Source organism: Castanea sativa, chromosome 6 (genome assembly GCF_040712315.1).
Source record: "Castanea sativa cultivar Marrone di Chiusa Pesio chromosome 6, ASM4071231v1".
NCBI lineage: Eukaryota > Viridiplantae > Streptophyta > Magnoliopsida > Fagales > Fagaceae > Castanea > Castanea sativa.
In genome coordinates this window covers 28,695,948-28,768,036 of record NC_134018.1, presented here as the reverse complement: position 1 = coordinate 28,768,036, position 72,089 = coordinate 28,695,948, and the positions used below count along the sequence as shown (strand labels likewise).

Below are 72,089 nucleotides of genomic sequence, written 5' to 3'. Positions count from 1 at the left end.
AACCTAAAGGAAAAGAAGACAAAGAAGAAGAAGATAGGGTCTTAATGCAATTGAAGAAGACCCAAGCTCATGTGTTCATATGGGGCTTGCTCATGGCCTCTCAAAAACATCGTAAGGCTCTCTTGGACGCGTTGAATGGAAAATAAGTACCTATAGAAACTACACCATAAGAAGTCTTATCTCTCATGGGAGTGGAGGGTTCCTCACACCCCCTCCTTGCCTTTTTCGATGAAGATCTCCCTCCCAAAAGAGCAACTCACACTAGACCCTTGCAGATAACCATTGAATGCATGGGTGCCAAGGTTCCAATGGTACTTACTAACAATGGATCCACCTTGAATGTTTGTCTTTTTAGGACTGCCCTCACTATTAGCCTAGATATGGATACTATCATCCCTTCTCCCTTAACCATAAGGGCATATAACAATACTTCAAGGAAGGCCATGGGTACTTTCAAGGCTCCTTGCAATATTGAACCAATAGAAACCATTGTGGAGTTTCATGTCATGGACATCGCCCCAAATTACAACCTTCTCTTGGGAAGAACTTGGCTTCACCCCAATAGGGCAATCCCCTCCTCACTACACCAAAAGATGAAGATCCCATGGAAATGAGGGATTGCCATAGTGCTTGGAGATGGTGAAATTCTAGCACCGAATTGTGAACTTAAGGAAGGAGGAAGTGAGCTTCAAATGAGTGGCTTTGAGTTTGTAAACATGGCTAACTATGGGTGAAAGATGAAAGGTATGCTACCGACTTGTTCCTATATTGTATACATAAGGTGATTACAACTATGAAGAACTTGGGATACATGCCTAGTATGGGCCTTGGGAAAGAGGGAAGAGGGGTAGTTGAGTTCCCTGATGTCAAGACTTAAGTGACTAGAGAAGCTTTAGGATTCTATGAAGGCTGCGACGTGATAGGCCAAGAATGTATTGACCCCTTGTGATGAATTAATTGATTAATTAGCCAAGTTTATTAATTAATCAAATTAACATGCAAACGCATGGTAGCACAAAAAAATCACCAATAAACTAAAGTATGTAGTGGAAAATAAATTGACACGGTGATTTGCTTACAAATGAGGAAACCCTACATGGCAAAAACTCCACCGGGTGATTTTAAGGTCACCACTCCTGAGAATTCACTATTATCACAACAAGTAATTACAAGTAAAGGAATCTCAGTACCTTTTACCAACCTACAGTTGAACCCTTATCCCAATACCCAATTGGACATGTTCTGTATTAGCAATATCTCCTCTCAATGCACGGCTCCCAATACGTGACTAACCAATAGCGCGGATCCCAGTATGAAACTTCAATCACCAACTAGAGAAGGTTGTTGGATGTAAAGTTCTTCAGTTCATCACACGATGAAGATTGAGAAGCTCCTTGGTCACAAACCCTATGGTGCACAAACACAACAACTTCTTCACAAGAAAGATGAACTAGGGAAAATTCTGTCTCCGTTCACAATTTGCATGAACAAACTTTACTCAAAACTAGTGCAACTTGTGTCCCCTTTGACGGCCCTTAAAATAATCCGTTTATATCTCTAAGGTTGTGAGAAAAGAAAGCTCAAACATACAATCACAGATTAGATGAAAAACAGACTAGAAATTCTGAGTTTCATAAACTTTGATAGATACCCTATCTGTCGAGCTACTGTCAAGCCACGGGCTAGAACAACTCTTCAAGGCTCGATAGATACTAGCTGTCGAGCTTTAATGAATAGCACTTTCACACTTGAATCTTGGACAGACTTGCATAGTTTTAACACTTGAACTTGAAACAAGGTTTCTTGAAGCATCAAACTCATCCTAGATCTACCCAATTACAAGTAAAGTGCATTTTGTCAAAGGATTAGCCAATTACATAAAATAGTGACATATGTTCCTAACATTGAACCACATATGTCCTAACACGACAAAATCAAGAAAAACCTTGGCACTCTCAGTGGGAACTTTGTGAAAGAAGGAGGAAACTTCCCCTATTATGGCTTCCCCGAACCTTAGGTAGGTAAGGATGGAAAGGTGTATCCGGGTTGGAAAATTTTCTTTAATATAAAGCTCACCTTTAAGGAAAAGCCTACCATGGTGATCAAAGAGATACAAGAAGAGGTCAATTGGGTGAGCTACATGAACGCTGAAGCAATGAAGACCATGATGAAGACGAGAAGGGACGTGTTCGCCATCACCAATGGAGAGCCAAGTGATCCTTCCAAATTCATCATGCCTATTGTGGGGCCTATTAATAATTGGACTTGGGTTAGGTTTTCTAAAAACATGGGGAAAATTTTTTGTAATGCAAGTTCCAATGTACTTTTAAATATTTTCAATTAGATGAATTCTTATTTGGCTTAATTTGATGTGTCCCATAACATTGAAATTCTGCACTTGCATGATTCAAATGAATTTGAAAACGAACTTAACAAACAATTGGAAAAGAAAATTGAACCTATGGAACCAACTCTTGAAAATATTATTTGGGCAACGATGAGTATCCACGCTTAATTAAAATTGGCTTAACTTTAAATGAGTTAGGACATATGTGATTTAATGTTAGGAGCATATGTCAACATTTTATGTATTGGCTAATCCTTTGATAAAACGCACTTTACTTGTAATTGAGTAAATCTAGGATGTGTTTAATACTTCAAGGAACAAGGTTTCAAGTTCAAGTGTTAAAGCCATGCAAGTCTGTCCAAGAATCAAGTAAGAAAGTGCTGGATTTTAAATCTCGACAGCTAGTATCTATCGAGGTTTAAAAGCTGCTGAAGCCTGTGGCTCGACAGCTATCTCGATAGATGGCTATCTATCGAGGTTTATGAAACTCAGTTTTTCAGAGCAATTTTTCATTCAATGCGGGAGTATGTGTTTAGGCTTTCTTTTCTTACAACCGTAAACATATATAAGGATTATTTTAAGGGTCGTCACAGGTTGCATAGTTGCACAAGAGTACAATTGCACAAGTGTGAAGAAAAGTGTGACCAAAAACCTAGTTGCCCTAGTTCATCTTCAAGAAGCTGTTGTGTTTTGTACGCCGTAGGGTTTTCTGACCAAGAAACTTCATGATCTTCATCGTGTGATGAACTGAAGAACTTTGCAACCAACATCCTTCTCAAGTTGGTGATCAAGTCGTGTATTGGGATCTGCGCATCTTTTTGGTTAGTCACATACTAGAAGCCGTGCAATACAATGAGAGATTGTCACTACAAAACAAGTCCAATTGGGTATTGGGGTAAGGGTTCAACTGTAGGTTGGTATAAGGTACTAGGATTCCTTTACTTGTAACCGCTTCTTTTGATAATAGTGAATTCTCGGGAGTGGTGACCTTAAAATCACCCGGTGGGGGTTTTGCCATGTAGGTTTTCCCCATTTGTAAATAAATCACCGTGTCATTTAATTTCCGCTACATATTTAGTTATTTGGTGATTTGTTTGTGCTGCCAAGTATTTTGTATGTTAATTTGATTAATCAATTAAACTTGACTAATTAATCAATTAATCTATCACAAGGGGTCAATACATTTTTGGCCTATCAAAATGAAAAAGAACGAAAAGATCTCCAAGAACTCCTCACAGAATTTCAAGAGATGTTTGCATGGTCCTATGAAGATATGCTCGAAATTGACCCCGAAATAGCTCAACATCACATTGATACTCATGAACATATGGTGCCTATCAAACAAAATTTGAGAAGAATAAGGATCGAATGGCCCTTAAAAATTAATGAGAAAGTCAGTAAGCAATTAAAAGTAGGGTTCGTCAAGCCTTTACACCAAACCAAATGGATAGCCAATGTCGTGCTCGTACCTAAGAAGGATGGGAAGGTGAGGATGTGTGTGGATTTTAGGGACTTGAACAAGGGATGCCCTAAGGAGGAAAGTCCCTCACATTGATGTCTTCGTGGATGACACGGCGGGAAGTGCCTTGATGTCTTTCATGGATGATTTTTCGGGGTACAACCAAATCAAGATAGATCCCAAAGATATGAACAAACCCACTTTCACTACCAAATAAGGAATTTATTGTTACACGGTAATGCTGTTTGGCCTCAAGAATGTCGGGGCAACCTACCAAAGGATGGCCACAGCCTTATTACATGATATGATGCATAATGAAGAAGAGGTGTATGTTGATGATATGATAGTGAAATCCGAGGAGAAAGAAAGCCACACCATAAACTTGAGGAAGTTCTTCGAAAGGATTAAAGAGTATAGGCTAAGATTGAACCCACAAAAGTGTACCTTCGGAGTAACCACCGGAAATTGCTAAACTTCCTAGTGAGTGATAGAGGGATAGAAGTTGACCCATCCAAGATCAAAGCCATATTGGAGATGCCTCCATCCATAAGTGATAAAGAGATAAGGGGTTTCTTGGATCGATTACAATACATTAGCTGATTCATTGCCAAGCTCACTTCCACTTGTGAGTCCATCTACAAACTCCTAAGGAAGAATGGTCCACATACATGGAACAATGAATGCCAAAAGGCCTTTGAACTTATCAAGGAATACCTCCTCCACCCACTTATCCTAATGCCTCCACAACATGAAAAACCCTTACTCCTATACCTTTCTATCATAGGGGATGCGGTTAGAAATATTCTTGCACAAAAAGATGATGACAAGAATGAAAAGGCCATATACTACTTGAGCAAGAGGTTCCATGATTATGAGACTAGGTACACTCCTATAGAAATGTAATGCTTCGCACTTGTTTAGGTCGTACAAAAGTTGAGACATATTGTCTTACCTTTCCAAATATGGATGGTAGCATGAATGGATCCATTGAAGTATCTCTTTGAGAAGGCTGCTTGAGTGGAAGATTGTCAAGATGGTTGATCTTATTGGCGGAATTCAATTTGAAGTATGTGGCTAGAAAAACTATCAAAGGAAGCGTCATGTCAGATTTTTGTACTAAGAATCCTATAGAGGGGGAAGATGGTAAAGAAGACTTTCCAGATGAGGACATTTTGGATGTTATGTTAGGGACATGGAAGATGTACTTTGACAGAGCCATAAACCAATATGGGAATGGGATAAGAATACTCCTGATCACTCCCGAGGGATCTTACATACCTTTGGCTATCAGGTTGAACTTTGAAGCAACAAATAACATGGTTGAATATGAGGCATGTACTGCCAAAATGGAACCTCTTCGAGAGTTGAGGGTAAAGGAGGTCGACATCTATGGAGATTCAACTTTGGTTATATCCAAAGCACAAAGGTTGTGGAAGGTGAAGGAGGAACACTTGAAGCCTTATCAACAATACTTGGAGGACATGTCCAAGACCTTTGACAAGATTAAGTACACAATCAACCCTAGAGCTCAAAATCAATTTGCGGATGCCTTAGCTACCTTTGCGTCCATGGTTGAAATACCCGAGGGAGTATGGACATGACCCTTGGAGATTGAGCAAAGTTATCAGGAAGTGCATAAAGGAAAGACAGAAGATTCTATAATGACCATAGAATAAGAGAAAGGTTCATGGTACTATGACATCATGAAGTTCTTGGAACTAGGGGCATATCTGGATGGTGCCGAAAATAGAGAATGTCGTTCCATTAGGATGATGGCAATACAATACATCCTATGTAAAGGAAAACTCTATAAAAGGTCCTACGATTGTATACACCTTCATTGCTTAAAAAAGGATGAAGTTGAGAAGGTATTGGAAGAAATTCATCAAGGGATTCATGGCCCTCATATGAATGGAAGAATGTTAGCCAAGAAAATCCTAAGGATAGGATACTATTGGAATACGATGGAGACCAATTGTGTGGACTATGCGAAGAGTTGCCATGATTGTCAGACACACACCAACTCGAACCACATACCACTTAGTGAGTTGTATAGCATGACTTTGTTAGGATTAGTGTCCTTAAATCCTATTGTATGATGCTATGTATGTTATTATGTATGACATTATGTATGACTTAATGTTGTAATTAATAAAGTTGTTTTATTATTATCTAAAAATAATGGTAACATGAATATTAGGACATTATCATATAGTCCATGAGATGCATAGTATGTGATTTATGTGAAAAGTCACAAAAGATATAAATCACAAGTTCTTTGTAAACTCAAAATTGTAGTTCGTAGTCGGTGATGAAATTGGGCATTTCATCTACGAAGACTATAACATATCAACTAAGATGATTTGTCTTGATCATGGAAATGGAGATTTCTAGTTTATATGTTGATATGTTTTAAGAGTCAAAACATATTGAACTAGACCAGTGTGAGATTTATTATTCTCCTAACGACTGTAAAATGAATAATAAACACACGACTTATATTTACATGAACTCTTAATCCTGAGAGAGTAATGGACTTGATCATGAGGTGTAGGTTGCTTTGATATATCAGGAGTAAGATCTAGAGTTACGCTCAAAACCTCAGTATGTCGGGCAACCACATTTAATGTTGATGGAACATATATTCTCAAGATAGAATTCATAATCTCTTAACGGAGATACAAAATATTCCCTTGAGATAAGTTTAATGGGTTTGTTATTCAGAATGTTAGGCCTAACTACTTTAGTAAATTGTTGCTAGAGTATATATTTATGAAATTGGATTTCATAAATATATGATGAATAACTTGAAGGATTAAATCGGGTACTCAAGGATAAGATGTAGCAATTTACAAAGTGGTAGTCTACATTCATGACTTTGTGTTACTATGAATATTTTATGAAGGGGTTGCATGTACAATTAAGTCTCGGGATATAATTTAATAATAAGGCCTAGAGTGCAATTATATTTATATAGTGGTATTAAATATAATTAATGGTAACTTTGGACTTGTCAAGAGTTGACAGAAAAGCCCAAGGCCCATTGGAGCTAGTGACTTATTGGTCCCTTTTGGTCCCACTCCAAGCCACACACTTAAGCCCAATTGGAAAGGCCCAAAAGGCTAGCCCAATGAGATAATCAGTTAGATACAAAGGGAAAAACATACAGAATTTTCTGTGGAGAGAGAATTGTAAGAACACAATTGCGAAGTGGTGTAAGAAGTGTTAGACACTTTGACATTCTCCCTTTGGAACTGATTGAGAGACCACACATCTAGGGCGTTAGTGGAATTGGAGTGAAGATTGAAAGTGTTCCCAAGTGCTTCTGATCTTCGATTTTGAAATTCACCGCTCCAAGGTACACTCTCTTGTTCTTAAATTCTGAAACTTATATAGTGCATGTTAACAATTGTGTATGAAGTAGATCTGTTATTTTTCCACTGCGTATGTTTTGTATGCGATACAAACACGTGATTTTCTTTCAGACTTCTCCATGGCTGTTCTCAATTTAGGTCATAGATGTGATCGGAAGGATAGCTCCAAGGCTTCAAATGGGCATGAATACATTTTGGTGGCAATTGACTATTTCACCAAGTGGGTGGAGGCAGACTCCTACTCTGTATTGAAGGCAAAGCATGTGGCTCGGTTCATAGAAAACAACATCATATGTCGGTTTGGGGTGCCCCAAGAGATCATCTTTAATAATGGTTCCCACTTTAAGGGGGAGGTTCGAAGGATCATGGAATTGTACAATATTGAGCATCATAAGTCTTCACCATATCAGCCACAAGCTAATGTGGCCGTAGAAGCAGCTAAAGAAGAATACGAAGAACATCCTAGCCAAGATGGTAGTGACATACATAGATTGGGCCAAGAAGCTTCCATTCACCTTATGGGGTTATAGAACTTCTATCTGTGTGTCGACTGGGGCAACACCTTAGTCTTTGGTTTATGGTAGTGAGGCGGTGCTTCTTATTAAGGTGGAGATACAATCTTTGAGGGTATTGGTGGAAACCAAGGTCCTAGAAAAGGATTGGGCTAAGGTGAGATATGAACAATTGGCTTTGAAGATAAGAAAAGGGCTAAGGCACAATATCATGCACAAGGGTACCAAAAAAGGATTGCTAAAGCATTCAACAAGAAAGTAAAACTAAGAAACCTTAAAGAAGGGGACTTGGTCCTAAAACTGCTTAAAGATGAGACTTTTGATCTAAGAGGAAAGATGAAGTCAAGGCGGTCTGGGCCTTTTGTCATTAAGAAGATCATGTCTGGAGGTGCTACAAGGATCCCAGATTTGGATGGGGAAGAGATGCTTCGCCTAATTAACATGGATAGACTCCAGAAATACAACATTTAAAGAAAGAAAAAAAGAAAAAAAAAACTACTAGGTTAAAAACCCAAAAGGGAGGCGTAGGCAAAATTTAAGGCAAGAGAACCCTGTTAGATTGAAAGCCCAAAAGGGTGGTCTAGGCAAAAGTTAGGGGAAAAGACCATGGGCATAGCCAAAATTCCCGAAGGGATGTCATGGGCAAAAATTACATGGCAAAGGAAAAAAAATACAATGGAATGAGATGACAATAAGCAAAGATAATAAAAAAGTGATTCTATTATTGCTCAAATTATAAGATAATAAGATTGTTTTCATAAGGGATTTGGAACATTCCAATCCTTTATTAAATTCAAAAACAAAAACATAAGAATCATAAAAGTGCAAAAAAGTAAAATATGGGGCATATCAAGGTGGTCACTCAGCCCTCCTTGCTTTCTTAATAGTCCTCATGTAAGTTTTCTCATCCCACAGAATCCACTTCATGTCATCCACTAACCATTTTTTGTACCTCACAGTGGAATAGATGTATCGAGGGGGAGCAATGCCTCTAGTCACTCTACTATGTGGCCAAGCCTCACAAATCCTACCCAAGATCCTTTTGGTAAACACCTCGGTGTGGAAGGCACCTTCATCATTGGGAGCTCCCTAACACTATCCAAATTGCCTTGAGATACGACAAGTGGAGTAGAATGAGCAGCAACGAAGTCCAGCTAAAGGTACACAGTAGTCCTTGCAACAACTATGAACCATGCTTGAGATGTGCCACCACTCCACGACCCATTGAATGTCAGACTCCTAGATGTGACCCATAAGTTCCATGTACACCTCAAAACTCATGTCATTTTTGACGAAGTCAGCGGTCCCTAAGATGCTTGGAGAAGTATGTGCTGGGGGGTACGGTAGGAGGTTGAAGCAACTGAAGCCTCTCTTATAGCCATATCTGAAGAAAAAAAAAGGTGAAAGCACAAAAAGAGAGTGAGAAGAAGAGAAAGAAAAAAAAAAGAGCACAAGTGAGAAAATAAAATAAAATAATGATGAAAGACGATATAAGGTGTCTCAATGCGTTGAAAACCAAAAGGAAACCCATGCAAAATTATAGGAATCCCACTAAGTTGAGAACCTAGGAAAAAGTTAGGGATTATACCTGAAGAAGAAGACTTTTTGCAAAAAAGCTTGCTTCCTTCCTATGAAAGGCATCCAAACCATTGAGGATTTCCACCAAGATCAAGCTCACCAAGTTACCTCTCTTTAGCTCATAAGCCACCATGCACATCCGAAGGTCCACACAATATGAACTTTGGACCAAGAAGTACCTTGCAAGAGGACATAAGCAAAAGGCACGAAAAAAGTATGAACATGGCCTCTCACCCATAGGAAGGGCCGAGCTGGAAAAGTACGCAAAAACCAACCAAAGGTTTAGTTTGCCGAAGACACATCACCTATTTGTCATAGTAGAAGGGATGCCCAACACAACTTACAACAAGAAGGGGAGATCCCCACCCATGGTAAGGAAGATAAGATCGTCAATCTCTAGTTCACTCATGATGGCACCAAATTCTTCAATAGTGGGGCATAGTTTTATTCCATTGAAGCAGAAAACATGTCAAGTAGGAACCCAATAGTTGGCAGCAACACAAAGAAGAGGCTCGTCCACCTTTATTTGATGGTATAGAAAGACCATAGGGGGCGATGGAATCCTTGAAATCAAGACCCAGACTCCTAACCCAAGCCGAGAGATCGAGTGGAGAGTTTTCTGCCATCGAAGGACCTCAAAAATGGCTCTCAGAGTAGAAAATACGTTGGTGAGAGTTTTGGGACCCAAACGACTACTTTTATAAGTATTTAGGGAGGTGGTTAAGGTTTCCTCTAATTCACGGCTCACGTATGTTAGGATTAGTACCCTTAAATCCTATTGTATGATGCTATGTATGACATTATGTACGACTTAATGTTGTGATTAATAAAGTTGTTTTATTGTTATCTAAAATAATGGTAACATGAATATTTGTACATTATCATATAGTCCATGAGATGCATAGTATATGATTTAGTCACAGAAGATATAAATCACAAGTTCTTTGTAAACTCAAAATTCTAGTTCATAGTTGGTGATGAAATTGGGAATTTCATCTGCGAAGACTATAACATATCAACTAAGATGATTTGTCTTGATCATGAAAGTGGAGACTTCTAGTTGATATGTTGATATTTTTAATAGTTAAGATATATTGAACTGGACCACTGTGAGATTTATTATTCTCCTAACGATTGTCAAATGAATAATAAATCTCACGATTTCTATTTACATCAACTATTTATCTTGAGAGAATAATAGACCTGATCATGAAGTGTAGGTTGCTTTGATATATCAGGAGTGAGATCTAAAGTCACAATCAAAACCTCAATATGTTGGGCAGCCACATTTAGTGCTGATAGAACATATATTCTCAAGATGGAATTCATAATCTCCTAATGGAGATATAAAATATTCCCTTGAGATAAGTTTAATGGGTTTGGTTATTCAGAATGTTAGGCCTAACCACTTTAGTAAGGAGTTACTAAAGTATATATTTATGAAATTAGATTTCATAAATATATGATGAATAACTTAAAGGATTAAATCGGGTACTCAAGGATCAAGATGTAGTAATCTTCAAAGTGATAGTCTACATTCATGACTTTGTATTATTACGAATATTTTATGAAGGGGTTGCATGTTTAATAAAGTCCTGGGATATAATTTATTAATAAGGCCTAAAGTGCAATTATATTTATATAGTGGTATTAAATATAATTAATGGTAACTTTGGACTTGTCAAGAGTTGACTGAAAAGCTCAAGGCCCATTGGAGCTAGAGTCTTATTTGTTCCCTTTGGGTCTCACTCCAAGCCACATACTAAAGCCCAATTGGAATAGCCCGAAAGGCTAACCCAATTAGATAATCAATTAGATATAAGGGAGAATTATATATAATTTTAAATGCACAAGTGTGTGAAATGAAATGGTGTGTATGTGAGTGTAAGTCACTCTCTTATTCTCCCTTAGAAACTAATTGAGAGACCACACTTCTTTGGCATTAAGTGGAATTGGAGTGAAGGTTAAAAGTGTTCCCAAGTACTTCTAATATTTAGTTTTGAATTTCACCACACCAAGGTACGCTCTCTTATTCTTGAATTCTGAAATTTACATAGTACATGTTATCAATTGCAAATGAAGTAGATCCGTTAATTTTCCACTGCATATGTTTTGTATGCGATACAAACTATGTTTATCCAATAATTGGTATCAAAGCGGTCTTCAATTTCGAATTTTTATAACATGTTTTGTGAGTTTTGGAATCAAAGATAATAATTTTAAGATCTTAGAAGACTAAAAATTCAATTTTTTGCATGGTAATTGAAATTATTGTTTGATAAAAACTGATATTGATATTATGATGTTGTTTAAGTTTGATATTAAGTGTGTTAGATTGAACTTTAAAGCTATAACATCAATGGAATTTAGTTTTGGTTTCAAACCCTATCTATTATGTTCATATGGTGGTAGTTTGTTCATGAAAACCATTGAAAACTGCTTTAGAAAAATTTTGGAAAATTTGAGTTTCACGTGTTTCGTTCGATCAAAAATTAGTTTCGATCGATCGAGTGAGACAGGAACCTTCTGTTCAATTTGATTGACTCTTGATTACTAGTCGATTGATCGAATATTCTTTTTCAATCGATCGAGCAGCGATCGAGTACCGATCAAGCCAGGCAGAAAATTTGGTACGAATTTTTTTAATTTTTTTGATCGATCGAGGGATACATTTGATCGATCAAAAGTTGTGAATTTTGAATTTTTCTAAGGGTTTTCATACTTTAAAAGTGCAAGGCTATGTGAGATGAGATTACACATGATTTCTAATTAAAAACTTTTATTTTAAAACATCTAGTAGGAGAGGGATACAGGGGTTGGATCTCACGGCCTCCATTGTCGATTCATAGTAGTATGAAATATATACTTTGTCTTTGCTACAAGCTTAGCATTCCATGCGGAGAGTATTTATTTCATGGTGGTACAAGATTGAACTTCCTAGTTTATAATGGTTTGATCAAACACCTTGTCTTAGCCTTGAGCTTTGCATTCCATGCGAAGGGTGTTTTGTATCATGGTACTACAAGATAAAACTATTAAGGGAGATGAAATGTGGCTACACATGATTCTAGACAATGGTATACACTAAACTAAATATTATAGTATCTTCTATGCTGAGTTCTTACTATTATTATTTAGAGGCTAAATATATAACGGCATATTATTAGTGTTTGATAAGAGTTATCATAATAGCACTAATATTGAGAATAGTTCTCAATCAATCATAGTATATAATGTTCACTCTATGCTGAGGGATATTGAATATGGATTGGGTTGTCGTTGCATATTTTATGTTATGGTTTTATTAAGGTTCCATATCATATGTTTATATGCTAAATTGATAATGTTCGGTTTACTTATTATATTTGTGTTTGTTATTTTCATATTTGAATCATGGCATCTTTTAGCCCACTTATTGCTATTCTTAATTAAAACAAACTGACTGGATCCAATTATGTTGATTGGAAAAGAAATTTGGACATTGTTCTTACTGCTGAAGAGCACAAGTATATGCGTAGTCAACCTTATCCTAACTTTCCATCATTAGATGTGTCTTTTGAGGAAAAATAGCTATATGATCGTTGGCAGAAATCTAATGAGATGGCCAAGTGCTATATCCTAGCATCTATTTCATGTTCTACAGCATCAAATGCAGGATGTAGAACTAGCCTCAGCCATAATGTTAAGTCTGAAGGAGATATTTGGTGAGCAAGGTCGTTCTGCAAGGCAAGAAACTATGTGGCAAATTTATAATACCAAAATGGCTAAAGCAGATATGATACTCCAGTCACTACCAGAATCATTCAAGGAATTTAGACTTAATTATAATATGAATAAAAAGATTTATACATTGTCTGAATTAATGAATTAATTGGTGGTGGCGGAAGGAATTCTTGGTACAGCCAATGTTGATGCTAATATGGCTGAAACTTCTACTTCTCAACCTAAGTCGAAAGGTAAGGGTAAAAAGAAGAAGAAGAAGGACTTCACCAAGCAAGATGGTAAGCAAATTGCCTTAAGAGTTGCCAACAAGGGAAAGAAGAAGGACTACGCCAAAGGAAAGTATTTTCATTGTGGTAAGAAAGGTCATTGGAAGAGAAATTTCCAATATTTAGAGCTTCCAAGAATAAGGGTATGAAAAGTTCATTTCTTCTTGAAATATGTTTACTACAAAATCCCACGGATTCCTGGTGTGTGGATTCAGGTTGTACTAATCATATCTGCAATTCTTTACAGGGATTCTAGGAGACCAGAAAGCTGAATGAGGGAAAAACTGTTTCTTACTTTGGCTGAAGGGAGCAGAATTCCAGTTGTAGCTGTTGGAGTGTTTAATTTATGTTTTGGTTCTAAAGTTTTAATATTGGAAGACTGTTTGTATGTACCTAATGTTCGTAGGAAATTAATTTCTACAACTTATTTAGGTAAACATGGATATTGTGTTATCCTAAAAGACAATGTTGTAATAAAGAAGGATAAAGTGTTTATCTGTTCTAGCAATATTGTTGATGGTCTTTATATTTTAACTCCTGATAAGCATGAATTTTACAATTCTGAATTAGATAATAATTCACATTTGAAATCATTAAAGAGAAAGTTTCCTTCTACTAGTGATGCATATCTTTGGCACTTGTGTTTGGGTCATATTAATTCAAACAAGACCCAAAGACTGATCAAAGATGGACTTTTCAAGCCATTGAACTTTGATGGATTTCCAGTCTGTGAATCTTGTTTGGAGGGTAAAATGACCAAGAGACCTTTTTGTGCAAAAGGTAGAAGAGCCCAAGAGTTGCTACAACTAGTACATTCAAATGTATGTGGTCCTATGTCAATCCAAGCAAGAGGTGGCTATGCGTATTTCAATACTTTCACTGATGATTACTCTAAATTTGGTTATGTATACCTAATGAAATGGAAGTCCGAAGCTTTTGAAATATTCAAAGAGTTTAGGACTGAAGTTGAGAATCAATCAAGTAAACACATAACGGCCATTCAATCTGATCGTGGTGGCGAATACCTTCTTGGGGATTTCAAAAATTACTTAACTAAAAATGAGATTATATCTCAGTTAACTGCACCTAGAACACCACAACAAAATGGTGTAGCAAAAAGAAGGAGTAGGACTCTTTTAAATATGGTTAGATCCATGTTGAGTTATTCGACTCTATCAATTTCCTTTTGGGGATATGCCTTAAATACTGCAATGTATCTTCTAAATTTAGTTCCTTCGAAGTCTGTTCCTAAAACACCTGTAGAGTTGTGGAATGAGCGTAAGCCTAGTATGAGACATCTCCATATTTGGGGTTGTCCAGCACATGTGCTGAAAGGAATGTCTGACAAGTTACAAATCTGAAACAGAAGTGGTTTTCTTTGTAGGGTATTCAAAAAAAACTGTTGGAGGTTTATTCTATAGTCATAAAGATAATAAAGTGTTTATTAGTACAAATGCCAAATTCTTCGAAATTGACTATATGAATGATTACACTCCTAGAAGTAGAGTTGTTTTGGCAGAAACGAATGAACCTGTAATTGAACAACCAATGGATGAAACTAGGGATGATAGGACATATATGAATCATCTTAGGAACATATATCATTTAGAATTGGCTAATCCTTTGACAAAATGCAATTTACTTGTAATTGGGTAGATCTAGGATGTATTTAATACTTCAAGGAACAAGAGTTCAAGTCCAAGTATTGAAGCCATGCAAATCTGTTCAAGAAACAAGTGAAGAAGTGTTGGATTTTAACGCTCGACAAATAGCATCTATCGAGGTTAAAAATGCTACTTTAGCCCGATGCTCGACAACTGCTTGATAGATACCCTATCTATCGAGATTTATGAAAATCAATTTTTCAGATCTAATTTCACTCCAATCCATGTATACATGTTTAGGCTTTCTTTTCTCACAACCCTAAATATATATATAAGGATTATTTTAAGGGCTGTCAAAGGTTGCACAGTTGCACGAGTATGTAGCAAAGTTTTGTTCATGCAAATTGTGATCGGTGACAAAATTTGCCCTAGTTCATCTTTCTCTTGAAGAAGCTACTATGTTTGTACGCCATTGGGTTTTGTGACCAAGGAGCTTCGTGATCTTCATCATGTTGATGAACTGAAGAACTTTGCAACTAACATCTTTCTCAAGTGGTGATTAAGTCGTGTAATAAGATCCGCTCATATATTGGTTAGTCACGTACTGGGAGCCGTGCATCGAAAATGAGAGATTGTCACTACAGAACAAGTCAAATTGTGTATTGGGGTAAGGGTTCAACTATAGGTTGGTATAAGGTATTGGGATTCCTTTACTTGTAACTGCTTATTGTGATAATAGTGGATTCTCAAGAGTGGTGACCTTAAAATCACCTGATGGGGTTTTTGTCTTGGAGGTTTTCCACATTCGTAAACAAATCATCGTGTCAACTTTATTGCATATTAACTTAGTTGGTGATTTGTTTGTGCTACCACGAATTTTTCATGTTAATTGGATTAATTAATTAACTTGCCTAATTAATCAATTAATTTATCACAAGGGGTCAATATATTCTTGGCGTATCAAGTGGTATCAGAGCAGACACACTCTGATTAGGGTTAACTTTTGCTGTGCAATCCATTGACCCCTATTTGTCCTGGATAAAGGACGGTCACTCATTATACCTCCTTTATTTGATGGCACTAACTATGCATACTGGAAAGTACGCATGAAAGCTTTCTTACAGTCATTGGATGAAAAGGTGTGGCAAGCTGTGGAGATAGGCTGGACTAAGCCAAAGGAAGCACCAACCGATTGGGATGATGCCAAGATTAAGGCAACTAACTTCAACAGCAGGGCATTGAATGCTTTATTTAGTGCAGTCACAAATGAGGAGTTCAAGAAGATATCCTCCACTAAACTACAAAGGAAGCATGGACCATTCTCTAGAAAACCTATGAGGGAACCAAGGCTGTCAAGGACTCGAAGCTTCAAAGGCTCACTACAAGCTTCGAAGAGATCAAGATGGAGGAAGATAAGTCATTTGATGAGTTCTATGCCAAGCTCAAGGACATAGTGAACTCAACCTTTAATCTTGGGGAAACCATTCTTGAACCTAAGATTGTGAGGAAGGAGCTTAGATCTTACCGAGAGATTTCATGCCAAGATCACCGCAATTAAGGAATCAAAGGACATCAACAAAATTCCTTTGACAGAGCTCGTTGGCAATCGGCAGACCTATGAGTTGGGTTTGACAAGAATCGGAAAATCGAGAAAGGGTAAGAGCATGGCACTAGAGGCCAAGAGCAATGACACAAATGAGTCTTCAGACGATGAAGATTCTAAAATGAAGTCCTACATCACAAGGCAATTCAAGAAGTTCATGAAGAATGCCAATGGGAAGGGCTTCGACAAGGACTGTAGGCAATCTAGTTCTTCTCAGGTTAAGAGCCAAGACAAAGGGAAGAAGGATGCTAGGGATGGTGGTCAATACTGCTTCCTCTAGTACTACTATTTTTGTTTCTCCCGCTAATAATGTTGAATCTAAGAACACTAATGTCAAAACTGTTTTAGCTAGTGAGAACATAGACAAGGGTAAATCTATCTTAGGAGAACCCCTTAAGCTTGTTAAGAAAGAGACTAAAAACCCTAGGGCTAAGAAGGGTAATACTCAAAAGTCTAAACAGAAGAAGCAGCATCTTTGCCATCACTGTGGAGCAACCAGACATGCTCGACCAAATTGCTATAAGTGACTAGCCACTCAACAGAGCAACAATATGATCTCATCGGGAAACCAGAATCAGTTTTCATCCTTTCTTGCTTCTCTTGGAGATCTACTCAAAGCCCTCATGTTCCTTTCAAACTTGAACAGTTGCAAGTCTTCCCCCTTTTCGCCAGTTCAAGGGTTCTCACAAAGGAAAGGTTCTTCCAAGGTGTGGAAGGAAAAAGGCTCTAAGTGATTTAATCACTTTTCTCTCTCTCCCTTTATTTTTGCTTACATTACTTGTGTGTTTTGCTTTCTTAATTTGAGTTAGTCTAGTTTTATGCATTGCTTTCTTTAATATGTTTTTGTTTGTTTGTTCTCAGTTTTACTTTTTTTTTTTCATAAAAATAAAAAAAAAATTGAAAAAAAAATACAAAACAGTTTGTGTTTGTGTACATTGGTACTTGTGTACCTTGGATGGCCATTGAAACAAAGTTTTCTAAACTTTGTGTCGTTTGTAGCTTAGATGAACATCTCTATGCACAACTAAGCAAGTGAGCTTTGTGGCTCGTGTTTGTGACGAGTAAGATTAAGTAATCTTTTATACTTAACACTCGCATCACTCTTTTTGACAGGTAGGACTAGAAAATCCTAAGAGAAAAGCATAAATAACCATCTCACCATTGTTGCCCGCCAATCATGAAATGACATTTGTATGCTTCGGCATAGCAAAAGTACAATGTCAAAAGCTAAACATAATTGGGTATTTCTTTTCTCTCTCTTATATGGCCATGCATGATATGCTTAAAAGAAAATATGCAAAGAAAAATAAAAGCAAAAAGAATCAATATGCTTTATATATGATTGTAAGCATGTCTTCTAGGAGATGTGGGAGTTATAGGATGTACCTCGAAGGTGATAGTTCCCATTAAGCAGTTATGATCGTGTGTGAGTTAAATTGATTTGTTCATATCTCAAATCGTCATAACATGTAGACACTTATGCAATCTTGCGATATTTTTCAGACACAACACGCAATATTCTTTGCTACTTTTGATACATGTGTAGGTACAATGTGATTTGGTCATCACAAGGAATACAAGTGTTAATGTATGTCCACTAAACTATCTTGACTTGTTTTTGAAATATAAAATTGGTTAAACTTGTTTAGTGTGTGTGCGTGTGTTTTGGATCTATATACTTGACATTTTTCTTATTAAGAGATGTTTTTGAGAGTTCAAAATGTTGTTTGGATCTTTGATTGAGTAGCATGCTTGATTGCATTCATTTCAGTGTTTTTCTCTTCTTTGAAAAACTGTTATAAGCAATCTCGACAGCTTCTCGATACCTCTCAACAACTAGGCTATCTATCAAGCCTCTTAAGCTTCCTTTCTCGATAGCCGCTATCGCAATTTCGATCCATAGAAGTTTTTGAGAATTTGTCTCGAGGGCTTCTCGACAGCTTCTTGATCCATCGAGAAAACCTCTATCTCCTCGATAGCTTCTCGATCCATCAAGGTTCTTTCACTCCAAACCTCTTTTCTCACAACCCTAAATATATATAATGATTATTTTAAGGGCCGTCAAAGTTTGCACAGTTGCACGAGTGTGTAGCAAAGTTTTGTTCATGCAAATTGTGGCTGGAAACAAAATTTGCCCTAGTGCATCTTTCTCTTGAAGAAGCTACTGCGTTTGTACGCTGTTGGGTTTTGTGACCAAGGAGCTTCGTGATCTTCATCGTGTTGATGAACTAAAGAACTTTGCAACCAACATCTTTCTCAAGTTGGTGATTAAGTCACGTACTGAGATCCACGCATTTATTGGTTAGTCACGTATTGGGAGCCGTACATTGAAAATGAGAGATTGTCACTACAAAACAAGTCCAATTGTGTATTGGGGTAAAGGTTCAACTGTAGGTTGGTATAAGGTACTGGGATTCCTTTACTTGTAACTACTTGTTGTGATAATAGTAGATTCTCGAGAGTGGTGACCTTAAAATCACCCAGTGGAGTTTTTGCCTTGGAGGTTTTCCATATTCGTAACAAATCACCGTGTCAACTTTATTTTCCGCTGCATATTAACTTAGTTGATGATTTGTTTGTGCTACCACGTGTTTTTCATGTTAATTGGATTAATTTATTAACTTGACTAATTAATCAATTAATTTATCACAAAGGGTCAATACATTTTTGGCTTATCAATTTATCACAAGGCTGAATCTAATCCTTACACTTATGAAGAGGCAATGAATGATATAGATGAACATCATTGGGTCAAAGCTATGAAATCTAAATTGAATTATATTTATTCCAATCAAGTTTGGGATCTTGTAAAGGCACTTAACGACATTAAACCTGTTGGTTGCAAATAGGTTTACAAGAGGAAAAGAGGGATATATGGAAAGGTTGAAACCTTTAAAGCAAGACTAGTGGTGAAAGGGTATACATAAAAAGAAAGTATTGATTATGATGAAACTTTTTCGCTAGTAGTCATGCTTAAATCTATCAGAATTCTCTTTTCCATTGCTACTCTTATAATTATGAGATTTGGCAAATGGATGTCAAGACTGCATTTCTTAATGGCAATCTTGAAGAAAAAATTTATATGATGCAACCGGAAGGTTTCATAGCAAAGAACCAAGAGCATATAGTATGCAAGTTGAAAAGGTCCATTAATGGACTTAAGCAAGCATCTAGATCATGGAACATCAGACTTGATTAAGCAATCAAGTCTTTTGGTTTTGAACAAAATCTTGATGAACCATGTGTGTACAATAGACATCAAGATAAAGTAGTAATGTTCCTAGTACTTTATCTTGATGATATTCTACTCATTGGAAATGATATAGGGGTAATGTCATCAGTAAAGATTTGGTTGTCAAGCCAATTTGATATGAAGGACTTGGGCGAAGCTAACTTTATTCTAGGGATCAGGCTTTGGCAAGATCTCAAGAATAAGATGTTAGATTTGTCACAAGCTGGATATATAAATAAGGTTCTAGAACGGTTTAGCATGCAAAACTCCAAGAAAGGATTACTTCCTTTCAGACATGGAGTTCTTCTATCTGATGATCAAAGGCCTAAGACTCTTAAGGAAGAAAATATGATGAGACAAGTTCCCTATGCTTCTGCAATGGGAAGTCTCGTGTATGCCATGCTATGTACTAGGCCAGATATCTATTATTCGGTTGGCATGGTCAGCTGATATCCTTAAAATCCAGAACCTAAACATTGGCAAGCAGTAAAGCATATTCTCAAGTATCTAAGGAGAACGAGAGATTATATGCTATTTTACTGGTGTGAGGATTTGATACCTATTAGTTATACAGATTTAGATTTTCAATCAGATCTTGATTTCAGAAAGTCCACTTCAGGTTGTGTGTTCACCTTGGGAGGTGAAGCCATAATTTGGAGGAGTGTTAAGCAATCTTGTATTGCCGACTCCACCATGGAAGCTGAATATGTTGCCGCTTGTGAAGCGACAAAGGAAGCTATTTGGCTCAAGAAATTCCTTTCTGATCTTGGTGTTGCGAGAATGGAGCAAGTTTCTATCACATTGTTTTGTGACAATAGTGGAGTGATTGCACAGTCCAAGGAATCACAAGAAAGGAAACCACATTGAAAGAAAGTACCACATCATTCGAGACATTGTTGCTCGAGGAGATGTAGTATTAGTAAAGATTGATAGTGCAAGTAATCTAGTGGATCCATTTACCAAAGCCTTGTCCCAAAGGACTTTTGAGTCACATTTGGAGAGAATGGGAGTTAGATTAGTGCACAATAGTCTTTAGGGCAAGTGGGAGATTGTTAGGATTAGTGTCCTTAAATCCTATTGTATGATGCTATGTATGACTTAATATTATAATTAATAAAGTTTTTTTATTATTATCTAAAATAATGGTAACATGAATATTTGGACATTGTCATATAGTCTATGAGATGCATAGTATATGATTTAGTCACAGAAAATATAAATCACAAGTTTTTTGTAAACTCAGAATTCTAGTCCATAGTCGGTGATGAAATTGGGCATTTCATCTACGAAGACTATAACATATCAACTAAGATATATGATGAATAACTTAAAGGATTAAACCAGGTACTCAAGCATTAAGATATAATAATCTTTAAAGTGGCAATCTACATTCATGACTTTCTATTACTATGAATATTTTATAAAGGGGTTGCATGTATAATAAAGTCTTGGGATATATTTCATTAATAAGGCCTAAAGTGCAATTATATTTATATAGTGGTATTAAATATAATTAATGGTAATTTTGGACTTGTCAAGAGTTGACAGAAAAGCCCAAGGCCCATTAGAGCTAGAGTCTTATTTGTTCCCTTTTAGTCCCACTCCAAGCCATATACTAAAGCCCAATTGGAATGGCCCAAAAGGCTAACCCAATTACATAATCAGTTAGATATAAGGGAGAAACATACAGAATTTTAAATGCACGTGTGTGAAATGAAATGGTGTGTATGTGAGTGTAAGTCACTCTCTTATTCTCCCTTAGAAACTGATTGAGAGACCACATTTATTGGGCATTAAGTGGAATTGGAATGAAGATTAAAAGTGATCCCAAATAGTTTTTGTAAGGACACAATTCAAATTCCCAAACCACGACTGGGAGGAAAATGGGCTTGAAAGGCCTTTCTTCACAATGAATTTGTAGAGGATGGGTTTGTAATTTAGATTTCAAGGATGGTTTAGACAATTACAAAAAGAACGGGCTTTGGGCCCAATCGAACAAAACAAAGGATCGTTTGCAAAGAGTAAGACTGAGAAATCGTCCTCGGATTGTTTCCGAGGATTGTTTATAATAATATTTCTCAAGTTTGGATACAAGTGTTGATTATCATTTACTATTGACTCTATCTCTTCTACTCCAAAAGTCCTCTCCTTTTCTTCGTATGCCTTCCCTCCTATTTATATTCTTTTCTTTCCCTTCATCACCTTCCACTTTCCGGTTGCAATCCTCATTTTCGGATACTTGTCCCATCCATTCTTCCCTAAAGCCCGCTGGGATTAGGGACCAAGTTCCAAGCTCTATGCTCAGATCCCATCCTTCCATCTATACAGTCAGCGTATCAATTACAGAGCTTTTAATGTATGGGCGGTGGTAGCAGCTTTATTTTTAGACATTCCACCGCTCTTTCTATTGTCCTCCACGTATACTGTGTATCCCCATAGTTGTAGGACTCTTCATAATATAACCCAGGGACACTAAACTTCTCTTCCTATGTCCTCGGCCTAGTAATCCGAGGACAAATCTACTCCTCGGACGTATTTGGATATTTAAATAGTCCACGATCATTTTGATGTCTTCGGATTTGGGTTTCCAGCCCAAAATACTTCGTTGGGCCATCCTTCATAAATTACTGGGCCCAATACCCCTACAGTTTTAATCTTTGGTTTTGAATTTCACCGCACCAAGGTACGCTCTCTTGTTCTTGAATTCTGAAATTTACATAATACATGTTATCAATTGCGAATGAAGTAGATCTGTTAATTTTCTGCTGCGTATGTTTTGTATGCGACACAAACTATGTTTATCCAACAATGTACGCAAGGTCAACCCTACCTACGTAAAGTCAAATTTGCGTACGCAAGCCCATCCCCACGTATGCACAGCGCTTGGCAAAAGCCCATCCTCCCCTATTTTAAGCATGATTTTTCCTCTCCAAGGCATTCCTAGGATTCCTACAACCTAAAGGATCATGCAAAGCATATTCCAAGCACAAGATATTAAGTATCGAAGAAGCAATGTTGTATAGAAACATACAATTAACCATATATCTTGTAAAATAAGTGTTAGTCCTAATTAAAAGCATAAATGTGAAAAGATGTTCTTAAGTACAACCTTTTTGTCTCAAACTAAATTCAAATGTTTACTAAAAGAAATAAAAATAAAAAAACAAGAAAAGCAACAAGAAAAGAAAGATGTGTGTTGTATGCCTATATGTCTTGACTGCAGATAATCAATGATGTCGCCTCTTCCTTGGTTGGTAGCTAGGAGTCGCCTCCAATTCCTCCTTATCACCACCACTATCATCATCATCATCATCACCACCACCACTCAGGTGGGGCCCCTTTAGGATTGTACAAGCTCCTTGAATAGTTGCTCACCTCTAGCTTGAGATTCCTAACCAACCATACCAACTTCTCATGCTCTTGGATGGTGGGCTACAATTCAAAGAAAGAAGAAGGGCTAGTGACCAAAAAAAAAGATAGAGAAAATGCTAAGAAGAAAAAGAACGAAAGGAAGGAAGAACTCATCGCCCAAGTGTTGGGAGGAAAAGGGTAGCCCGTGACTTTGGGATTACGGGGCACGGTGCACTCCCAAGCAAAGCCATCAAGGCCATAAGTTTAGACCATCTAAGGAAGATGTCGAGGGTCAATAGGCTCACCAGCAGCAGGCTCTTCCGACTATAGTTTTCCACCATTAAAAGCCATGACAAACAAGGTAAAGGAAAAGGAAGAGAAGAAGAAGAGATTGAACATATACCTAAGCAGTAAGGGAAGGCATAAGGAGGATGATGTTGAATTCTTCATAGTCCAATCCCTTAAGGAGCTACCCAAAGTAGGGAACACCGTTTCCTCATGAGTTGTACTCAGCATCAGTCGTGGAGTGTGGGGCAAGCATGAACTCAGGAGGATCCATCGGAATCTGTGGGTCATCCCTACTCACCAGTTAACACCGCACCCTCTCTGCCAAGTAGAGTGCCCTCAAGCCCGCTCCTTCAAAAGGCCGAGTAATCTTTGAAGCAATGATGGTGACAGCTTCCAAGTCCGGAGAAGTAAGAAGGGGTTGGTTGACCCATGGAGTCCAATTGACCTATAATGCTACAAGGTTAGAAGAAAAGTGTCCTAAGAGAAGTGCATGAAGAAACATGAAAACTGGAACTCTTAAATTTACCTCATCTAAAGTTAACCCAGTAAGGTGGGCCCTCACTTGAGAGAACTCCCTCAAATTTAGATCGGCACCCGGAGTTATGAGGCCATACCTAAAAACCCACCGTTGCAAAAGGAAGCACAAGAAATAGTTAATTTGCAAGATGATAGTTGCAAGATGACAGTTTACAAGATTACAGTTTGCAATATGATACAGTTTGCAAGACTACAAGCTACAAATGAAAATACAAGAAATGGAAAGAGAACTAACCTCAAGGAGCATCTAAGGCCCCACAAGCTGCCGCAAGGTGCCCTAGCTAAGGGTGTTAAGGGTGGAGTAAAGATAAGCAAGACATGCCTGCCCCTAGTTGGCCCTCTGTGCATTTCCAAAGTCTTGAAAGAGGGTCAACCACCTTAAAGACACCGTTTTTCCACCATTAGTGAAGAGATAAGCTCCCGACAAGTGTAGAAGGAAGGCCCTAGCCATACGAATGCGCTTCTCTGTAGTCCTTTGCGAGAGAAGCGTGTAATCCGACACCAAGTCAAAGTAGCAGATGGTCTTAGTAGAGTACATCCTCCCCAACATGTCAAGACCTAGCTGGATGCCTGACATGCCATCCAAATTGATGATGGCCCCATCTAAGCTAAGGCTGGTCATGTGGTAGAAGTCGTAGGGAGTCATCATCATCTACTGGTCAACAACATGAAAGGTGTGAGTAGTATCCCACTACCTCTCAATGAGGCCTTGCACCAAGGTAGAACTTGTGGACCTTTCCAGAAGAAGGCCAATGATAGGCTCAAAGCCCGCTTCTCAAATATCAACCCTAGTCTCAGGAGCGAGTAGGTTATACCACTCCACCACCTTGTTGGGGCTTCCCCTATTAGCATAAGGGGATGAGGACCGCAAAAGAAGAAGATAACATTAGTTTCTTGATTCAAGTAGAAATGATGAAAAATAGTTTTTCAATGCAGATGAAAAGAAGGACGCAATAATATTCAGGTACAAAAATGACAAAAATGGATGTTAAGATTGCATATAGAAGTGAAACAGTTGAAAAAGAAGTGAAAATGGGCAGAGTGAGGCCTCTGCCAAGCGTCTCACATACATGGGTCAAAGCCCACGTACGCAGACAGTACCCCGTGTACGCAAGCCCATCCCCACATACGTAGAGCCTCAAAAACATACCTACGTATGCAAGAACAAACCTACATACGCATAAGTTCAAGCTGCATACACGGGCTTGAGCCCACGCATGCAGAAGCATAGACAGAAACAATCCTTCGACATTTTCAAGCATATATCACCCAAAATCATTCCTAAACATGTTCCTACCCCACCTAATGTGTCAAGTTTTCATCTAAACCCATCCCACAACAATATTCAAGCATTTACATGGCCAAAAACACATCAAAACGAAAGATCAAAGAGAAACTTGAAAATGAGAAAAGTTTGAAAAACTTACAGATTCAGCCACGGGAATGTGATTCTCTGGTTGGTATGTCAATGGAGGAGGCCCTATAAATCTCATTGCTCCACTCCAGCTGGTGAGGAGAAATGCATCAGAGGAAAGGACGTAGGAAGCCTTCTTGACCTTGAGTGCCGTTGAAGGAGATGAAGAGAGCCTAGAGAGAAAATAAGAAAATGAGAGTTTTGAGAGAATGAGAGAATCAGATGGTGTGAAGAAAAGAGAGAGAAGAGGGAGGTTTTTGTAGAGAAAAGAAAGAAGAGTTATGAAGAATGTGAAGAGATGAGGGAGATGAAGAGAATGGAGAAAAAAAATGGTTGGTAACCGTTGGGAAAATGAAAAGGCGAGAACACACTTGATGGCTAAACTACATGTAGTTTAGGCCTCTCCACTAAACTACGTGTAGTTTATTCATGAACAGTAAAAAAAATAATAAAAAAACTATTTTTGAAAAAACAAGAAAAACATCTCAAGACTGCCCCAATAGGCACAAAGTCACCAAGGACTCCCTAGTTAGCTATAAAGGAAGCAAAAGACTCTTCCCCTAATGAAGCATGTTCATCCCAAAACCATTTCCAATAGATCACATAAATTCAAAAACACTATCCCTCGTAAGGAAGCAAAAGATTCTTCCATAGTGGATCAAGCATATCTAGAACATCATCCCCATGGAGGAAGTAGAAGATTCTTCCCCGATGGACCCAAGCATATTTAAACAATTCCCTAATGAGAAAGTAGAAGATTCTTCCTAAAAGTCCTCAACATACCGTGAAGGGAGCAAAAGATTCTTCCCCAATGGATCATACATCTACAAAAGCTACACTACTCCTCAGCAAATCCATCTCTTCTACTCCTCAGTGAGTTTCTCATCCCCGAGTATGTCATGAAAGAGGCAGAAGATTCCTCCCCATACATACCTACTCCTCAGGGAGTTTTCACCGCCCCCAATGGATCCAACAATCAAGACTACTCGTGCACATATCCTCCGAGAATTGAACATGCAGGTACAGTAGAAAAAGATATAGATAGAGGTAGAGAAAAAGACCAAGGTCAACCCGAGGCAAAAGCCTCACCAAAAAAGGTAGAGAAAAAAGTGAAGAAGACAAGAGAAGTAAGTCACCCAAAGAAGTTTGAGGCAAAAGCCCCAGATGGACACCACAGAGATTGTATCCTTTTTTTGTTTGTTGGGTTTAGCTCGAAGAGCGCCCCTATTTTTTTTTTTTTTCTTCTTCTTCTTTTTCTTTTCTTTTCTTTTCTTTTTAAGTGACTCTAGGATAGTGAGTCACTCGCCATTTGTTTGCAAGTGGCAAAACAAGTTTTGGGATAATGAACCTGAGTTGCTCGTTTCCTGAGTAACAAAGGTGGGACTTCAGACATACGAATCCCACGCAAACTCTCCAAAGTTGCACCCCACCCCATGTATGCATGATGTGTGTCATGTGTGTGGGTTAGGCCCGAGCCATACATTGAAAAAAATATTTTTGTCTCTTACCCTTTTGATTTCGTTAGTGAAGCTCACGAATCAAAAGAGGGGCATCTGTAGACATTGCATTTTGTACCCCTTACGACTCAGGCCCCCATTCCCCAATGATGCTCAAGCTCTTAGGCCTAAGGCCAATTTAAATCCCAATCATATATCAAATTGACTTAAGGAGTATTAAAATGGAAAATAAAACCTTTCAAATGAACAAAAATCTATTTTTGAAAATAAAATGACCAAAGTGGCCTTCAGCTCACATACGTGGGCAACGGCCTGCATACGTGGGTCAAAGCATGCATACGCAAGCACACTTTAGCATATGCAACTAGGGTTTCAAAAACTTTAAAAAAAAAAAAAAAAAAAGGCAAGTTTTCTGCAATAATGGCTGAGGTTTGGAATGAATCCCACATTGTCTACAAGCTATTCAAAACCACATTTTTTCCGTTATATAAAGCCTTACATGGTACATTTTCAAAACACACAGAAAATCTTAAGGGAAAACCCTAAAATTCACTAGAAAATAGTGAATTAAAAGGGAATTTTTCACAAAAAAACCCCTCAAGTCATTTTTATCTGATTAGGACCTTTTCTGGCCCTAATCCTTTGAGTTTAAAGTTTCAAGCCCCAAAAGGGAATTCAACTCTCAATTTGTTTTTCATTTTTTTTATTAAATCCATAATTAGGTTGATGAATTTTTGTGTTAATAAGAATTCTACTTTGGGTTGATGCGATTTAGTTTTGTGTTTTAAGTTGTTTTCTTTTCTATTCTACTTGATTATAAAATATTATCCTATTACATTATACATATAGTATATAATAATATTATATTATTATATTACATAGAATAACTTGGATAATTTGATATTTATTGTTATATATTTTATTTTTTACTCTTTTTTCTTCTTATCTTATTTTATTTAACATTTAAATTCAGTCACGTCCTCCATACTTATGAAACACAAATCAAGAAAAAAATGGCTAGAGGCACACTTTCCTTCCTTTACCATACATTAGGTGAATTAACATATTTGTGTGATAAAGGGTCATATAATTGATAATTTAGATAGAACTTTTTAAATGTGTCTAGGACTATAGATTGAGCAATTTATAGACTTAAAAGGCTATTGAAAATGGACTTTTTGAATCAAGACTAAAAAAATATGGGCTGCTATATCATTTAGATAAAAACCTTTATCACAGATATATTAATTTTTTGCCACAAATTTAAATCACGCAAACTTAATAATTTTATATTATGTGTTCGCATTGTGCCTACGTCTTCTTCTTCTTCTCAAAAATATTATGTATCATCTTTAAAGGATGCCAAAAATATATATCTTATGGGAAAAGTTACATAAAATATTGAGAAAAAAAATTTATATTACAGTCTACTAAAAATGTTTTTTAAAAATTCAAACATTTCTATTTTTCATATCACTAATGTGGTTTACAACTACCATATGTGATAACTTAAGTCTTAATATTCTTAAGTTGTTTCAGCAAAAAGAAAAAAAAAATTAAAAGGTTGTCACACAACAGGAGTTCATGTAAGGCCACCAAACTTGATAATTCGCAAATAATGGAACCACTCGCAACAATATTTGCATAGTTATATAGTTCCAAGTAAAGCAATCAAGCAAACTTTTAGTTTTCAAAAAACACATATTTACCAATGGTTAAACGTTCATCTTGGGTAATTTTAACTTTTCATATAATTTTACCCTACATATTCATCTATTTTAATTTAGATTTAAAAAAAATTAGATATTTATAAGTAAACAATGAAATAATGATTCATAAATAATCAAAAACAAAAAAAATGTCTATACATATTTATCTTGTGTGGTTTACTATGATTTAGGTGTTTATAACTTAATAATGAAGTCTATAAACAATGTAATTTTTAAAAAAAATCATATTTCTACAATTCAAAAAGTTCCCATTTCTTTTCTTTTTTTTTAAAAGACCTTTTACATTTTCTTGGAATTTTTTTTAATTTTTTTTAACTTTGACAATTGACATACCACTAACCTAACCACTTCATACATTAAAAAATTTAATGCTCATTATAACTTCCGTTAAGATATTATGGATGTCTTAATTGATTGAGACCAAACTAGAGAAAAGCCTATCATATTTCCTCGAAAATTCAAAATGAAAAATAGGAAAAAAAAAAAAAAAAGCCTTTGATATACCACTAACGTAACTACATCTATAACTATTTTAGTCATCCATGATATCTATTTCCTATTGATAACCATAAAAACTACAACTAGCAAGAAAACATACAAAGTAATCAAGAATAAATGATGGAAGAAAAAAAATGAAATCAAATCAAATGTCAATTAGGCTGTATTTGGCTCAATGTAAAATGATTTCAGAAATGAAAATATTTTCAGGTGTTTGGTCGCATAACAAAAATGCTTTGGAAAATATTTTGAGGTGTTTGGTTGTATTCCTAAAAATCCTATAGAAAACACATTCTCTCTCACTTTCTCAACTTCCAAACAAATATTATAATAGAAAATCCGAATATATAAACCAAATCAACAAAAAACATAAGAAAAAAAATCAATCTTTCTCAAAAATAAGCATCGATCATGAGAGAGGGAAAGAGAGAGATAGATTGAGAGAAAGAGAGAGGTAAAGGACCACAAATTAGTGGGTGATTCTGAAGGAGGCAAGATTGGTGCATGGGTTTGACAGCAACGAGATCGGCGGGTGTGTTTGAAGGAGACAACGACTACAAGATTGGTTTGTAGATTGAAGATCATGTTAGCTTTTCAACCTTGATTGGTCAGAGGAAAAGAGAGAGGAAGGGAGAAAATAAAAAGCTTCCTTGATCGGTGATGTAGATCTATAGCGATGACAATGACGGTGCGGTGAGGCTAAGGCATGAATTTGACGATGTCAAGCTTAAGGCAGCAACAACGATGAGGGTTAGGGAGCCATGCTAGAGTTCAATTGAGTGGTCTCTCTCTCTCTCTCTCTCTCTCTCTCTCGTAGGCTAAAAATGGGGGGTGTAAGTGGTTTGAAGGTAAAATAGAAGTGTAAACTATTTTACACTTCAGGGGTTGATATTTTACGATCAATGGAAATCATTTTCCGTTTGACTGAATTTTCTAGCCAATCCAAACACTCCCCATGGTGTAAAATATTTTTCGTATTCCTCTTACAGTCGAAACAAACACAACCTTAGTAACCATTATTTGGAAAATAAAAAAAGTGGCCAAGAGGAGTAAAAAATAAAATAGAAATGGTTACACAGAGGACATTGAAAAATTTATAGTGCAATAAAATCAACCATTACATTCACTTAATTAAATCAATAATCAACAATTAAATATAATAATACAAAATTTAAACTTAAAACTAATCAAACTCTAACTAGGGAAATTATAATTCCTATCATAACTAAAAATAAGATGTTCTTCAGTAATTTAGAAATTATATTAGAAATAAAATTGGAAAATTTTATAATCTCATTTTTTGACATTTCATTTAACCTCTTTATATATATATATATATATATATATATATATATATATATATATATATATATATATCAATGTTATTAATACCGTTTCGGAACCTGTTTTGGTTTGTCCATTGAAATGAAATATTTCGATATCGACCTATTTCGGCGTACCATTTCGAAGTTACCACTAATATATTTATATGTATGATATTGATTAAATCTCATATAAATTATTAAAGGTATTAAAATTATAAGTCTATATTTCAATAAGTAAGATCTTTAGTCCAATATATATCTAAAGTTTTAAACTAATATTAACCATTTTTTAGAATATTATAAGATTAAAATGTATATAAATAATGCAAGAGAAAAAATAAAAGCTGAAATTTATTTTTATAAAAAAGCTGGATGACAACATGAAGTGGAGGAGGGCAAAGGGCTAACAAGTGAACATAAAAAGCTGAATTAAAGCTTCCCTTTCAAATACTAGTCAGGCTAGTCATGTGAAGGCTCACAAAACTAAAAATAATATTACCAAAAAAAAAAAAACTAAGCACAATAAAACGCTGAACTGGGCAGACAATAGCCACAGCAAGAATTAGAAAGAAGAGTTGCATAGGATGAAACGCACAGAAAAACTGAAGAAGAAGAAGAAGAAGACTGTTGTGATGGGATGCGTTTCTTTAGGTGACCGGCGCTATGACAAGATGGGTTGATCGGGTTTGATTTCAATACCGGCTGAAATTAGTATACCGGCCGAAACTCACCAGAAAGACCAGAACGGACCGAAATCAACCGAAATTCAACCCGAGGTGGAACAAGAGGGTGCTTCGTGCCAGTGAAGTGACTAGTACGAAATTTTCCGGCCGTTCTAACTGGAATGGTACAGAATTAATAACAATGATACACACACACACACACACACACACACACACACACACACACATATACATATATATATATATATATATACACACACACACACACACCATGACTTAAAAAGATATAATGGAGAGTTCTACCTCTTATTTAATGTCTTTGTTATGCAAATCATCAACTAATAAATATATGATAATGGTAAGAAACTTTATAAACAAGATTATAAAAAATATGATAAAACTTCTTTTTTTTTTAATTCTTTACAAAGTCTAAAGACTAAAATAATATTTTACCTGAAACTTATCATGCGCAATGCGCGCGAGTCTATGACTAGTATTATTAATGTTGAGAACCTTTCCAAATATTTATGTAAATTTTAATGTATTCATCCAAATTCCAACCAAATCGGGAATTTATTGAGATGTTAGGTGTGGTGAGATATATTGAGTTTTAAGTAAAAAAATAAAATAATAAGAATAAGAATAATAATGTAGAAATCTCTTATGAAATTGTGTAAAATTTAGTTTACTTTTACACCCATCCTTACAAATTCAGACTCTATACTTATACTTTAACCTCCTAAGAGCATCCCCATCAATATGTGCAAAGTTGTGCAAAATGAAAAAAGTAACTGATTTTACATATTTTGAGCAAAAAAACACCCACATCAGTGGGTGTAAAATTATGCATAAATGCACAACTGTTACGGTAACCATGCATATATGCACGGTTACTATAGCATGTACATTTAATATTTTAATAATTTTTTCTCTCTTCTTGTCTGTGCTCGCACCTCACCTCACTCTCCCTTTTCCTCATTTGCTCTCACTCTCACCTCTCTCCCTTTTCCTCATGCCTCCACTGCCGTCGGTCAAACCATGCCTCCATTGCCACCGATCATCAAACCCTCACTCTTACCTCTCTCCCTTTTCCTCATGCCTCCACTGCCACTGATCAAACCATGCCTCCACTGCCGTCGATCATCAAACCCTCACTCTCACTTTCCTCATTTGATCAAATCATTTGATAAAATAGAGAATAAAAGCCATTCAAAAAGAGAACTAAACAAAAAAAGAGAAAGCAAAAATTCATTCTCTTCTCTCTCAGGTTTTGTTTTTGTGGATCTCATCAGGTATGGTATTGATTGGGTGACTTTGTCCCTTTTTTTCCAAGTATGGGAGCAGTGTACGGAACGACAAAGAGTGGAATTGGGGTGGCGTCGATGGGTACGATGAGACCAGAGCTAGTGATGAAGTCAATCATGCCGGTGGTCATGGCTGGGTTTGGGATTGACTAAGTTTTGGATTGAGTGGGTTTTAGAGTGTTTGTTTCTCGGATTCAGTGGGTTGATTTCCCTTGATGATGCTGGTTGGGTGGGTGACGATGGTGGCTGGGTGTGGAGTGATCGTTAGTATTGTTGAGTCTGTGAGAGAGAGGGGCAGTGAGGGAGAGAATAATAAAAAATTGAATAAATAATAATATTTTATTGAATAAATGTGTAAAATAGATAAACTAATGTGGGTATTTTGTATAAATGGATGTGTAAAATAGAAAAAGTAGCCTTTTGTGCAAAATAGATGGAAAGTTTGCATCCAGTGATGTGGACCTGAGTCTATCTCTAAGGAGTAGTCATAGGAAAGAGTTGTTGCGTTTGTTTTAAATGTCAAGCTCGATAACTTTAAATCGGAAGAGGCACAAGCCCATATTCTAGAGTCTTACTTCTTTAGTGGAAAAAAAATCAGCTTTGCTCCTTTCAGATTTCGCCTCTAGCAACCAGCGGCTTCACATCACAGGGATGAGATGAAAAAAAATGAAAAATCTCTCAAAATCCTCTCCTTTCCTTTCAACAATACCCAACCACCTCCTCAATTTATTCTTATATATTTTCCTTCATAAGAAGATTGAAATTATTGAGAAGACTAAACGCTCAAATCCCTTGAAAATTTTCCTTTGCATTTGGGGATTTTCAATGAGCACTCCGTACATAAGTAGCCAAAAAAAGGCTTGCTTATTTCCTACTTTATGTACACTGGTTTTCTGTATGAGATCATCCTCAAAAGATGAAAGAGATACTATTCTGATTTTTCCCCTCTATCTTATAATGAAAAACTTTTTCCTTAGGGCACGAGTTCGAAACCGTGGCTATGAGTGCACACTAGCAGAATTGTTTGTTGTATCCTGAAAATGTGAGTACCTAAGCCATTTGCATCAAAGGGTTTCCTAGTGGGGGAGAAATCTATTCTTAAAAGGATAGCAAATTCAATTCCATGCTTCATGATACGAACCCCTTCACGGCCACGTGCAGATCCTCTTTTCCCTCGAGAGGCTATGGTTAGATCTAAGGATTTTCATAAAACAGTAGACAAGAGGAAGTTTATAGTTATACTTCGAGGGATAACCAAGACCTCCTTAACAAGCAAAGCTTGATTTTTACTAAAATATTCTCATACCTCTTTATTAATCATAATAGGCCTTTTATAGGCTTACAACTAAACGAAAAAACAAATCCAACTCCTAAATGATAGAAACAATTCCTACAATCTAGCCTACTAATCTGATAAGGATAAAGGCAATTGTTATCCCATTAAATAACAAATACTTGAAATATTAGATAACAATCAATAGCTAAGATTAAGATAAACTCCTAAGCAAATTCAAAAGCTAGAACCAATCTGGTAGGACAGCTGGTACGTAACACTTCAACTCAACAATTTGATTAGTTCCTACTCTAATTCTCAATTTTTTATGCTATACTGAAATATCTCTTAATTTTGTTAATTAATTTGAGCAATGTTCATACAATATTTCCAACAAAGTGTTATGAAATATAGTTGAACATCAATCACATAGAATTATAGTTTCATCTCTCACCTCATCGTGCACACAACCATGAAGGTGTTGCGAATGACTTTGTTCCTATTCCTATGAATTTCTTTTAGTCTAAGAAAATATTAAGGAGAAGACTTGGCACAAAAAGGAGGGAAAAGTTTGCCAGAAACTGTGGGATTAACATTTGCACATTTGAATAACATTGACATCTTTTCTATTATATGTCAATTTTTTTTTTTTTTTTTTGAGTAACTATTATATGTGAAGTTAATGTTGGTGATTTTCACATTCTGGCAAGGAATGCCCGTACTGCAAGCAAGTTTCACAGCAAGCTGGGTTGCCGACGTGCCCCAAATGTTCTTGATGCTAAAATTGCTAATCTGAACACGTGAGGAACCTATATGCAAAAGAAACTGTCAAATCAATAAAACTTTTTGTCCAAGCTAGCTTGAATAAATAAATAAATAAATAATAAAATAAAATAAAAACCAAAGCTTCCGATGTACTAGATGGGATACAAGACGAATATATGATTGTAGACACCGTATTTTGTATCTCTTACTACTTGGGCTCCTGTTCACCAAGGATGTCGAAATTCTAAGGTCCAAGGTTGGTTTAAAGTCCAATTAAATTACAAATTGAGTTGAGAGATATTAAAATGAAAAATATAATTTTTTATGAGTAAATAAATCTTTTTTTGGAAAATAAAGGCCAAGAAAAATTTTTGGCCTACATACGCAGCCAAGGACCTGCATACGCAGGTCTAATTCATTTGTATGCAGGCATAGACCTGCGTACACAGCTAGGGTTTCAAAAACCTATGAAAGGTAAGTTTTCTGCATTAAAGAATGAGGTTAGGAATGAATCTCACATTGTCTAGGAGCCATTCCAAACCTCCATTTTTCAACTATATAAAACCTTACATGGTTTATTTCAAAAACACACAGAAAATCCTAAGGGAAAGCCTAAGATTCACTAGAAATAGTGAATCAAAGAGGAAGTTTTTCACAAAACATCCTTAAGTCAATTTTATTTTGATTGGGAACTTTTCTAGTCTTGATCCTCGAGTTTTGAAGTTTACTAATCATTTTTATTTGGTTGTGAATATATTTAACTGAGGGGAACGGTCAAAATCAAGCTAAAGAGCTTTTTATTTTGAGGTATATGTTCTAACCTTTTTTTTTCCTTTCATTTCTACTTTAATCTTGTTTTCAATCTTTTTTATTTGCTTTGTGTTTAGATATGCTTTTTTAGCCTAGGATTTAGTAGTTTTTTTGTTTAAAAGCATGTTTGGTTGCTAGACTTGTCGTTTTAAAGTTCTGCTCTATCTGTGTTCTTATTTTCTAGACTAAGGTTCTTCAGGGTGTGTCTGCATGTGCATGCTTCCTACATGCCTGTGCAAGCTCAAAGTATGCGTACGCATACTCATGCCCAAAAACTTTAATTTGAGTTTTCTACTTCTATTTCTTCTTCTCTTTTACATCATATGCCTATGTTTTATTCCTTGTTATGCTTATTAAGTCTCTTTTCCTTTGTTTAATTGTTTGTTTTCCTTTAACATGCTAGATTAGGGTTTTCCTCATATTTCTTGCTTTGATACCATGAACATGCATTCACATGTCCGTTCATTGATGCATTGGTACTGAGATGCAGTAAGGTAAGTAAGGTAAATCATACATTCACATGAACATGCATTTGTTTGTTATAAAAGCTTTATCTTCCTTTGATAAACATGTATATGCAAGTCTATATACCATGCTTTGAATGATAACATGATTTGTTTGCTGCCTATGTTTCTGCCTTAATATATACATGTTCTTGCATTGGATGTAATGTGATGATATGTATGGTAGATGTATGTTAGGTTTGATATGATGTCATGATAGATGCATGTTAGGGTTTGTGATGATGAGATGTCATGATAGATGTATGTTAGGGTTACGGAACGTTTGATGCCATGTTGATTGTTAGATGTGTGTGTGTGTGTGTGTGTGTGTGTGTGTAGGATACAATGTTGAGCATTCCTTTAATAAGATTAAGATGTAAGACATAATGACAGAAAGCCAACCCACGGATTAGGTGGGGTTGAATGTCTAACACCTTCTCATACCCATACCTAAATTCTAAATCTATACTCTGGTAGTAAGATCAGTTCTTCCACGTAAGAGCGCTATATTCATGGTTCCAAGACTATACAACTAGGTGGCGACTCCTTTGTTTCTCAAGCCCGGTCCACTCGGCCGAGGCATTCTCCCCAAAACCACGCAATGATCATTTTTGGACATATGTTATGTATATGTCAGTTTGCACTAGATGCAAGTCAAACCCAACACAAAATACTACTGAACCATTGAATTACTTCTTTTTTTCTAATATTTTTGTGAAGTACCTTTGATTGGCATTGATTGTGCGGGCAATACTGTTGGTCTATAAAAATGGGCGTGCAAACATTGTTCATGATAATATCCTCAAAATGCAAATCTGAAGCCATACCACTAGGAGAAGCTGGCCAAGTTTTAAACCCTAACACCGTTCAGTGTATTTGTAAGGGTGCAATTTCTCATGACTCCTATAACAGGCTGTTCATTACGGTACTTGCCTAGGTCCACAGGTCACGTTTTTAACATTTATTTGTTGGCTTCCATGACCAAGGGAGACACAGTCATCCCCAGTTTTAATGTCTGCGTGAGTAATATTGATCCTACTTGACCGGCCAATATGAATTCCATCAGTGTTTAAGCGTTTTCCGGGTGCATTAATGGTAATATTTTGTAAGGTCACATTCTTGCTGTTCAATATGTTCATGTGAAAAAATTTGCTATTCAGTGATGTTATGTCTTGAATCTTCGAATTGGTAACCCCAATAAAATCGAAATATATACAATGAATCATATTTCTGGCTTATTAAATTTTCAATACAAGGAATTAAGCGAAAAGAAGTCAAAATTGAAAAGATAAACAGTTACTAAGAATCTTAAAATTCAAAGTCTAAGAATTATGGACATAAACACAACACAACACTACACAAGAAATACTGATACGACAATTCTTAAAAATTAGAACAAAAAAATGAGGATATAAAAATTAATTAATTAAATATCTTTTGGCCCAATATATTTATTTATTTATAAGAAAATTTTATATTTATTTTTAAGTGAATGACCTTTGAATCTTGATATTTCTAACAAAAATATCTAGAATTTGTATCTCCCTCCTCACTTAAGTTGTATTATAAGTTTTCTTAATAAATAAAAACTATCACAGTCTTTAATAACATATAAGAAACAAAGGAATTTTTTTTTTAATAATTTAAAAATTGATAATAACTTTTTCTTCACAACACACCAACAACATGAATGCAAAAGTGTCTCCAATGCCTCTAACACGGTACATGTCTGACAAAACAGGATCCTTTCTAACAGAATTCATTTCACAGGTTTATTTTTTGGATCTAGCAATCTAAAGAATGTCAAATCATTTAAAATTGTAAATAATGGGAAATTTAATAAAACCTTGTATTAGTAATATATTTAATCTACACATAAAATAGATCCATTTAAAATGGAGAGGATCCTATTATATGTGTTATGTTAGACAAACACGCTAGAGATTTGGGAGTGTCATACGAGACAATAGCACATACTGATACTATGGGCAGTGAATCGCATATCCCAGTTTTTGCACAATTATATTGTGACCAAGCAAGTGATCCTTGGCCATCAAAAGTTCCACCTCCTGATACCATCGACCCATTAATATTTTGGAAAACAGTCCAATGGTCCTGCGGGTTGAACTTGTTGAGGTCAATTGGAGCCACCGTGCATGTTTCCTTGAACCAGAATACCGACTGATGCCTTGCAGGGTCCTTGGAAATTCAATGGACCAACCATGTACTTTCCCTTTGGTATCACAAAACAGTGCTAGGATCTGTAGATGTGCATGCCTCTTTCAAAGCACTAGTAATAGCCTAAACATCAATCGTGCACAAAACTTCAGAAATCAAATGCAAAAGGCATTAAATGAAAACATTTTAATAAGTAAATTAATTTCAATGAAACTCTCAAGAATGAGAGAACATTTGTATACCATCTGACTTACCATCAGCCTTTGCTCCATATTTTATTACGTTGATATCTGCACCTTGGGATTTTCTGATTAGTGCAAGCCAGATTATCATGAAGCATACTGCTCCTATGGTAAGTTTTGAATCCATGTTGTATTTCTCTTCCTCTTCTTTTTATTTTATTTTATAGTATCTATTTCTTTATGTAACTTCTTTTAGTTTGAATCTTTTAAATCACGAAGATGTATGTCACCCTTAATGGCTTCATTTTATGGTGTAAGCAAGGATGCTCAATAACCACAAGAACTTCAACCTAATATTAGGTGGTCTTATATCTTTGACTTAAAAAAAAAATGTATGTATGTATGTATCATGTATGTTGGTGGTATTTTTCGTTTCTTTAGAGTAAAGTGATCCTCCATTATTAGGGTCATTGTGCATGCTTAATTAATTTACCAGCAGGCTTATCGGCTCTAAAAATTCACATGCATGAACAATTACATATTATAAGGAACCACTTGGGTTGTGTGGAAGCTTATTTGACCTCCAACCATTAAAGCCATTAGTTCTTGCTATTTAGATTTTATGTTACATTTGAAAGATCATGTATTGTGGACAAGCTATGAAACTATTCATTTAGTCAAACGTTATTAATAACATAGGTGGTGATAAAAAGAGAGTTTAGATAAGATGGTAGGGTCAAACTTCCACATCAAGATGCAATATATTCTGATTGCATATCACACTGGCCTATAAGAAAAAAGAAAAAATAAAAAATATATCCAAACCGATCACAAAAGTTGGTATTTTTTCTTTAAAGACATTAGGTACTTTCCCTATAGGTATATAGAATAGGGGGAGACAAGATGATCTTTTAGTAAAATTTGTTAAGCTACATATATATTAAAGAAATTAATGGACCTAATCTTTTTCTTATATATATTTGGCATGATTTTTCTTGAAATCAAAGGTTCGAGTTGGATTCGATATTGCCTCAACCCTCAATTAAGAGGTGACATCATTCAACTTTGACTACAACAATAAATTCGAATGCAGGTGAGATCAAAAAATAAGCTAAGACTTAACTTTAACTTAAAATAATTATTAGATTCCAGTTAGCTCAACTGATAAAGTTTCTAGTGGTTAAAAAGAGATTTGAGGTTCAATCCCCACCTACACCTAAAATTATTTAGTGTCTTTTTCTGATAATAAAGAGTTATTATCATGAACTAACACCATAAATTAAAATTCTGTTAAAAAAAAATTAAAATAAATAAATCACTCACTTACTAGTTACCATATCAACAGAATGAACAAGTTCTGAAATGTATTGAAGACCCCACTAATTTTAGTCTCAAAGGTTGTCACCGACGTATATATCCTACTACTTGTCTTTCTTTTCTTTTCTTTTTTTTTTAATTCAATAGTTAGGGCCACGACAATTTCAACCTCAACATCTTCATTCAAAAAGTAAGACTTAGGTATGGTATATTAGATTTCCCAATTAAAACTTATATCTAAGTTGGAAAAACCATTCTTCTTCTCAACAACCAAAAAAAAAAACAGTTGGAAAAACCAAAAGATATAAGTTAAACTCGATTACACTATTGATATTAACTGGTATGTAAACTATGCTTACGTACGGGAATGATGAATTGTAGTAATGCTATTAATGTTAATTTGAGTTATTAAACATATAGAACATAGTTCGACCAGGACATTTGGAAGTACTAAAATAGTTTTTCCTTGTAATTTACATGATATTGTTTACGCCAAGTTTTTCATTATCTTGCTATTACGTATATAATTTTGAAAATCACTATTGGATACTACATATACAATATCAATTCACAATTATTGTCTGTTAAATTCTACTAAATACAACAGACAATAAAAAAATAAATTGATCAAATAATATCTCCTAAATTTGAATTGATTTATATATGGAGATACGTATGTACGTACGTATATATGTATTACCTAGTTAGTAATAGACCATACATAGTCATAGTATATTACATAAATAGCTTATAAATTTGAATTGATTTTAGCTATACCAAAACAAAAAAAAAACCCTCATAAATATAAAATATTTCAAACTCTATCTTCCTCTAATTTTATATATAGAATTAAATATATAATTAAGTTTTTTATAGTGTGTGTGTGTGTATATATATATATATTGGACTCCTTGTTTTGTATACTAAATTAACTCATTTAACACAAAAATTAAAAAACTTAAATTAGATGGGAGACTTAAGCACAATATTAAACTTTAATTGAAATCCAATTTTTATACTGAATTAACCCACTTGCCACAAAAATTTAAAAATTTAGATTAGATGAATGGGACACGTTGTACAAAATTAAACTCTAATCGAATTCCAATTTAAAATTTAATTGGATTTTCTTCGAGTTTGGCCTCTATTTGGCCATCTAGTTTCCAGAGAAATCTTGACAGATGCATTTCCATTATAGACGTGCCTTTCTTTGGTAGGCCAATTTTAAAGTTAAGAATAGACAACATTTACTAGGGATACTCAAATGGAGATTTCATTTCAAGATCGGTGTTATCTAATCATGATCAGAAAACCATGTGGAAATTTGGTATTGCTACGACAGTTTGACAAATCAAAATAGTTAAGAATCTTTTTTTTCTTTTTTCTTTTTTTGAGTTCTTTTATGTACTGTATGAATAGTTAATCCCTTGCTAGCCCGTGTGCTAATGTCTGTCTGGTCTAACTCACTGTTGTAAAAAAAATTGTGATAGCAGGGGACAAGAAAGCTGGGAATGAACATGGAAAATTGAATGAAAGCATTGGAATGTAAATTAAAATTGTAATGATATTTCTTTCCCTCCTAAAACAATTCTATCCCCTCCAGTCCACATTCCAACCAAAAAGATTACTAAAGAACATTTGGACACAATGATATGGTGCTCCAATATATATATACTCAGTGTAAAAGAATAACTACATCATAAAATTGTTCCATCTTTTTCTTTTTTTCTGTTGGCATAGACATCTTTAAAATAAGTAGAACACCATCTTTTCTCATCTAAGTGTACCTCAAAATGAAGTCCTGTTCTCAGTGGCAGTCTTGATTCTGCTTACAAAATCATCAATCGTCATTGTTCCTAGCTCTCCTCCAAACCTAGATCTAACTGTAACAGTTTGAGTTTCAGCTTCCTTGGGGCCCACCACAGCCATTAATGGAATTCTTTGCTTCTCTGCATTTCTAATGAGTTTTGGCAAACGCTCACCATGGCTAACTTCAGCTCGAATGCTGTTTGCTTTCAATTTTTTTGTCACCTCATTGCAGTATTCAAGCTGTTTAAAGACATGCAATTATTTCCTTTCAACTATTTCACAGTTAGTTTGGTTACCCATGATAGTTGGGTTGGCTCAAATCGCACATACCATCTAATGCACAAATTCATCATCGTAAATGGAGCCATTGGAAGAAATTAGTCATCACCAGACTGATAGGATAGAAAAAATCCTCAGAATTTCATGAAACACCCCATTTCACACTGTATGATGATGGCTGCCATGCTTAAACTGTCCCATTTATTATGATGAACTTATGCATTATATTCTATGCAAAATAAAAAACGGGCTACACAAATTGTTTAGACAACCAAACATGCTCCATAAATCTACCTAAGAGAATATATACCTGGATGTCTGTAACTGGTAAAACTCGAGCTTGGACAGGTGAAAGCCACAAAGGAAAATCCCCTGCATAATGTTCTATGAGAACTCCAAAGAATCGCTCCAAGGATCCAAGTACTGCTCTGTGGATCATGATAGGTCGCTTCTTTTCTGAGTTTGAGTCAACATATGTGATGTCAAATCGCTGGGGCAAATTAAAATCAACCTGCAAAAGTTGAAAAGAAATATGAAATTAAACAATCAGTGTTTTTTTATATCATTTAAAAGAATGCTTTGAACCTGACCAAACACTTTTTAAGGACTATCAGAAGTGTGTGCATATATATATGTATATATATATATATATAGAAAGTGAGAGAGAGAGATAGAGAGAGATGATTTAGACAGTCTAGCTGCACCAATCTAAATGCACGTCAAATTCTACAGACTTTTCAGTTTAGAAATTGCCTGTATGGTTGAACATTGCCACTTCCTTCCAAGAGCATCCTCAATCTTGAGATCAATCTTTGGGCCATAAAAGGCACCACCACCTTCATCAAGTTGATAGCTCCACCCTTTATCATTCAAAGCATCTTTAAGGGCAGATGTTGCTTTCTCCCATATATCATCACCTCCAACAGCTTTCTCTGGTCTTGTAGAGAGATTGACTTCATACTTGCTAAAACCAAATTGCAGTAATATTTCTTCTGTAAGATCTAGGACACCACTGATTTCATCTTTGATTTGATCCTCTAAACAAAAGATGTGCGCATCATCCTGCAAAAGGGATCCTGAGGTTAAACCAAAAACCAGGTCATATATGCATGTTGTGACAGCAGAAAGAGGGCCAACTTCTATCCACCTGTTCTGCTATGTTATATTCACTATACAACACCGTGAAGACTGACAGTTGACTTTGGTCTTCCTATAATTATGAAAGATCATATGATTGGAAAAACATCAAGAGCATTTGAATACATGGAGTGACAATTACAAAATAAGAAATAATAATATACCTGGGTGAAACCCCTTACACGGAAAAGGCCATGTAAGCTTCCAGATAATTCATATCTATATACTGTTCCCAACTCTGCAACTCTAATAGGAAAATCCCGGTAAGAGTTAAGCTTTCTTTTGTAAACTAGAATGTGGTAAGGGCAATTCATTGGTCGAAGTTGATAAAGTTCATCCTCGATATTCATCTGATCATACATATTCTCTTTGTAGAAATCCAAATGGCCACTGATCTTCCAAAGGTCTGCCTTGGCCACATGTGGAGTATACAACAGATTATAACCACGTTCAATGTGTATTTTTTTCCACGAATCTTCTATTATGTGCCTCACAATAGCACCCTTTGGATGCCAGAAAACTAAACCACCACCAGCTTCATCCTGCATAAATGTAGCCAATAAGCTAAAGTAAAGAATGAAATCGGCAATCTAACAACAAAATCAAATTAGATAGAAATTCTAACTAATTAATCTGTACAAGCAGCATAGAACAGTATCAGTTCAATGTGGAACAAGTACCTGTATGGAGAACAGATCAAGATCTTGGCCAAGGCGTCTGTGATCCCGGCGTCTAGCCTCCTCTTTGAAATGAAGGTATGCTTTCAATTGTTCTTCATTTTCCCATGCAGTGCCATAGATCCTCTGCAGCATTGGTTTCTTTTCATCCCCTCTCCAGTATGCACCAGCAACAGATTCAAGTTCAACAGCTTTCCTGTTAATATTTCCAGTAGATTCAACATGAGGCCCAGCACAAAGATCCCACCATTCATTACCTGGAAAGAAAATAGAATAATACAATCAGAAGATTTAGATAAGTTCACATCTAACTGCATACTACTTCATTTAGAATCAAACTCTACAAAGAAAAATTGTACTTGTCCTGCTACAATAATGGTTAAAAAAATTATTAAATTCACAATTTCCTAATAGCTTACGCTTTTGGGACAATTCATAATTTATCATGGTCTCAAAGCAAGTGGTCTTGAGTTTGGACTGTGACTTTACTCTACCTCCCATTTTAAAAGTTAAAATCCCACATGTTAGGCACCACTTATTAAGGGGGAGTCTAGGCGCACAAGTGAGGAGTATTTAAATATCGGTTAAATGTTTAAATTCAGTATTGTTTTAATAGCTCAAGCTTTTGGGGCTATTGGTAATCTTCATTTCAACAAATTAAAAAGACATTATACTTAGACAAGAAGTATAGCAAAGGGGATGCACATCAAATGACAAGTTTTAACAAAAGCACATAAGACGTGGGGAACAATAATTAAAAGTCAGTGACAAGTCATACCAATATGATAGATGGTAATGGGGTCCTCCTTAATACTTTCCAAAATCTCTACTTTGTAAGGTTCATTGATAGCCATTATTCTTCTCTGAGCTTCATCTCTTGAAACTTCTTCTCTTATAAGTGGTAAATTTCTAGCAATGATCCGATCCTACAGATGGATGTAAGAAATAAATTCTGTACCCTGAAACCATAGGCTAATGAATAGTTTCCAAAGCTCGTAAGCCTCCATTCTAAAATTTCAAAAACAAGAAAAAGTTACTCATAAAAAAATAAAAATAAAAAGAGTATACTTGCCATCTCTTTCTTGATCCTCTTCAAGTCTTTATCCGTTAAAGGCTCAATATCAAAATCATAATAAAATCCACTATCTATCCACGGCCCAATCGTCACTTTCGCATCTGGGTATAGCTTTTGAACAGCCATGGCCATCACATGTGCACACTATATGTTGATGCAAATAAAGCAATCAGTCCCCCAAAAACAGGGTACCAAGAGCCATAGTCCCAATCGATGGCACACATACATACATATATTACTTAAATTCATAGAACAAAGTAAAGATGTGAAACAGTAAAATGAACTGGTATTTGCTGGGCTACTAATGCAAAGAAAGTGAACTAATTACAATAAAATTTAACACTAGCATGTATTTTGGGCATACAAAAACAAAAACCCATTTGTTTAGATACCATTTTGTAACATAAAAATCAGGAAAAAAAAAAAAAAAAAAAAAAAAAAAAAAGAGCCATAAATAACCCAAGTTCACAAATCAATTGCTTTATCTACCAATGACAACAAAAATAAATAAAAAAAACGAAAGAATTATTAGCTTTTTGACAAAATTAAAATTACCGTGTGGCGGATTCTGAGTAGATTCTGAGAGGATTGGTTGGTGGGAAGGACGAGTTTCTCGGTTTTCTCAATCTGGGTTTCGTCGTTTAGGGAGAAAGTGGCAGTCTGAGCGTGAGACTGAGAAGAATCGGTGGCAATAGCACAAGCTGGTGTTGCGGTTGAAAGTTTCTTCTTGTTGTTGTTGCTGTTGTAGAGACAGGTGGGAATTGAAACGAGGCGTTTTAAAGGGAAGTGGGAGAAGCTGGGTTTGAGGAGAGATGTGGATAGGAAAGAGTTGGAGGAGGAGACTGCCATTCTCACACCGTGAAGAATGACGTTTGGCATTTCAGCTTTTGAACATTCGTGTGTGGTGGAGGTTTTGTTTTGTTGGGGGTGATGGCACCACTTACTACTCCTAATTATGAATTCTACTTTCGTTCCTAAAAGAAGCCACTAATGTTTTTCTCTTATCTGTACAGATTTTCTCTAGCGTACAAAGCCTCCATCTTGACAACTTTTTTTTCCTATGATCCCTCTTGCCTTTCACTTTAGCTCGTTAGAGCAACCACATTAGTCCGTTTAAAAATTTTCATCTATTTTACATTAAAAACTTACTTTTTTCTATTTTATATTATTACATTTTTAAAATACCCACATTAGTTTATATCTATTTTACACATCTATTCTAATTTAATAATATTATTTATTGTTTTTTTATTATTTATTAATACCCATTCTCTCGCTCTCTCACCCGTTCCTCTCTTTCCCTCACTCTCTCCCTCACAGCCGCCTCACCCAACCAACCGTCACTGCCGATCCAACTCGCCGCCTCAGCCCTCTGTCGATTCAGCCTCCCTCTTTCCTTCGCCCCTCCCTCTCTCCTCCACCACAGACCCTTCGCCTCTTACCCCTAACCAATGACCCTTCACCTCCCACCCCAAACTGACGTTAGCAATGGAAGATCCAACAGCAGCAATGGAAGACCCAGCGGAAGCAGATCGAGCGGCAACAGATCAAGCGGCAGATCCGACTCCGTTGGGCATTTCACGTGAGTTTTTTGTTAAGTCTGGTTTAGGCTGGGTTTTCCAATGGGTTTGGACTATTTTTGGGCTGGGTTTACCAATGAGTTTTGATTGATTTTGAGTTGGATTTTCTAATTGCTTTTCCGTTGATTTTGGGTTAATTTTCCATGCAAGGTTGCGGTGTTTGGTGGTGGCACTGGGTTGGGTGGTTATTTTCTTCTTCCTTCTTCTTATTCTGGTGCGTTGGGTTGTTATAAATGTTGGGGAAGAGAAGTAGTTTGATAGAGGAGAAAGAAAAAAAGAATAAAAAATCTTTTACACATGAATAGTAACCGTGTATATATGCACGGTTACTATTCATTTGCATAATCGTAGTGTATATTTGCATATCTTTACACAAACTGATGTAGATTTTTTTTTGAATAAAATGTACAACATTAAGCACTTTTTGCATTTTACACATTTTTGCAACCACTGATGTGGTTGCTCTTACTATTCTATATTAAATAACTATTGTAGTTAACCCATTAAGTTGCTAGCCTAGTACCTTTTAAATGCAACAAATAAGCTCTTCTTCATCCCATCTCAAATGGTTACTTTCGTAACATAATATTCCTCCATAAGAGAATGTTTAGGCTACGTTTGTTTCAATGTAAAATATTTTTAAGGAAATATTTTCCAATTTTATAGTGTTCGTTTTGTAGTAAAATATTTAGTCAAAAGTAAAATATTTTTAATCAACCAAATCAACCTGGTATTCGTTTGGATTGCGTTTTTTATCCTATGCATCTGCATTTGGCTTTACGAGACCCGCAAGTACCATTTTTCACTAAAAACAACTTTAAAAATGGGTCTCACGGTACTATTTACACATTTAAAAATTATTTTGCTATAGTATTTTCAGTTTTCAATTTTTAGCAATAAGCGATATCCAAACACACTCCTAAGCAAATTTATGTAAAATATTTTACATTTAAATTTTTGGAAAAACATTTTACATTTGCTCAATCCTTCAGACCACGATACTTATCACTCCCGCAATTACATTCGCACTAAAACTCAGTTTTTTTTAAATAACTATAAAAACCAAACAATTTTATTAGCTAGCAACGTTTCTAAACTATTTAGGAAACTAGCAATTCAATTTTAATCCACGTGGAACTCGAGTCTCTAAGACTCAAGTTCCTGTAGACCATCTTTCTTCCTTCTTTTTCTCCTTTTTTTTTTTTTTTTCGTTCTCCATATGTCGTCCCAAGATAGTTCTTCTCCAGACGGTTCTTCCTTCTTCTTCTTCTCCTTCCTCAAACATCCAAACCCTTTTCTCAAATCTCAAACCCAAAAATCACGATCTCGAAATTGGAACAAAAACTCAAACTCAAAATTCACGATCTCAACACTGAAGCATTATGGGTTTGATGATCTTAGCACTGAAACGGCTTGGGTTTGTTGATCTCAGCACCAAAGGTCCGTTTTTGTGTTTTCTGGTTTGGTTTGTCTCTTGATTCATTTTATGTTTTTTCTGGGTTGGTTCTCCGATGGAATATTTTTTGTTGTGGGTTTGTGTTTTCTGGGTTGGTCTGTTAGTGTTTTCTAGGTTGATTAACTGGGTTTTTTTTTTTTTTTTTTTTTCCTTTCTTTCTTGGTTGGCCTATTTATGTTTTCTGGGTTGCTGTTTTGTGCTGTTCTGGGTTGCTACATTTTCTAGTTTCTGGTTGCTGCATTCTGTGATTTTTTGCTGTTATGGGTTTCTGCGTTGTTGATTTTTATTTTCTGGTTTATGGTTGCTGCATTATGTGATATCTAGCTGATCTGGGTTTTTTGCGTTGGCCTGTGATAGGTTTTTCTGGAGGGAGTTCTACGTGGATTTTTTTAATCCATCTACGCACCTCATGGAAATCAAGTCTTGAAGACTCGTTTTGCTACAGAAATTAAGTCGAAAAGACTCGAGACGTTAGCTTCCTAAATAGTTTGGAAATATTGTTAACTAACAAAATTGTTTAGCTTTTACAGTTATTTAAAAAAAAAAAAAAAAAAAAAAAAACTCCTTCTCGTATATCTCTCCAAAAAAATCCAGCTACCCTCACAGATTTCTCTCCACAAAAGCCAGCCACCTCCGGTCCCCTCTCCCGCCACTCTCTGGCTCCAAGGTCCAAGGCACCACCGGGCAACTCCAGCTTCCGCCGGCGCCGCCCATAGCCGGCAAAACCAGGTACTTTTTTGCCTTTTTAGATTTCTCATTTTCTTTTCGTTTTTCTTCATCTCTAACCCTTCTCTGGTTTTTCTTAGGTTCGATTTCTACTCCTTGTTGGAAAAACAACTCAAAGTTTCAGGTTTTTTTTTGGATAAATCATAATTTTTTACAAATATTTGATTTCTTATCATTTTTCATATGGGTTTTTTGGTGTTGATTTGATTGTGTGAGTTTATTTATTTTTTTGATGATTTTGACATTGGTTGTTTGATATGAGTTAGGGTTTATGATTTTCAGATCTGGATTTTTTTTGGGGGTTTTATTTATGTGTGACATTTTGATAATTTGTGACGAACTTATTGTATACTAGTTTATGATATATGTTTGAGATCCAAGAGTCCTTGTTAGAATTTGAAGTAGCAGATCTGATATGAATTCAATGTTTGATTCCCTTTGAGGCCATGTTTGTACTTTGTCTCACAATGTAGCCTATATTGATAGATTTCTCGTATCCTATTCATTGGGAGCTGTGTCTTCAACATAAGCAAAAAAAAAAAAATGATGATTAAAATTGTGGGACACAGGACTCGATGATTGTTTAAAACAATTCCCCACAACCATGTTTAACTAATGGCCCTGAAGCACTCTATATTTGTATATGAGATCATAATCATGTTAATCAATTTATGTAAAAAATACTAATAGTTCTTATCTTGGTCAATTATTTTTGTTTTGTTTTATTATTTTCCAGAATGTATGCACAAGGGTGTGAAAACTATTGACTACATCAAAATAATGAATATGACAGCACCATTCACTCCTGGAAAAATTCTAGCTGTTGTAATAACTGGAATAATAGCAGCTACTGTTCTAGTCTTGTGGAACTTAGCACGCCATACATAGGTGGATTCATTAGTATTATGGTAATGTTATATTTTGTCCAGAAATATTTTGCAGGTTCTGCTGTATTGGTTGAGAAATATTTTGCAAGTTCTTTCACTTTGTAACAGGCCATTAAGGACAAGATACTCTCCTTGGATTACCTGAACTATTAGGTTGAAATATTGACTGCTGATTCTGAGCTTTCATTTAACAATGGGGTGATTGTTAAATGAAAATACTAATAGATACTCTCTCTCTCTCTCTCCTTTACTACTGCTTTATTAATTTTTGTAGGCCATTGAGTTGGTTGCAGAAAATTTTTACAGATTGTGGTTTTGGTGATTTGTCACTTACCTTCTATAAAAGTAGTAGGAGGAAACCCTTATGGAGGGGCCTGTACCTGGAATGGAATGCCTTTGCCAAGCAACAATTATATTGAGTTGAATTCTGCTGGTTCATGGTCTATAGAATGTAGAGTTAGTATTGAATACTGTTATGGTGTAGGGGGTGAAGGTCAAGACTAGAATGGAATGATTGAAGTAGTTTGACTTAAGGGTGGGAGTCAAAACTCAAAGGGATTCAACTTTACCCTTCCGTCTTCTCTTATCTTACCAAAGCAGTAGGAATAAACATTGTTCCAAAGGCTACATGTATTGGAATTAAGCTAAAGTGATGATTTTGCTAAGTTCATCACGCAAAATAGCAACTGAACTCTGCCACTTCCACCTCTAATCTGGGGAAATCGGGGTTTGGGTTTAATATAAAAGGGATAGAGATAATTACAGTTTGCTAGTGGAAATTATCTGGAATAAAATTAAGAGTTTAATTGACTTATAATTTGTTCACATATCTGATTTAATATAATCTTTAGATTGATGAGAGAGAGAAAGATTAAAGGGGCAAGGGCAAGTCAGAGTAATAGAGAGATGGTAAGGAAATCATATGATACCCTGAGCAGTCAATTCTCAATAATCTATCTACCACATACAGTCAGTTACCTTGGAGGTTCATTAGACCAAATAGTCTTATTGAATTGAGTAGGGGCCAAAAGACTAGTTTTGGGGTACAATTATGCATAATTCTTCTCTGTCCATCCCATTGCTGCAGCATCAGTTGAGCTGAACTATTCATTTTTTATAAGTATAGAATTTATCCAGCCAACTCCAATTTCTTATTGTTATACCACTCAAATAAAAAATGTGGTTGGAATTATGATGATGCAAGGATCCAACGGTTAATGGTCATTTTGTGGTCATTGTTTTGATTGTATGATGCAACCTGGATGCTAGCCTGAAACTTACACATTTTTGCCTTAATCAATGAATATATATATATAGGGCAAAACTTAGGTACAATTCCTTAGGTACAGTTACTTAGGTTCCCCTCTTAATTTTTTGACACCTGTTACTTAGCAAACGGACGTTATCTCATTTTGTTTTCTTCCGTTATTATTATTATTATTATTATTTTTGTTTCCCTAACCTATGACTGGAAGAAAGCACAAAGCAGATGCTTTCTTCAGTTTAGATCTAACAACTCTGAACATTCATCATACCAAGCTTCTTCATCTTCTTCAGACAAGTCAAAAAGCAAGTCCTTATAGAAGACAACGAAATCTAGTCCACCGCCACCGCCGCCGCCGAAGACCTTGGAGTAGTCGAAGCCGGAGCTCCGAACATTGAAGAAGACCTCAGAGCCTTCCTCATCGACCACGGGGAGATCCTGGACTGGAATGGAAGTGGCGTGTGAGGCGTGGAAGCTCTCGAATATCTTGTTGTAGTCCTCAGCGCGTGGCAAAAGTGTAGCAGCCACTCCGAACCTCAGCGGCTCGCAGTAAATGTCGTCGTACAAGCCTCCACCTCCGCCTCTGCCTCCGCCATTGGTATGATCAATGTTCAAAGTTCTTAGATCTAAATTGAAGAAAGCATTTGCTTTGTGCTTTCTTGCAGTCAAATGTCAGGAAACAAAAATAATAATAAATAAAAAATAAAAAATTAACAGAAGAGTGTACAAAAAGAGATGGATGATGAATGTTCAAAGTTGTTAGATCTAAACTAAAGAAAGCATTTGCTTTGTGCTTTCTTCCAGTCACAGGTCAGGGAAACAAAAAATAAATAAAAAATAACAGAAGAAAACAAAAAGAGATAACATCTGTTTGCTAAGTAACAGGTGTCAAAAAATTAAGAGGGGAATCTAAGTAACTTTACTTAAGTTTTGCCCATATATATATATATATATATATATATATATATATATATATATATATATATATATATATTCATTGAAAGGTTAATTAGTGATATGCTTAATATAATTGTGTGCTTATCTCCTTGTTTTGATCAATTGCTTATTGCACAAAATTCTGTGCACTAGCTAATTACACATTTTCTCTACACAGCTTTCTACAACAAAAGAAGTTTACAAGATGATTTACAAACTTCAGCTTTTTAACCATCGGTGATGTCTCAGTACAATTTATCATAGTATCCCTTAAACGATCATGATGCTATTCATTATTTTGAACTTGTATAAATAGATTCAACCTTTTTAGCTATTGGTGATGTCTCAGTACAATTTTAAATTTTTACTAGTTTTTTTATTTCCATTTTATGTTGTGTCAAATACTGAAAAATATTTTACACAACATTTTCATATACATTGTCAAACACTGTAAATGAAAATATTTTTCTGCAAATATTTTATATCAAAACAAACGGAGCATAAATGTGAGGGTGCATATATATATATTTATAATCTTGTTGGGGTGGTTTTTTATTGCCAATAAAATATTTGGGAAATTAAGAGTGATCTTAAAATGACTTAGGCTATTGGTGAAATGGGAAATGCCAATTTCTGCCCAAGGTCCTTATTATATCCCTGGATTATAATAAGATCCTAAGAATACCACTTGCAAAGATAAACTAGCACAAAAAATGGTCCTCCACAACAAGTGCTCAAATAATAGTCCAACAATGAAACAAGAGAAGGGTCCAACAGTTAGATGTTCGACAGATTGAGAAATATGTTCACATTATAAAAATCATGTATTTTCTCTATTATTAAATTGAACAGGGGGAAAGAATTTCACAGCATTCAATGTAAAAGCAATATAGGACTAAAACTCCATAATTACAAGTAAAAGAAGAAAAATTACGGTGGAATAAAGGAAGAGAGAGAGAGAGAGAGAGAGGTCCGAGCTAATGCAGCAAATATTATAACAATATCTGTGTCTTGCCATGCTAATAATGAGGTATTTATATATATTAAATGATGGGAGTTACTTTGTGGAGATTGATGAGTAGGTATGTCGATGTGTAAATATAGAAGATGGATAAGCTGGTGTTTAGCTCTCTTTAGCCATGACATTTTAGGCTTTTTATGCTGCTGGAACTTTTTGATGAGATGGAAGAAAGTGTTTGTGGGGATGCGTATAAAGATGTTTATGGACTGAAAGATACTTTATGAACTCTAGAACTTACTTATGAGCTAAGAATAGCGTGATGGATGAAGTATTTATGAGAATATAATAAGATGTAAGATAATAGGGTTGGTGGGTATTGTTGGAATTATCTTGATGAAGTGGGGAAGAATGCTTGTGGGTAAGTGTATGGGAGATATTCATGAACTAAAAGCTAAGAGGCTAATATATGAACTAAGAGACTAATTTATGAGCCGAGAATGCTAACTTCTGAATTGAAAATAAGATAGTAAGTGGATGATTTATGAGAAGATGGCGTATTTTTAGGGGTTGACGGTGGGTTCATTTTATAATAGAGTTTTAGGGAGTGATTAGCAAAATCCAAGAAGATCAGGTCTAATAAGCAAGGGAATCTCAAATTTTCTATCCTATGATTTGGTTAAAAATGGTGTGATTAGCTTTTGGAGGTTTTTGCTTCTTTGGGTAATGGCAGCTGGTGGCTAAGATTCAACAACCTTGACATTAAGGCTTGGTTTGGATACAACTAAACGCGTCCAGGGTTTAGTGTTTTTTAACCTTTTTTTTTATTTTTTTGTCACGTTTCAGACAAAACGTACTACGAGCACTGTGTGTGCACTGTTCATGCACTTTTAGCAATTTTTTATTAAAAATAGGTCCCGTAGTACTATTCACACATTTAAAAATTATTTTGCTACAGTATTTTCAGTTTTCAGTTATCAGCTGTATCCAAACCGACCCTAAATGCTAGAATTTAGGAGATTATCCTAAGCTCATGGGATTAGAGCATGAATTAGGACCAATGATCTTGTTAGCTGCAACTAGGATCAAAGTTCGCAAGTGTTGGTTATCACTCTAAGCCACTTGCTGAGAACTCTATTGGAATCTCCTAATGCCCTCCAAACCACTTTTCCCAAAACATTCCCGGTCAAAATGGGCAAATAGCCATAGATGCTGAAGAATATAGTTAGTAGGCATCGGTTTGAAAGTATATATAATAGTAACATCTCGACTCTTTAAGAGTCGATTTTGGGGTATAAATCGACTCTTTAATGCTCGATTTTCATAGTCTGATTCTGTCTGATTTGACATTTTTTCCACGTGGCGACTACTTGGAAATCGAGTCTTAAAGACTCGATTTACAAACAAAATTTTTTTTTTTTCTAAGTCCATCCGTTCCCAGTGCAAAAAAAAAAAAAAAAAAAAAAAAAAAAAAAAACCCACCTGGGTCGCGCTGCCAGGCCACGACCCTGCTTGGTCGCGCGACCTGGGTCGCGCTGCCAGGTCGCGACCCTGCCTGGTCGCGCTGCCTGGGCGCGCGACCTGGGTCGCGCTGCCTGGGCGCGCGACCTGGGTCGCGCTGCCTGGGCTCGCGACCTGGGTCGCGCTGCCTGGGCGCGCGACCCAGGTGGGCTTTTTTTTTTTTTGGCGGTGGGTTTTGCACTGGAAATGGATGGACTTAGAAAAAAAAAAAATTTTGCTTGTAAATCGAGTCTTTAAGACTCGATTTCCAAGTAGTCGCCACGTGGAAAAAATGCCACATCGGACAGAATCAGACCATGAAAATCGAGCATTAAAGAGTCGATTTATAGCCCCAAAATCGACTCTCTAAGAGTCGAGATGTTACTATTATATATACTTTCAAACTAATACCTACTAACTATATTCTTCAGCATATGTGGTTAATTTCCCATTTTGGCCAAACATTCCCATTCATGGACTTGGTTCATGAATCAATTATATTTATTTTTAGTAAGCAATAATATGATTAGTTGAAGCACTAGTCATGGCTTCCTTGAATTGTGACCAGAAAGTGAAGAATAAGAAAAACATTTATTGCTCTCTAGCTTTTTAGCTTTGAGGTGCCAGCCCACCTCTTGGATACCGTTCACGTCAGAGGTGGTAGGGACAAAGGGGCTGATATGACCTTATTTTGGTGTTGTCCAGCTGGCATTCAGTCAAGGCCCAGCTGACTTAGTTTCAAATGTGGCTTCCTCTGCTATGGTTTATTGCTGGGCTTTGCCAAGCGGGCTAAACTTTTCAGGATGGGCCCTGTCTTGGGGAGTATTTCACTGGGCTTGCACTTGGGCCCTATTAGATAAATAATATTGTCAGGGGTTCATAATTTACATGAGCTGTTTTTTGTTAGCAAAAATAGTGTATATGTTAGGCTTTCATGAATACTTGCCATAGGTTTTTAAATAATGATTTCCATTATCTTTCATAAATAATATTTTCCATGAGTTTTTATATAATGGTTTCCATGGTCTTTTATAAATAATGTGTTATGGGCTTTGATATTGATAATATTCATGAGATCTAAATGTTAGTGAGATAAATAACAAGCATGACGAAATGATAACTTTTTCATAGATTTTTTTGCAAATGATTGCCATGGGTTTTTGAAGGTATATATAATTGCCATGAGTTTTGAATATAATTTCCATGTGCTTAAGATAAATAGTTATAACTTTCCATGGAATTTTTATATATATAGTTGCCATGGGCTTTTGAATGTTAGAGAGATACATATTGTGACCTAAGCTAAATAGTTACCGTGAATTTTTAGAGAGAATTTTATGGGTTTATAATATAGTATGAAGTATCTAAGTGCTCATTTCTCCTGTTTGTAGGATTCTAAGTCAATAAAATTAGACACCTTTCATGTCTTCAACGTGATGTATTGACATTGATCTTTGGGCATTGTATGTTAATGAGTATATTAATTTCTTTCATCTTAAATCACTTCTTTTTTTCTTTTTCTTTTTTCATTTTTGGTTTTGGTAGCTATTTGTTGCAAATCAATATAAACCTCCTGAGATAATCGATATACTAGTTAAAATAGGGACAAGTTTCTTCGATTTTTGGTGACTTCAACATTGATAAGGGTAAAAAAAACATTCTGAAATCTACAATTCAGTACATTATCGTTTAATTACATAAAATACAACGCTGATTTGTTGCAGAGGATGAAAATTTTGAAGAAGGTCAAGTCATTAAAGAGATTTCTATTATTGAACCTAAAGTTTAGTCATGTTGTGTGTGTATAAACAGAGATCTCATGTGGGAGTGCACGAGCTTCTATCATGTGGCACTCTAATTTTACATTTAGCCTTTTTAACCTCATTATATAAATACATCAACAAAAACATGTGTGGTGCTTATTTTGGATAGTATCTAGGCCCAAGTGGAATCAAGGATCCTAGGCCCCTAAAGAGTTTTATACTTGTTTGGTGCACTGGATTTGATTTATCACAGCTATATTAGACTGATTACGAAGCAAGTTGTGCACAAAATATGGATCCTACAATACATACATATTCATACATACAAATATAAATATAAATATATATATATATATATATATATATATATATATATATATATATTGTAAAGTAAATGGCTAAGGAATAGTAAAGAAAAAAAAAAGTAAAGACGCCAGGAATCCTCAGAAAATAAGTTGATATGTCATTATATTGAGTTTTAGTACATTGGACCTTAGTTTTCACTAGGATATGTCACAAGATTTAAAGAAGTTCAAAAGTCAAAGACTTAGATAGCTCTTTGTAGGCTCCAAAACTTGTGAGGTTTGAATCTCCTTGAATCCAAGTTTATCCTCTAGTACTTATCTCAGGATCCTCAAAGTGTTTTCCCTTTTTTTATATTTTTATGAGGTTTAGAAGCCTCTCAAAGGCTCTTTTTGCTCTGATTAGTTATTGCTAAATGGTTTTTGTTGATGGCTTGATCCCCATTTTATAGTATATTCTTAGGGTTTTTGGTGTGCCATTAATTCCCTCAATTTGCTACCTTAGATACCAAAACCAATGTTATGTTAGCAACATTGGTGGCTAGTTATTTCCTCATTTTCTCGCTATATTCTTCTTTTGAGGTTTCTCCCCAAAAAGTCCTCAGCTGACCTTCCTCTTTTTGGGAGTCCTTAAAGCTAACTTTTAATTTCCTTTCCCAAAGCTTCTAGAGAGACCTTTTCAGACCCCTTCTTTTGGCTGCTTCACCCTTTGTCATTTTCTCTAAATAAGCAGATTCCCCTCTATTAAGCTAAAAGATCTCCAACCACCATCTTTCATGGTTCACCTTCTTGCTTTTCCTGAGGTACCAAGCTTCTTTTTACCAAGTACTGATTCCTAAGTCATCAATTTTTTCTAAGTCATAAGCGACTGATGGGACATGTCTATCTTCGTTCCTTTTGTCTATAAGCATGCTTCCTTGAACTGTCCAAATTTCAGCTGATTCTTTCTTGCATTTCTCGAAGATCCCCATGATTCTGGCAGTTCCAAGGTATCCTGATCTAGTCTCTTTTTGGGCTCCTTGAGAGTTCTTCTCACAAAAGTTGGATCAAGCTTTTTTTTTTTAACTTTTTTCTTCATTTTCAAAGCTTTTTTTTTTTTATTACTTTTTTCATTTTCAAAGGCACAGGGCTTGCTCATTCATGGTTTTGGGCTTCCTTTTACCCATTTTAAGTTGGCCTTGGCTAACGGATTGGGACTAGTTTATCTTTGAGTGCCCCTTAGTTTTGAATTTTAATACTTATAATGTTTTTGGACCTCAACAACGTGCTTTTGGGTAAGTCATGTGCCAAGAACACTGTGCCCCTTAACTAAACATCAACGCTCAAAGAAACAAACCCCACTTCACTCCTTTCGGAAATGGTCCTCAATTCTTATTATGTTTTCAATACCTTTTAATTGTTTAACGTAGAATCAACTGAAACTCAAACGCAAAGTGACAGAGTACATCCATGATTCACGCTTCCTTTTCAATCTTTTACATTTATTTAAAGGCCGTGACACAGACACAGACACCGACACAGGGTTAATATACATTCATTTGGGACATATACCTGTCCTTAGTAGAACATAAGGGACTTGGTCTTCCCTCATGTCCAGGCTCTTTCTTTTTATTTTTAAAAGTTGTCAAATCAGAAGAACCCAATACTCTTAGTAAAAACTCCGAAATAATTGAATTAAATAAGATCAATCTGAAAACAAATAACAAAATAGGAAGTCAATCTACATATACTGCAATAAATTACACCCTATGACTCTCCAAACATCAACTACTAGGTGAAAGCTAAAATTAAATAAAATAAAAGTAATAAACTCTCCCAAACAAGTGGGACATCCAAATACCCTCACCGATGGCATCCAAGAAAGATGTTCTAATCTACAAACTACACTCCCTGCTGTGCTCTTGCACCATACCCATTGGCTCCGTTCGCTCCATTCTCATGGGAAGGGTACTTGTCAGAGCCTGTCTTTTTCCTTTTTATAACAATGTACCAAGTAAAAGCTTCCAACATAGCTGCATTAAAGCCCAAGAAAATTAGAATCGCTGTATATATCTTCTTCCACTTCTTCTCAGGGTCCAAGAGGTCAAGTCCCTTAAAGACATTAACAATGCTCAGAATAATGACAGTGTATCCAATTGAATGGTGGTAGATGTTCCAATATAACCTATATTTGTGATCCTTCTTTGGCCGCAAAAGCAGGGCAAACACCTACAACCATTTAACACAGTTGTAAGTAAACTACAATAGACACATTATAAAGTGTGCAGGAAAGGAAATTGCGTAGTTGATATAGTATTAGTAAATGTGACTCGCTTAAGATGATTTAGTCCTGTTCAGAAAACATTAGAGGCAGAGCCAGTTAGGAGGAAAACAAACATAATAAGGATAAGCTGAATGCTAATCAATGACAAAGAGGAAAGAACATTGAATTGTTGATAAATTGCCTCATGATATGACACTTAACTAGTTTAAATGATCAAGATTGATAATTTCATCTCATAAGCAATGAGTTAGAGTTCATGTATGGATGAAATAATGGAGTACCTGAAGTGTTCCAAGGCAGAAGAGGGTTATGCCAATGTTCCTATGTGGATAATTGTGAAGGCTAGTCTCGCTGCCTAGTTTCATACCCGTTGCCCAGCCGGCCACCCCAACAACATAGGCAGAAGTTTGGCACGCAATATGCAGATAAAACCATGCTGGATCTGCTGACTTAAACACCTTCAGGTACCTAGCAATGATCACTCCCAAAGGCATCAATGTTCCCCAACTAACAGCGTTTAGTACTCCATGAACCTGAAAATATTCAATCCAATATTGGAAAAATTAGACCCTTGAATATAGAGAAGATGTTTTTGTTTCTGAATTATTCTTACAAACAAGTAACACAGACAAATGGTTCATGTTATTGAGCATGTGAAAAATGCGTAGATCTTTGTTTTTAGTGCTTGTCTTTATTCAAGAAAAGAATCTTAGAAATATCTGTTTTACCACCCCTCACCCATAGTCACTCCACAAGTATTTGTGAAGTTTAAGGGCAAAGGCCAGAATTCAGGGAGACTCACACACTTACACTTCCACTATGTTTGGTTTGAGGGGAAGAGGAGGGAAAGTAAGAGAAATTAACTCTTTTCCGCTGGTTGGATACATACACTTATACTTGGGCCTACATTTTTCCCTTCTCCTTTATTCTTTTTCTCTTATTTTCCATTCCCTCAAACCAAACATAGAGTTAGACTATAAGGGAAAAAAATACATGTCCTACTGAGACAGAATCTGTCTCTTGCTGTAATCTTGCCTAGCAGGACAAGATTCAAGTACAGCTATGAAAGAACTAAGGTTGAACGGTAAAAATTAAGACCAATTAAATATTTGCCTCTATAGGAACCATCACAAAGATGTTAATTTATAATCATACAATAGAATTAATCAAGAGGGCATCTATTATTTATGGTTAATTTTGAGTTTCTGAATAGGTATCAATCGCACGAAAACTCATCAAAAGAACCCAGAAGATTGGTAGTTAAGATGGAAAGGAACCCTCTAATCAATTTAGCAACAACAGCAATCATGTAAAATTAAGCAAAAATATGATCTACTTGCTAAAAAAAACTTGAAGATTGAATCACTTACATTCTCTCTTCGAAGCTTTGAACTGGCTCCTCCTCCTGAAGTTGTTGTTCCATCAAGAAGATTCAAAGTGCCCATTGATCGCATGTTACCTGCACTGGAACTGGTATCATGCGATTGAAGATTATTTCCACTGACTGGACCAACTTGCCAGACTTGGTTCACAGTTGTCATGCCACTAGTAAGTGCCAAAGTAGCGGATATGATCATTTCATTGTTCAAAAATGTTGCATTGAGATTAGACACCCCAAAGCTCAAAGTACTCTCTGACAGCGTAGCAATATTAGTACTTGTTACTGCGGATGTAAATGCCTGAACTCCAGAAGAGTTTTGATAGGCCACAAGGGCTTGTGACCCTGGCATTTGTTGTCCACTAGGGTTGATAGCCCAAGCAATCCAATTTGAAGCTGTGGCTCCAGTGACTCTATACGCAACATCAAGTGTGTTGGCTGAACTGTTATAGGTATAGTGAAGGAATGCATTCAAAACAGGAAGGTCTTGGCATAAGGCATATACTTTGTTAGAGAAAGTGTAGGAGTTACAGGTCTGAGCATAGGATGAAACAGAGAGAGAGAACAGAATACAAGAAAACAACAAAGTTGTCAAAGCTTTACTCATGGTTGGTGATCACAACTGTAAAGTTTTGAGGGTTTTTGAGGTATATATGGCCTAGAGATGAACACCTCAATAGAAAAACAAGTTTTCAGTATATAGGTATATATGTTCCAGATGATACTGAAATTGTTTCCTAAGGTATGTTCTCAATCTTATTATCAAAGTTATGGATCAAAATTCAATAATATATAGATGTTAGAGGAGGCATGGAGGACAGAGAAGGGAAAGTGGGTGTTAAAATATGGTTGGAAGAGTTGGGTTTGTTGACTTGTTCTTGTTGTGTCTAGAATATATACATGCATGACTGTCGATTTGCATTGCAGACAGACCAATATAAACTATAAGAAATCATTTTCTTTGTTTTTTTAAAAATAAAATAAAATATTATTGGAAATAAAGAAATGGCAAAATTGATAGGAAAAATTTTTGTTTCTAAAGCAATATTGGAAGAAGCAGTCATGGGCTTCTGTTTGCTTCCTACATTTCTAACTTTTGAAAAGTACACATTGGTTTGGTCATACAGTCCAACCACTCTCCTTGTTCACACCTGCTTTTGTACACGTACAGGCTTCCAAGAAATTAGTTTGTATGGAATACTCACCAAGAAAGTAAATATCTTTATAAATAAAATAAAATATATATGAACGGCCCCACATGTTGAATCAGCAATGAGCAAATAAAAGTCTTCATCATTATTATTTTGTAATAAGTCATGGCCGAAGTTCAATGTTGAGCGCACCTACCACCGAAGAGAAATTGTCTCCAACGCTTAAGATCAAACAAGTAAGATTCGGTGATTATGGCCACGGCAATTCATATATTGATATTACTTTATTGCAATTGGAAATGTATTCAGTTACAGTATTCTTTCGTGAAATTAAGAAGACTCAGCAATTTTTTTTCAAGGCTGATGATGACATATGACATAATTAAGAGACTAAATCTGGTTATTAATTTTGTCTTTTGAAAAATAAATTTTAAATTGATTCTCAAATTGACGTACAGAACATGGTCATGGTAGTACCAAAAAATATTAAATGAACTTTTTTTTTTTGTGTACTACATAAGGGAAAAAAAAGTTTTGTATTAAACCTTAGAAGTATCTACTTTTAACATAATAAGCGATAATAACTATCCTATACAATTTTAATCACATAATAAAGTACAGAAATTTAAAAAAAAAATTTAAAAGGTAAGTTGTTATTGATTCTAATTTAGTCTCATGATTATTATTATTTTTTCACCTATAACTTATAATTTGCTATAAAAATTTATTATAAAAATGTCGTAAAAATATTATAAACTATTCAACACAACACAGTATTACTACTCTTATGGCATGTTTGGATGTTTAAAAAAGGAGGGGGAGTAGAGTAGAGGAAAGGGGAGTAATTCAATTACCTTGTTTGGGAGTTTTTTAAGGAAGGAGGGGGAGGGATTTGGAGGGGTTTGGAGGGGTTTCAACTACCTCCAACCCCCTCATTTTTAATTCCCCCAAATTGGAGAGATTTGGAGGGAGAGTAGAGCACATAAAATTATTTATAAAGTAAATTACCTAATTTACCCTTATTATATTTATAAAATTACAATGTTAAAAACAAGGGGAAGGGCTAATTACTCCCTTCCCCCTTACTAATTATAAAAACATCCAAACAATGTGGAGGGTAATCATTCTCCTCTACTCTCCTCCCCACTACTCCCCTCCCCTCTACTCCCCTCTACTCTCCTCTCTCTCTAAACTCCCAAACAGGCCATTAATTAGATGTATAACTTGTTTACCTAATATAAATAAATAACCTTATAAACTCCTGTGTAATAGTCAGGAAAAATATCTCTAAACTGATTTGAGCCGAATTTTGCAAAAAAAAAAAAAAAAAACGCGTTGACTCGCGTCCTTCCTTCTACCCTTTTATATGAAAGTTCACACTTCACACCCATAAGCCCCAGTCTATCCCATTGACCAAACTTAAAAGCCACGTTGTTTGGGGTCTACATGCCGTGTCGGTTCATCAATCACCACGTGTCAAGATTTAGTGGCGTTAATCAACGTCAGCTCTACGTCAACACGTTCTATGAATCACGAATGTGTTGTCCATTTTTGGCGTTGTGATGGAATTGGAAATTTGTAGTTCAAACTGGCCGGTTATTAAAAAAAAAAAAAAAAAAAATTATGGGGTGTTTGGTAAACTATAATATTTGGGATTTGCCTTGACTTCAAATATATATATATATATGGGTTAGATTCTAATTACACTTGGTTTAACTTTAAACAATATTACACTATTTAATAACTTGTTAATGAATTTATACTTTGAAAATTCCACCTTTGGATTATATGTTCTATATGTTCTAAATATACATGCCAATTTTCATACCAATCCGATGTTATTTACCATTCGATCCATAAACTCATCTTTTATACATTATTTTAAACTACAAAAACTCAAATTTTTACAATTGATAAATGACATGACTATTGATGTTTGATCACCTTAAAATTTTGAAAATATGGAGAATGTACAAAGATAATGTAATCCAACGGTCGATTTGTCAAAATTTACATCTAATTAAAACATATTGATTGGTGTAATATTGTTTAGAGTTACATCAGGTATAACTTGAACGCAACTCATATATATATATATATATCAATTCAATTTTGAATTAATTTAAACTTTGATGCAATTACAATTGGAGTACATGAAAAGTTGTTCCGGGTGTTTTGATAAAGCAAATATCTAATTCAAGTCTGTTTTGGTGTGAAAAACATTTAATTTTATTTTTCATAAATTGATGGTTACAATTAGAGTGGGGATTTGAATCTTAAATATTATTTTTTATGGATACAATAGTTACAAAACTCTTAACATGAAAAATATTTTTTTTTTATTTTTTTTTTTTACCTTTTTCAATTTTTCCTATTTGGTAAGAAGTAGACATGTACATCTAACCCACCAACAGTACAAAACAAATCAAACTCAACCCAACCAGAAGCATCGGATTGGTAGGTTGGGTTGAATTGAAATTTTATTTGGAGTCTTAGTGATGTCGTAAAAGCCTGAATAAACCACATATGATACTTTTTTTAATGGAATAGAAACTAAACTGTTAGTTTTTGGTAATAAATCTCGAATCCACGAGAGTTCCTTGAATCCACAAAGTGATAGATCTGAAATCCACTAGAGAAAATAATAGACAAAAATCTGAATTTTTATTAATAATCTCTGAAAAAATGTTTACAGACTTAGGAGCTTATTTAAAGGCTCCGTAAAACTTGACAGACAAGAAAATAAGTCCTAATTAATACCTAACCATAACAAGAACCAAATTTGACATAAAAAGTATTAAAAGCACCTAAAATAACAAAACATTACATAAAAATGCAAAATTAATAAATTACAATAATTAAACAGTAAATTGTGTCCTACATCACTCGGGTTGCGTTGGGTTCAAGTTAATAGTTTTTTAACTCATTTGACCCAACTTGACCCACAATATATATAAGTTTATTTTATTACCCTTATTTTAATATTTTTAGTTTGATTTGTTTGGCATTTTTAAGAATTACTTCTAATGAATTTGGAAAATCAATGGTAGGAAAAGGTTAAAAAGTGTACACTTTGGTAGGATCTACCATTCTCAAACTTATTTTTAGAATAAAATTATAATTTATCCCTATAGTTTGACCATGTCACAATTAGTCCATAAACTTTTATTTGCTACATTTATACTTCTAAATTTTGGAGTAAAAAATAAAACCATTAGCATTCCATCCAAATCAACAGATTTTATATCTTGTGGATTCCACAATTTCTAATCCATAAAAATACAACATTACACAAATTTTAAAATAAAATTATAGAAAAAAAAATTGCAAATTGAAGTCCCAAAATTCAATTCCCACAAATTGCGATTTCTTCATTAACCAATACAATAAAAAGTAAACTAGAAATTAATATATTCCAATTCATTTCTATTGTTATTAAATTAAAAGTTCTTGAATTGTTGATATCAGTAAGTGGCATAATAGGGAGCTTATATATATAACGCACTAGAACAAGGAGAAAAACGTGTGGCGCAAAGAGGCCAATATCTATCACAGTTTTAGCCTATGCAATAGTGCATGGAACAAAGACAAGTGGCATCGAAGCAATTATAGGAGTCACAATCAACACTAGCAGCGCGATAAGTGTCATTTAGGTCCAAGAAAAGAGAGCGTGGAAAAAACAATTGTTAGCAACTAAGGAAGGTCTCAAGTATAAATTGAGGATTCATCTCAATAAAAAGACACAACTCCATTGACAAATGTGTTGATAAAGAGATGATTTTCTTATTATTGTATTTCTTTAGTAGTTTCTCTTGGTTCGTATGCTTTTAGGTGTTAATGCCAGTAAGTAGTTCTCCTGTAGCTTCTCACTTTGTTAATCTTGTTTAGATATTATAGTTTCATTCAGTCTTATCTAAATTCTTAATTGTTAGTCTTATTAGATCTATAATCAATTATCGTTGATCTCATTTAATATTTAGTGTGATGTTTCAGATTTAATTGAATATTGATTAAAAGTGTATTGTGTGGGTGGGTGATGAGTCCCATACTAGGAATATATTGATTAAGATTTTATTAACAACTACAAAAATTCTCAATTGTGACTAGATTAGTCCTTTTAGAATATAGGGCATATGTGACTAGCGTTTTTCATTAAATCATTACAAACAGTATCAGAGCCAAATTCAGTAACCTCACGTGGGCTTATTAGAGACATTGACCTACAAAGCGAGACCCAACGAAGAAGTTAGGAATTTAATTGGGGGATTGTATTGCCCTAGGTTTGGTTGGATATTGATTAGTTGTGTAGATTTATAATGAGCCTCACATTGTTCATATATTGGGTTGATATGAGCTTTCTTAACAACTTCAAAGAAATTTAATTGTGACTAGACTATTCATTTTGGAGTATAGCGCAGATATGACTAGCATTCTTCCTTAGATCGTTACATTTAGATTGTTTACTTAGGCATTGATATGTTTACTATTCAAATTACCCACACCGTGATCTATTTACCTATCTAGGAAATTTAAGCATTGATCTGTTTTATTTGCAAAGAAATTTGACATAATTTTGTACCACTTATTTTCCTTGTGGGTGGCATTGGATCTCACTTGGAATTGACTTCTACTACTTGATAACTTAAATTTTAGGCATCTGTACTCCATAGTTTGTCATCATCTCCATCAATCTTGAAATGTTCTCTTATTTGAGGCAATACCAAACCACATTCCCTTCAAAAAAGAAGCCAAATAATCAAAACGATGCAAGTCCATAAACAATGGTAGGAAAATGTTAAAAAGTGTACATCTTGGTAGGATCTACTATTCTCAAACTTTTTTTAGAATAAAATTATAATTTATCCCTATATTTTGACCATGTCACAATTTAAGGAACAATTGGTACTTCATTGGCTCCTTGACTTTCCTACATCTTGGCTCCTTGACTTTCCTGGACTTAAAATGAACAATTGGTACTTCATTGGTGATCATCATCAGAGGACTTCAAAACCAAATCCCATCACAACCACAAAAAGAGGGGGAAAAAACATTTAAGGAACTCTCAAAACCTAAACCACATCCACTTGTTGCCATAAGCGACGGCTCATTCCCTCCAAAAGATCTAATGACATAGCCCAGTCAAAGATTGAGTCCATCTCCAACCTCACACCAACCAGATTCAAGTCGAGTATTCCCAAAGGTGGAGCCATTATCAACGAACAAAAAACTATTAGAGAGAGAGAAGTGTTAGAGAGATATTCTGAGAGAAAGAGAGAGAGATGGGGCTAACTAGGACAAAGATTAGCTCCAAATCAGCTTGGAGAAATTTCCTTTGACCTATTTCATGACAATTTATAGGACTATCTATGCGTATTATTTAAACAAATCACATGACTCATTCAAAAATCATGTGACTAAAATTATATGTAGATGATCTTTTCAATAGTCACATAATGGATTGGAGGGTGATAGTTCCAAACTTGTTTGCATCTAAGCTTTTTCCAGCTAAAAAATAGTAGAAATGATAGTTTTAGAATAAAATTTAGCTACAAAATTTATTGTAGCCTAAAACTACAACATCTTTTTTTAAAAAATTAACATTATTATATATTTTGAAAATCTAACCGTTGAATTGAATATTCTTTACGTTCTTAATATATATGTAAAATTTTAAGCTAATTAGATATTATTTACTATATAATCTATAAGCTTATTTTTTACTCATAATTTTAAATTGCAAAAACTTGCAATTTAAACTACAAAAACTTGCAATTTAAACAATTTATTGATAACATAACTATTGATATTTAACTTTCTTAATATTTTGCAAACATGAAAGATATAAAAAGAAAATGTAATCTAATAGTCAATTTGTCAAAATTCACATTCAATAAAAAAAAATATTGAGTACGGCTGTAACTTTATGTTACAATTAATTTTGTAACTAAACTTTATCAATAGTTTTAAGGGTATTAAACCCCCCCCCCCCCCCTTTTTTTTTTTTAATATTGTTATACTCATGGTATATAGGGTTTTTTAAGCTTTGTATAATATTCCTGCATTTTTATTTTTTAAGTTTTAGAATTGCAATCATCCTAAAACGATTCCCGATCAACCTTTTTAAATGGTCACTTTCAGAATGGGAATAGAGTAATTTGAGTCCTAATTGTAAACTTAAAAATGATCGAACCTTAAGATCATGTCAAAACAGAGGGCTTGAAATAATATGGGAAAATAGCGACAACACCCATAAGATCAATTTTCTAAAATGATTCCCGATCAACCTTTTTAAATGGTCACTTTCAGAATGAAAATAGAGTAATTTGAGTCCTAATTGTAAACTTAAAAATGATCGAACCTTAAGATCATGTCAAAACAGAGGGCTTGAAATAATATGGGAAAATAGCGACAACTCCCATAAGATCAATTTTTTTATACATTTGATCATGTGAAAAGTTATAGGCCTTAAGTTAAATTAAGAAGCAAACAGGAAACAGTCAGAAATGCAATATCTTACGTATAGATCAAAGTAGGTGAAAAAAACTTGAGTGTTATTTATTTTTTTGAGAAGGTGAACTTGAGATATTTAAGAAGGAATAAGTGAGAAGAAAAAAAAGACTTAATTAAGCTGCCAATGTGGACCTAAACGGCGTGCTCTAATGTGAATGATATTTTAATTTGTTGTACTGTACACTTATAGGCTGTATCTGTACGTAACCGAGATGGTCACGTGTAGAAATGGAAAAGTTGCTTCGTCGACCATTGTGTGATAATCTATATATGTATCATATCTATACTATTATGTATGTATCATGTCTATACTATTATTTAAGGGACTTCTCCTATTTGGATTCCTTATTTTTAATTCAAAAATGTCATTACACTTCTATGTTTAATTAGAGACAAAAATAAAGGACAATCCAGTAAAAATGCAATTCTAACTCCCATTAAAACATTACCTAAAAAATAGAATCACTTTCCAATTTTTTTTCAAATTGTTTTATCCATTTATAAATTAAATTCTCAAAATAAAAATTATATATATAAAATAAAAACATAGAGTTTTTTTTTTTGCTAAAAAAAAAGCCTCGTCGCACCTGCGAAATGCATGTGATGAAGCTAGTACTATATAATAAAAGTTGGGTTTAGACGCCGTGGTTGAGCCATATGACTTCACCAAATTGCAGAAATTTTAATAAATTTTTAGATTTTAAGAATAGATATATATATATATATATATATATATATATATTTGGATAAATATGACAAATCAAGTAATGAAAGAAAGTAGTATTTGATCTACGACTATAACAGTTGTGTCTATCTAAAATATTATCAACAAAGCCTAAAATCAAAGAACAGAATTACGTAAGGATAGAATTTAAATAAAAAAGAGAGATAAAAAAATGTAAAAGACAAAAAAGATCGAATTTGCATTTTTTTTCCTACATTTCTTTAAAAAACGTAAAAGGAAAAAAATATAGAACTTGCATTTTTTTTTTCCTACGTTTATTTTTTTTAGTGGATAAATTTGCATCTTATGCCATTTTTTCCTAATAATAAAGAAAAAAAAAAAGTATTTGAGTTTCACTTAAATTACTTCTTTTTGTTCATATCATTTTCTTCACAACCTAAAATTCTCACTATATATAAATAAAGTTTTTTGGTGTTTCATTATTTCTACTACGTACTTTACAATTATTTGATATATTCTTCATTTCTCCTCTCTGCCCTACCTATAACCTTGCAAGTAATTTTTTTTTTCATCAAATTGAATAGATTTTGTGTATTTGTTGCATTTTTATTATATATAATATGATTTTCATCAACAAGTTTTATAGATAGGCTGAAATTCTATGTTTGATCACACCTTTTAGTGTTTTTTTTAGAAGTTAATATAGCAAGCAATATATTTGTATTTTTTAATTTCTTATTACATGATTATTTGTTGTTGACATCAATATTTTATAATGGATTTAATTTGTTATGGCTTTTGTTTGGTGCTTTGTTCCATGTAATCTATATTATTTAATTAAAAGCAAAATTTGTTGTCAAATATGAAATTGGATACAAGAGAATTCATCCGTCCAAATTTCTATGTAAGCCTATCTTTACATAACTCCGTTGTTTTTTTAGTTCAAAAATTTGGATATTTTTTCATTAATGAATTGAGGTTTTGGCTTAATTTTGTTTTCAACCATTTCAATTATTGAATTTATTATTTTTTCATGTGTAATATTAATATCTGTGTTTTTTTATGAAAAAAAAAAAAAAAATATATATATATATATATATATATGCGTGTGTGTGTGTGTGTGTGTGTGTGTGTGTGTTCTTAAAGGCTAAAACACAATATAATTACAAACATTACTTTAAGTTAGGGTTTTATATTTATTTATTAGTAAGTTAGAATGTTACATTAAGTTAGAGTATTATATTTTTATTTATTATTAATTTAGAATGTTACATATGGATACATATGCTGGTTTAGGGTTGATATAACTTATAACCATTTGAATGAAATCAACACTAAAACAAATGATTTAAATATCAAAAAAAAAAAATTTAATTTCTTTTATGTGTACAAGTACAATTTATTTTTTAATCTTAAATTTTGAATTAATTCTTTTTTCATTTTCTTTGTTATTAAATGTAATTATATTATCAAAATATTTTATATTAAGTCGTGCATCGCACAGGCATAATACTAGTATATATATATATATAACTGAAACCTCTGAAACTCTCACAAGTTTTCACATCAAATTTATCATTTTTTAAAATAAAATTATTTTTGTTTAATCCAAACTTAACAAGGAGTGAAACTCTATCTCCAACTAAAACATTGATAATTTATCTCCAAATTTGCGAGGTTAATCATGAACACTACAAAAATAAAGCAAGTCCCAATTTTTTTTTAAAACTAAGTAGAGGTGTGAACACTTCTTATGTTATTTTTTTCTTCTCTACTTTGTTAAAAAAAAAATTTATTTTATGATTTTTCATGTATTTTTTTAAAAAGTAATTTTTGTACATGAACCACCAAACTCTCTTTAGCCGTTTTTTACAAGATGAAAAAGCTTGCAATAATTGAAATTATTCTTTTGTTTCAATAATATTTCTAAGTAGTGAATCATCTAATTTTTTAATATTTGTTGGTCTTTCAGAAGTTTTAATATCTGAATTTTTGAGTTATTTTTTTGTAGTATCTGAAACTGTCTAACAAATTTTTTGTAAGCTATTGTACGTTCAAATAATGGGTTTTTCATCAAATTGTAACACAAATTGAAGTCATACAACAGCAAATCATGCAAGAGTGTAGTTTCTTAAATTTTTTTTATAAAATTATTTTAATCTACCTCACAAATAGGTAGGTTTCCATGCATAGCATGGGTTAGCAACTAATAAAACATTAAAATGTTTTCCTACTATATAATCATATATGATATCACATCTCTCTCTCTTTTCTCTTTTTTTTTTTTTTTTTTGTGTGAAGAATAAGAATATATCACAACATCTCTTTTAATTTTGCTTTTCCCCTACTGAAAGAACATCCTCACCGTCCTTTTTATAATCTTATGTTGTATTTGTATCTCATTTGCAAAATTATAAGTGCAACTGGAAATTAGTTAAATATAACAAATTGTTAACATATGTTCTAGCCAAATGACATTCATGCCAAACAAAATTCTAAAAACCATTAATTTGTGGATTTTAATTAATTCAACTGGTAAAGTCTCTAATAGTTGAATAAAAGATCTAGAGTTCAATCCACACCTACACTAAAAACCAATTATACTAAAAACCAATTAGTGTCTTGATTTAACGGTAAAGATTTATTATCACGAGTGGATGTTATAGGTTGAAAGTCTCTAAAAAAAATTGTAAAAAAAAAAAAAAACCATTAATTTTGTTGAGCTAATTCCAACAGTTTAATTTTGGATATTTTATAGTTACTATTTCCTTTTCTTTCTGATTTAGAGTCACCAACCCAACTACCCAAGCTAATAAGAGATAGATTAATCCCACACACAAGAGTCGAGAGCTTCTTTTAGGACATAATTGCACATGTTGGCGCACTAATCCACCATCCACCATCCACCATCAAATAAGAAGTGTAATCATTAATCAATCCAGAATATTCTCAGCCTAGGGTATGATATAAAGCAACCTTGTTCATGTGATCATGTTAACAACAAAACCCCTTCCTTTCGATCACACTTGACATATATGGATTTGAGGCACTTTTATCAACTTTTAAATTTTGTAATTCCAGGCTTTAGTTCTAGCGCAAGAATGTTTTTTATTGAGATTTGCGATATTGTTTGCAATGAAGAACCTTCATAGAGTGTGAGCAATTTGGGGGACAAATTTCCAGATATTAGGCAGATGTAAGTATATATGTTGGTGAATCCCATAAAAAATAAGAAAGTACGTTGGTGAAACTAGCATAATAGTGTAGATTTTGATACTGTTAGCAATTATGAGCAACCCTCAGCAATTTCAAGGACAAATTTCCAGAAATTAGGCCGGAGTCAATGGCTCATATGTAATACTGTTAATGCACTCCTTCATATAAAATAAACTACTCCCAACTGCCCCCTCTATTGACTATTATGTTTTTTTTTTTTTTTTGGATGAATGCCTCTATTTTATGTTTCTATATGTTCGCCAACTTGTATTTATAAAATGCACGATAGCTCTAGTTAATATAAGTTCCACCCTATATGGTTTTCTATTTCATTTTTAGGCCAGTTATAATCAAGAAATGAAATTATATGAATCTTCAAAAACATATCTCTTTCACGCTTTCTGTTAAATCTGTCTTTATCTTAAATATATAACTCACCGTTGTCCTAATGAATCACCAATAATTAATGTTAGGTTCTAAAACTTTAGAAACTAATGTATTAGAATTTCAATATGTATTATGTTGGCAAACCATGATCAAAACATAGAGTTTAGATTTAGACTAGCTTAAAGCGTGTTTTTATATAAAATTGGAATCGAGTGATTGCAGGATTTATTGGTCAAAATCTGCAAGGCTCGATCAATTGAAAATTAGACTCAATCAATCGAATCTCATGCAAGTTTAATTTTTTGCAAAAATTCTAAGTCAGCCCAAGCCCATATGACGTGTAGAGTTAAGTGTTTTACTTCACATATAAAAGGAAAAACCCTAGCTACGTTTTAGAAGTCTTTGAAGTAATTGTGTGTTGAATCTTTTGTGAGATTTAGAAGTGTTTACCTTCATACACACACTTTGAACTATCAAGATCAAGATTCACATCAAGAACTTGATGGTTGTTTTAGTTGTTGCATAAAGAACTTTAAAGAAGACCTTAAACCTTTGAGTGAAGTCTCAAAGTCACAAATAGGTGAACTTTAGTTGCTGAAAATCAAGAAAAGAAGTAGTCCGTGAACTCAAAGCTGTCACGTGGTTGTGGTAGTAAGTTTTCTACACGAGGTAGCAATAGGATGTCAGTGGTCTAAGTCTTATTGTACAAACTTCAATTCTTTCATAGTGGATCTGCTTTTACCTTGAGGATAGCTCGGTTAAATCCTCTCTAGATTTTTTACCGGTTAGGTTTTCCTTAGTTTTCATATCGTTGTGTTTTCATATCGTTGTGTTCTT

At 34.7% G+C, this 72,089-nt stretch overlaps 4 protein-coding genes, 1 long non-coding RNA gene and 1 pseudogene across 5 annotated transcripts; 3 read left to right on the top strand and 3 right to left on the bottom strand.

Moving 5' to 3' along the window:
* The first annotated feature begins 4,906 nt into the window (after window positions 1–4,906).
* Window positions 4,907–5,407, top strand: LOC142639748 (uncharacterized). Its single transcript, XM_075813887.1, has one exon. It carries the CDS (start codon window positions 4,907–4,909, stop codon window positions 5,405–5,407), a length of 501 nt encoding a protein of 166 aa, XP_075670002.1.
* Window positions 5,408–7,299: 1,892 nt separating this feature from the next.
* LOC142639747 (uncharacterized) lies at window positions 7,300–8,163 on the top strand. Its single transcript, XM_075813886.1, has 2 exons — window positions 7,300–7,654; window positions 7,877–8,163. The coding sequence occupies exons 1-2, from the start codon at window positions 7,300–7,302 to the stop codon at window positions 8,161–8,163; spliced, it is 642 nt and encodes a 213-aa protein (XP_075670001.1).
* A 25,929-nt stretch (window positions 8,164–34,092) lies between these two features.
* On the bottom strand, window positions 34,093–38,086 carry LOC142639746 (exopolygalacturonase clone GBGA483-like; annotated as a pseudogene).
* Window positions 38,087–40,826: 2,740 nt separating this feature from the next.
* Window positions 40,827–45,266, bottom strand: LOC142641348 (threonine--tRNA ligase, chloroplastic/mitochondrial 2). The gene is made up of 8 exons (XM_075815765.1): window positions 44,846–45,266; window positions 44,288–44,434; window positions 43,994–44,141; window positions 43,219–43,472; window positions 42,703–43,080; window positions 42,155–42,463; window positions 41,712–41,912; window positions 40,827–41,362 (listed from the first exon to the last, which is right to left on the bottom strand). The coding sequence occupies exons 1-8, from the start codon at window positions 45,167–45,169 to the stop codon at window positions 41,102–41,104; spliced, it is 2,022 nt and encodes a 673-aa protein (XP_075671880.1). The 5' UTR covers window positions 45,170–45,266; the 3' UTR covers window positions 40,827–41,101.
* Window positions 45,267–47,890: 2,624 nt separating this feature from the next.
* On the top strand, window positions 47,891–51,633 carry LOC142637861 (uncharacterized). The gene is made up of 4 exons (XR_012844921.1): window positions 47,891–48,055; window positions 48,133–48,176; window positions 50,497–50,801; window positions 51,318–51,633. It is a non-coding gene; the product is annotated as an uncharacterized LOC142637861 (long non-coding RNA).
* A 5,677-nt stretch (window positions 51,634–57,310) lies between these two features.
* On the bottom strand, window positions 57,311–60,433 carry LOC142640372 (cytochrome b561 and DOMON domain-containing protein At5g47530-like). The gene is made up of 3 exons (XM_075814431.1): window positions 59,296–60,433; window positions 58,207–58,458; window positions 57,311–57,870 (listed from the first exon to the last, which is right to left on the bottom strand). Exons 1-3 carry the CDS (start codon window positions 59,908–59,910, stop codon window positions 57,544–57,546), a joined length of 1,194 nt encoding a protein of 397 aa, XP_075670546.1. The 5' UTR covers window positions 59,911–60,433; the 3' UTR covers window positions 57,311–57,543.
* Window positions 60,434–72,089: the final 11,656 nt, after the last annotated feature.

Bases quoted from the DNA above. Each gene is read 5' to 3' on its own strand.
- LOC142639748 (XM_075813887.1), top strand. From the start codon at position 4,907: ATGTCAGATTTTTGTACTAAGAATCCTATAGAGGGGGAAGATGGTAAA.
- LOC142639747 (XM_075813886.1), top strand. From the start codon at position 7,300: ATGGCTGTTCTCAATTTAGGTCATAGATGTGATCGGAAGGATAGCTCC. The intron at 7,655-7,876 runs GTAGTGACATAC...TTGGCTTTGAAG, and splicing joins AGAACATCCTAGCCAAGATG to ATAAGAAAAGGGCTAAGGCA.
- LOC142641348 (XM_075815765.1), bottom strand. From the start codon at position 45,169: ATGCCAAACGTCATTCTTCACGGTGTGAGAATGGCAGTCTCCTCCTCC. The intron at 44,142-44,287 runs GCAAGTATACTC...ATCCATCTGTAG, and splicing joins AGAGGATCAAGAAAGAGATG to GATCGGATCATTGCTAGAAA. The intron at 42,464-42,702 runs GTATATTATTAT...TCCCTTTTGCAG, and splicing joins GTGTAAGGGGTTTCACCCAG to GATGATGCGCACATCTTTTG.
- LOC142640372 (XM_075814431.1), bottom strand. From the start codon at position 59,910: ATGAGTAAAGCTTTGACAACTTTGTTGTTTTCTTGTATTCTGTTCTCT. The intron at 58,459-59,295 runs GTAAGTGATTCA...GAATATTTTCAG, and splicing joins CAAAGCTTCGAAGAGAGAAT to GTTCATGGAGTACTAAACGC. The intron at 57,871-58,206 runs GTACTCCATTAT...AAATGGTTGTAG, and splicing joins TCTGCCTTGGAACACTTCAG to GTGTTTGCCCTGCTTTTGCG.